A 72089-nucleotide genomic window follows, 5' to 3' on the forward strand; every position below is an offset into this window, starting at 1 on the left:
GTTTTGGTTGCTCCGTAATCTGCCAGATGAAGTGGCTTGTGCTTGTCTGTCTGAGATAGCCTTTTTGAGCTTGTGGCCTCTGATAGACTTAGCAGTCACTTGAGCTGATAGAAAACTGTTGTCGATGTTGCTGGAACAGTTACGGTGTAGACGGTCTCTGTAATTTTAAATTTTATACTGGGGAATACAGCTTTTAAAAAGCAGTTTTCCAAGTAGTGGTCAACCCCTTTAAAGAATAATACACTAAAACAATTCTGAAATAAGATCTGAGTATTTCAAACTCCTGTATGGCTGTAAGGATGGAAGACAACCCATAGAACAAACATACATATTCAGCTACTGATTGCACTAAGGTGAGGGCAATGTCATAGTAGAATTCTGAATCTTTCATAATCTCTCATTATCTGTGCTTCAAATAAAGACTGTCATCTTTATTTATGACTCTACTATTTTTAAAGGCTATTTTAGTTCTAAAACTAGAAATACATCAATAATCAAAAAGCAAGTAGTAAAGCTAAAGATCTATTTATCTATTTATCTCTATGAATTTTGAGAAATTGTATTTTCACAAACAACAATTGGGCATATCAAATAAAAAAAATGTTTTCATGCACACAATATGTGTACAGGTCAAGTGAACAGTCCATCCTAGCTTACAAATGACAGCAGTCAATACATGTATATAGTAGGCACTTATCATATACAGTTGAAACCAGAAGTTTACATACACTATATAAAAAGACACATGTGCATGTTTTTCTCAATATCTGACATGAAATCAGAATAAACCTTTCCCGTTTTAGGTCAATTAGGATTACCATCATTTTTAATATTTGCCAAATGCCAGAATAATGAGAAAGAGAGAATGTTTTAAGGCATTTTTATTACTTACTGCAAAGTCAAAAGTTTACATACACTAAGATTACTATGCCTTTAAACAATTCTGGACTGCCTATATGATGATGTCATGTGTTTGGAAGCTTCTTTTTTGGCAACATCTGAGTTAATTAGAGACACACCTGTGGATGTATTTTAATACTCACCATATCCAGGCTACGCAGTAGTAGCCTGTGACCTACTAGGGTAAGTGACGGAGCAGTGAGTTGGTGGTTCAGTCCGCCTCCGCAACTGTATACGATCTGCACAATACCTATGATATGCATACATACAACATACAGATTTTCAGAGCAAACTCACACCCACATACATATAAATAGTTACTAAATGCACATGCTCATTCACTTATTACATATAAAATATGTTTTTAGAAAAATAGACAAATGTGTCCCAGCTTATGGTGTCTGGACTCCCTCTATTATATTCTGGTGCTGCCCATTTATATCATTCAAACCAAATAGTACTTGAACCTCACTCTATTACATTGTTGTTATATTTACACAAGATGCACTTTTCCTTTTTTTTTTAAAAAAAAAGGGATAGTTGTTCCAGCGTCTGGTAAAATAATTCTTTCTTTATTTTTCGGCCATTAAAAACTTGCAAAAATTACAAAGGTTGCATAGACAGGGTAGGGGATACATTAGATTACTCTCTGAATCATGTGTATGATTGGAGTCGTCATATAAGTGGTGACCGTACTCCTAAATCCATTCTTAAAAAGAAGAAAAGGAATGAGAAAAATAAAGAAAACATGGAAACATCTAAAACTAGACCATTTTCGGTCAGTTTTTCAGAATCCAACATCTCAGAAATCTCAACTCAATCTGGTTGCAAAAAACGTAAAAGACGGGGCGGGAGGAAACACAAGCGGAACGCACACCATAACTACAAGAAACAAGAAATAATGCAACGTCAAGTGTATTGAATTTGTCTTCTCGTGATTTTTCTAATGAACAACTTATTTTGCTGTCAAGAGGCCTTAGTTTTTTACCTGAAAAAAATTTTGACCTGTTTGGGACAATCATGGATATTAACCGCTTTATAAGAAATCTTACGGTTAAAAAACATTTTGCTGGTGAAGAAGATGAGGTTTCTCAACAGGATGAAAATGTCTGTGAAAACTTTTGTCGAGGATTGGATTTTTCTGAACAGATTGCTATACTGAATTTGGAAGAACTAAGAGGAAATTCATCTGAAGATGCTTTAAAGTTGGACAACATTAAAATAAAAAATCCTTACTTTTATCCTGTCAACTCAAGGGTTGATTGTATGGAGCGGTTTCAGGAGGTTTTGGAGAGGGAATTGTGTAGTTTAAGCTTAAAAGTTAATAAAAATAACCCCACTAAAAACCTGAGTCAAGATTTAGTTAAAGCATTCAATGAATTAAAATCTTATAGGACGCAGATTTTGAAGCTTTTATCTGATGAAAAGACATATTCCCGCTTAAAATTTAATCCAACATAAAAATTTAGTGAGCAAATCAACATCTTAATAGCGGAGGGTGTAAAATTGGGCATATTAACAAAAAAAATCTGTGAATATTTAATATCATTGAATCCTGTAACACCTACAATGCATGCTCTGCCAAAGATAAATAAAGATATCCTTCCACCCCCAATGCAACCAATAATCAATGGAATTGGATCATGTAATGAACGTCTAGGTGAGTGGTTAGATTCGATCTTACAACCTTTGGTACAGCGCATGCCTGGATATATCAAAGACACCAAGGATATTTTAGATCAGTTGTCAAACAAAAAATGGTCATCAAATTACACCTGGATAGGCTGTGATGTTAATTCTCTATATACTTCTATACCATGTTACGTAGCTATGGAAGCATTGAGATTCCATTTAGAAAAGTACAGTCCGTATCCTGATGTAATGGAAGAATATATATTAGATGTGACCAATTTTTTATTAAATCATAATTATTTTGTTTTTGACAGAAGTTTTTATTTACAGATCCAAGGTGTCTCAATGGGTGCTTATTTCTCACCTTCTTTGGCAAATCTGACTGTCATATTGGGAACATTGTTTTTTGTATTCAGACAGTAATGCTTATATACCTAATTTGTCCTGGTATGGTAGATTTATTGATGATATGATATTCATCTGGCAAGGAGATGAATCTGCGATTCCAGGATTTGTTACATTTTTGAATGACAATTCATTTAATTTGCGGTTTACCGTTTCTTATAGTTCAAAAGTTTTGGTGTTCTTAGATTTGATTCTTACGGGCATTCCAGGTGAGATTGTATCCACTGCAATTCATCGCAAACCATCTGCAGGTAATTCCATCATGCATTTTTCTAGTAGTCAACCACAGCATATAGCTAAAGCCATACCAGTAGGTGAGTTCACAAGAATTGTCAGAAATTGCTCTGATCCCATATTTGCTGAAAATGAAGTAATATTAACCTGAAAAAGATTAAAAGAACGGGCTCATCCCCAATGGGTATTGGACAGAGGTAAAAAAATAATTTCTGACAAAAAAAGGACTGATCTATTGTGTCCTAAACCAAAAGTAAAAAATGATTTTTTGAAAAGTAAACCTGTCATCTCGCTGCAATATAGTGCACAATTTTCAGAAATAAAAAAATTGTTTGCTAAACATTAGTGTTGAGCGAGCACTAAAATGCTCGGGTGCTCGAAGCTCGGACCGAGCTCGCTGTGATACTCGGGTGCTCAACCCGAGCAACGAGCCCAATGTTAGTCTATGGGAGACCCGAGCATTTTTGTGGCAGCACCCCCGGCAGTCTGTAGAAAGCCTAAAAAGTGCCCAAAACGATAGTGACAGTGGGGACATGGGGACAGCATGGGCATCGCCCCAGGAAGCATTTCTGACCCCCAGGTCACTGCTGTCAACAACGTGGTCAGAGGTATTAAGCCACTTTAACGGGCTCACAATAAAACGTTCAAAAACGAAACTGAAACGATTTTCCTGTGAAATATATTAAGGAATTTCCTTTCCAGGGTAAAGACTTGTGTATAAGGTAAAATAAATAACCAAAAATAAAAATACTCCTCCACACCTTGGGCTATGTTCATAAGTAGCATTTTTTATGCGTTTTTGCACTTTTGTATTGCTTTCAACCGTGACAAATGCATTCACTGGGAAATGTCATTTTAACATTTTACAATCTTATCTGGCCATGTGCTGTGTGACACATGCATACAGTGCTGAAAAGACATAGGAACAGCATGGGGAAGACCCCTGGAAGCATCTCTGACACCCAGGTCACTGCCTAAAAGTGTGCCCATCAGAAGTAATCCTTGCTGCATCAGAAGATGCAGACTTGCAACTATCCCCGTGCAAGTCCTTGTTCCAGGGCAGTGTTCAATTGTACCTCCCCCATTCCTTGCAATGCAAGCGCAAGTATGCAGCCTGCCACCCACCCACCCCCAGGCTGCAATACCATACTGCTAGCTTGCTTGCACTTGAAATTGGGCCTTTTAGTTTGGAGGAGGCCGAAGCTGGCCACTACCTCATGGCTGCTTTGGCAGCGAGGTATCCATACTCAGTCCCCAGCCGCCCGGCGGCCGGGTGTCCACACACGGTCCCCAGCCGCCTGGGGGTGCCGGGTGTTCATAAACGGTCCCAAGCCACCCCTATTTCTCCTTGGAACATCCCCCCCACTTTTTTTAGCCCAGCCTGCTTTAGGGCAGCATTGGACGAGCCCACCAGAGAACCAGACTCCTCCGGTGGGCCCTGGCTTCTCCATCAGGGGAGTTGAGAGTGCCAATGTGAGGAGCATGATGATGATGATAGAAGTTAGTATCTGCTTTGTTTTCTTAGAATGCAAGCGTAAGTGTGCAACCTGCCACCCCCCCAGGCTGCAATACCTTACTGCTAGCTTGCTTGCACTTGAAATGGGGCCTTTTAGGCATGTGGAGGCTGACGCCGGCCACCATGTCATGGCTGCTTCGGCGGCCTGGTATCCATACTCAGTCCACAGCCGCCCGGCGGCCGAGTGTCCACGCTCGGTCCCCAGCCGCCAGGGGGCGGCCCGGTGTCCATACTCGGTCACCAGCCGCCCCGCGGCCGGGTGTCCACACACGGTCCCCAGCCGTCTGGGGGCGGCCGGGTGTCCATAAATGGTCCCCAGCCGCCCCTATTTCTCCTTGGAACATCCCCCCACACTTTTCTTAGCCCAGCCTGCTTTAGGGCAGCATTGGACGAGCCCACCAGAGAACCAGACTCCTCTGGTGGGCCCTGGCTTCTCCATCAGGGGAGTTGAAAGTGCGAAGGTGAGGAGCATGATGATGATGATAGAAGTTAGCATCTGCTTTGTTTTCTTAGAATGCAAGCGTAAGTGTGCAACCTGCCACCCACCCAACCCCAGGCTGCAATACCATACTGCTAGCTTGCTTGCACTTGAAATGGGGCCTTTTAGTTTGGAGGAGGCCAAAGCTGGCCAGTACCTCATGGCTGCTTCGGCAGCGAGGTATCCATACTCAGTCCCCAGCCGCCTGGCAGCCGGGTGTCCACGCTCGGTCCCCAGCCGCCAGGGGGCGGCCGGGTGTCCATACTCGGTCCCCAGCCGCCCCGCGGCCGGGTGTTCACACACGGTCCCCAGCCGCCTGGGGGCGGCCGGGTGTCCATAAACGGTCCCCAGCCGCCCCTATATCTCCTTGGAACATCCCCCCCCACTTTTCTTAGCCCGGCCTGCTTTAGGGCAGCATTGGACGAGCCCACCAGAGAACCAGACTCCTCCGGTGGGCCCTGGCTTCTCCATCAGGGGAGTTGAAAGTGCGAAGGTGAGGAGCATGATGATGATGATAGAAGTTAGCATCTGCTTTGTTTTCTTAGAATGCAAGCGTAAGTGTGCAACCTGCCACCCACCCAACCCCAGGCTGCAATACCATACTGCTAGCTTGCTTGCACTTGAAATGGGGCCTTTTAGTTTGGAGGAGGCCGAAGCTGGCCAGTACCTCATGGCTGCTTCGGCAGCGAGGTATCCATACTCAGTCCCCAGCCGCCTGGCAGCCGGGTGTCCACGCTCGGTCCCCAGCCGCCAGGGGGCGGCCGGGTGTCCATACTCGGTCCCCAGCCGCCCCGCGGCCGGGTGTTCACACACGGTCCCCAGCCGCCTGGGGGCGGCCGTGTGTCCATAAACGGTCCCCAGCCGCCCCTATTTCTCCTTGGAACATCCCCCCCCCACTTTTCTTAGCCCGGCCTGCTTTAGGGCAGCATTGGACGAGCCCACCAGAGAACCAGACTCCTCCGGTGGGCCCTGGCTTCTCCATCAGGGGAGTTGAGAGTGGCAAGGTGAGGAGCATGATGATGATGATAGAAGTTAGTATCTGCTTTGTTTTCTTGGAATGCAAGCGCATGTATGTAGTAGCGGCTAGGCCTGAGGTGGTCAGCGTTTTGGCGCATATCCTACCTCCTCCGAGGATTGCTGGATGTTTTTCTGCTACTATCCCAGTTCTAAGGAGAAAGAGAAGGCGGAACAGGGACCATTCACATCAATATCAGGCCAGTCAACCACACATGTCTAGTAGGATATATTTCTGTACCAAAAGGAGAGGTTCAGCTACACAGTTATAGGGCATGAAGTGAGTGCAATGCCTACCGAAAATTTCGAGGCACTCCAATGCCCCTTGGAAGTGACATGGGACATCACACACCAGTCGGTGTGCTGGAAGCTGCAAACGCTGCTGCAACACAGCAAGGGCGGCGGAAGCTGTAGCCGACTTGCGAAAATGAGCTGACAGGCGGCGTACTTTGACGAGCAGATCTGGCAACTCGGGGTACGATTTAAGAAACCGCTGAACTACGAGGTTAAGCACATGAGCCAGGCATGGTACGTGTGTGATCTCGCCTCGCCTCAGAGCCACCACCAGGTTATGGCCATTGTCACACACGACCATGCCTGGATTTAGGTTCAGCGGTCTCAGCCACAGATCTGCCTGCTCTTTCACAGCTGTCCACAACTCACAAGCAGTGTGAGGTTTATCACCTAAGCTTATGAGTTTCATCACAGCCTGTTGCCGCTTGGCAGAGGCAGTACTGCAGTGCTTCCAGCTTGTAACTGATGTGGTGATATCTGAGATGGAGCCTGAAAATGAGGAGGAGGAGGATGATGCGCAGGAGCTGTACACTGTGGGGGCAACTCTGACTGACATAGGGCCCGCAATCCCAGTGTAACGTCAGGGTGATGTACCGTCCCTGGCCACAAGCACTTGTCCACGTGTCCGTTGTCAGGTGGACTCTCCCAGTAACTGCGTTGCTGAGGGCACGGCAGATGTTTTGAGACACGTGCTTGTGTAGTGCGGGGATGGCACACCGGGTAAAATAGTGTCGGCTGGGGACCAAGTACCGAGGGACGGCCACCGCCATAAGGTTGTGGAAGGATTCCGTCTCCACCAGCCTAAAAGGCAGCATTTCCAACGCAGTCGTGAAATGTGCGAATTTAGGACTGCGGCCTGTGCGGCGTTGGTTGCGAATTTGCGCTTTTGTTCAAAGCTCTGGGATATGGACAATTGAACGCTGCGGTGGGACGTGAACGTTGATGCTTTTTCTTGAGAAACTGCCATAACAAGTGAAGACTGAGAGGAGGGGGCATCTTTGCATGCAGTATGGACAGGGGATTGCCTTGCACACACAACAGGATGTTCTATTACACGCACAATGGCGGAAGAAGCAGTGGTGACACCCGCTGACACTGGTCGTGGACCCTGGGGTTCGCCCCACAAAGTCGGGTGCTTTGCTGCCATGTACCTGATCATGCTGGTGGTGGTCAGGCTGGTAGTTTTGTCACCCCTGCTGATGCTGGCATGGCAGGTGGTACAAATGGCCTTTTTGGGGTTATCAGTAGAGTCTTTAAAAAAATCCCAGACTCTGGAAGAACTACCAGTTGTACTGGCAGCGTCCCTCATGTTGATGTTAAGGGAAACTGTTGCCTGCCTTCTGTATGCGGCCACCACACTGCTTCTTCCTGCCTGTTGGGGTACTCTGCCTCCCTCCCCCTGTGTGCTGCTGGCCTCGCTCTGTGTGTCCTCCTGCCACGTTGGGTCAGTTACTAGATCATCCACCACCTCCTCTCTTCCACTTGCGCACCACGATCCTCCTCCTCACTTCATGGCAATTGTGTCTCGTCAACATCCACCTCTTATGACAAATTGCCAGCGTCGACTTCCCCTGGCCGTGGCTGTTCAAATATTTGGGCATCGCTACATGGGCTCTCCTCTTCCACCACTTCAAGCGGAGCAGGTGAGGGGCACAAATATGGAAATGGACCAGTGAACAGCTCTTCAGAGTATCCAAGTGTGGGATCAGTTGCTGTCTGACGAAACTCGGCATGGTGGGAGGAAGGAGCATCAGGGTGAGGAGGAGTATGTGGTCGAGACTCAAGGCTACTAAAACTTGACCGTGTGAAAGACAGACCGGAGGTGGTGGTGCCCAGGTAACTAGAAGTATTATCTGCTATCCAATTAATAACCTGTTTACACTGATCAGTTCGCAATACTGGTGTTGTAGTGTGCATCCCTAGTAATTCGGTCAAGAAGTGGGAGCGAGAAGATGTGGCTGTTGGTCGTGGCACATTTTCACCTTGGCCACGGCCCCGTCCTCTACACGCACCATCACCAGAACGTGCCACGCGCCTTGCCTATTGTAAATGAAGTAAAATAGCTTACACTCGCACTGTCAATGGAAAAAGGGTAATAAAAAGGAGATTAGAACCGTGTAAGAGGAAAACCACAGTTCTATTTCTCTGGCATACACCAGAATCTTTCAAACAGATATATTTGTGTCTGAATCAGGGAGACACTATTACTGTTTTTCTTTACGGAAAAAATACCAATAGCTGGATAATACAGAGATTTGAACCGTGGAACTGCAAAACCACATTTCTAATTTACTGGCATATACCAGACTTTTTTAAACAGATATATTTGGGTCTGAACAGTCAGCGACACACTCAAACTGTTTTTATGTAAAAAAGGCCCAAAAGTGGATAATACAGAGATTTGAACCGTGGAAATGCAAAACCACAGTTATAGTTATGTGGTGTACACCAGACTCTTTTAAACAGATATATTGGTGTCTGACCAGTCAGGGAGACACTATTACAGTTTTTTTTTACGCAAAAATGCCAAAAACAGGATAATGCAGAGATTTGACTCGTGGAACTGCAAAAAAACAGTTATATTTTTCTGGCCTACACTAGACTCTTTTAAACGGATATATTGGTGTCTGACCAGTCAGGGAGACACTCAATTTTTTTCTTGGGGGGCGGGTGGATACCAAAAGGTTAAAAAAATACAGGATTTAGATGGAAAAAAAAAATGTTTTCCTGGCCCCTGAGACCGGGGTGATAAGTCTAGCAATTTGACCAACAGGAGCACACAGGACTGTAATGCAGCGTTTGCTGGTATAACCACTGCGTCTCCTATACAGCCTGCCTGCCTGCCTGATATCTGGAATGGATATTAGTCCTGAGAAGGACTGTTTGTTTGATTTGGCAGCCTTTAGAGACCCTACACTAACTATTTTGCAATATAAATCTCTCCCTAGCTCAGCAGCACTCTCCCTACACTGTCTGTCTGATCCGGAGCGACTGTGTCAAAGATGGCGGTGCCCGGTTTTAAATACTCGAGGTGACGCTGTGCGGCCAGCCAATCACTGTAATACCCACAAACAACATGGCTCTGGCATTACAGTGACTGGCTGGCAATCCCTGCATGTTCATTGGCTCTGTAAAAACAGGCCAAACGTACACGGCGGAGACCCAAGCTCCTGCCCGAGTAACCCGGAAATGCTCGGTGCTCGCCGAAAATCTCGAGTAGCGTGATGCTCGGGCAAGTAACGAGCAGTGTCGAGCATGCTCGCTCAACACTACTAAACATCTACCAATACTTTTTGAAGATGAAACATTAGCATGCATTTTGAAAAAAGGCTGTAATGTTGTGGCAAAAAAGGCACCTTCATTAGGTGACTCACTTTCTCCAACATTTTTTTATGATCCACACATAAAAAAAGCACTTGGTTGCAGCAAAAAGGGCAGTTTAAATGTGGTTCACTGAAATGTCGCATGGTTCATTGACACTATGTAGTTCTGTTTTTCAGGATTCTTATCATTCAAATGAATATAAAATCAAACAGTATATTAATTGTGATTCAGAAAACGTGGTATACAAAATGAATTGTACTATATGCGAAAAATTTTATATAGATTGTACTACACGTAAATTAAAAACTAGGTTTAATGAACATTATAATGACATACTTAATTCAAATAACACCAGTAGAAATGTCTCTGCTATTGCAAAGCATTTTATTATTGAGCACAATCGTGACATGTCTTCTTTGCAAGGTTTAGGTATTGAAAAACTTTTTCCACATGCAAGAGGTGGAGATATAAAGCGAAAATTATTGACAAAAGAAGTGTACTGGATATTTAATCTGGATTCAAGAAGCCCAAAGGGTTTTAACCTGAAGAGAGAAACCATGTATCACTATTGACTGTTTTCATGCACCTGTTGCTTAATGTGATAATTATGTCATGTGATTTGTTCCAACTGTTTTCATTGGCACATTTTTAGTATTTTAGAAAATCCTTTTCATTGTGTAGCTATGCAGTGATAAAGAACGCAAGTGAGCGTTCGAAACGCAAATTGCTCCCCTACCCTGTCTATGCAACCTTTGTAATTTTTGCAAGTTTAGAATGGACGAAAAATAAAGAAAGAATTATTTTACCAGATGCTGGAACAATTATCCCTTTCCAGCATATTCTGGTGTGGATCCACCTGGTTCCGTGCAAGCTGGATTATAAGTAGTGGGTGAGCTGGCTTTCCTTTTACTATATGTGGACTTTTCCTTTTTATTCCTAGTTATTTAACGGATTGCCTAACTTAGGGGACAATTTTTTTTTTTAACTTCTGGTAAATGCATGTATTTCCGGCTGCATTTTTGCTGTTGGGTTTCTTTACAAATTTTACACCTTTTACATGCTTTTTGTTTTCCTGTGAAACTTTAATGTAGTCTGTGGCCATAAATCAGCTGAGAGGAGCCCAGAAAAAGACAGGTAAAAAAATGAGTTACAAACGTTCCTGTTAAGCCCCCGTCTCACATAGCGAGATCGCTAGCGAGATCGCTGCTATGTCACGGTTTTGGTGACGCAACAGCGACCTCACCAGCGATGTCGCTATGTGTGACACTTTGCAGCGATCAGGCCCCTGCTGTGAGGTCGCTGATCGCTGCAAAGTGTCCTGGACCATTTTTTGGTCATTGCCCTCCCGCTGGTCAGCACACATTGCTGTGTGTGACCAGCGGGAGCAGCGATCAGGCTGGTAACCATGATAAACATTGGGTTACTAGGGGCACACGCGCACCTAGTAACCCGTTGTTTATCATGTTTACGAGCCTGCTAAAGTGAGCGGTAACCTCCCGATCACTGTAGCAGAGTGGTAACCATGATAAACAACGGGTTACTAGGTGCGCGTGTGCCCCTAGTAACCCGATGTTTACCATGGTTACCAGCCTGCTCCTGCTTCAGCAGGCTGGTAACCTGAGCAGGACATCGTGGAAAGATTCTTTCCACGATGTCGCTGCTCCCCTGATCGTTGGTGAGCCTGCCTGTTTGACAGCTCACCAGCGACCACATAGCGACGCAGCAACGATCCCTGACAGGTCGTATCGTTGTCGGGATTGTTGCAGCGTCGCTAAGTGTGACGGGGCCTTTAGACTGTCAGAATTGGCTCATTGACAAATTATCAGTTAAAGAGGTTGGCCTCTTTCTCTTGTTAGTGCAGCTTTCCTCACAGATGAACCAGCACTTCTGTCCATACAATGGCTGCTGGTAGAGGAGCATGTAACCAGACCTGTCCATCAGCCTCCTCCAATAGTAAAACATCTCTCATGAGAAAGCTGCTATTTTATTGGAAGAGACTGATGGACAGGTCTGGTCATATGCTCCTCCACCAGCAGCCATTGTGTTGAAATAAAAGAAAAAATCTCCGAAGGTGGGCAACCCATATCAGACCGCCCATAGATCTTTAAATGCCAAGGAAGTCTTGCTCCTTCTCTGCAGTGACATTCAAAAATGTCAATGCATAGTAGGTAGCCCAACTTCACTTATCGTGTAGCTGTGGGAGCGGGACCAGTCTTTCTTTGACAGTCGCAATCCCAATACAGAAGGCACAGATGATCTATTACCATCTTTGACTTCTTGGTGGCTGTATACTCAGCGCTAAACAAGCTCTCTGTATGCAGTAATGGGAAGTGCTGATGGCCCTTCCTCCTCCACACACTGCGGTCATGTCTTTGCTGTATATATTTTTGCCGAAAGGCATTGGATCAATGTATGATTTTTTGGAGGTGTGGTCCATGAACTTTTTTTTGTGCATTGCATATTCTTTCTCCTTTCTTGGACCAGCACTCCTCCCATTTGGCACAGGTGATTTTAATTAGCAGGAGACTGCAAAGGGGGTCCAGCCTTTTTTTGCTCTCACATGAGTTTGAGGAAGGTGAATTTTTTTTTTTATGCTCTTTTCAAGTGGTGTTGGTGCTGTGTGGCAGCCATTGTTGCTGTGGTTTTGTGCTGGTGGGACGGTGCGGTCAGGAGTCATGGTGACTAAGTCTTGCAGCATGGGCACTGTGAGGTACCAGGCTGCCCGCACTGCTGGATCATTGTCGCTGCTGCGGTGGTCAGTACACGCTGCCGCTCCTTTAAGGCAATAAAAGTTAGGACCCACTGAGAGGTTCGCCGTGACGTGGCCGTGGGCTTCATAATAGATCAATGCATGATTTTTTGGAGGTGTCGTCCATGCTCCTTTTTTTTTTTTTTTTCTTTGTGCATTGCATATTCTTTCTAACATAATGCTGAGCAACGGTTAGGGTGCTTTCATATTGCGTTCTGTGTCACCGTCGGGGCATAAGTCCGAAATCCCCCACAAAACGGGGACCGGTTGTATGCACCGACGGGGCCAGAAACTGTAATGGTGACGGCAGAGCAAACATGTGCTCTTATTAGCGATGAGCGAGCCTACTTGCCACTACTCGGTGCTCGCCCAAACATCACTGTGCTCGGCACTTGGGGAGTATTTCCGGGTTGCTCGGACGGGAGCTCTGGTCCCCGCCCTGCATGTTTGGCGCTCTTTAGAGAGCCAATGAGTATGCAGGGATTGTCTGCCACACGCTGTAATATCATAGCCATGTTGGTTGTGGCATTACAGTGATTGGCTGGTCGCACAGCATCATCGGGTCTATATAAGACCTGGTGCTGCTATGCTCATCAGTCTAACCTGAAAACAGGCAGAGTAGGGAGAGATGCTGATGAGCTAGGGACAGAATTGATGGTGTAATAGTTAGATATAGGTATTCTACAGCAAGATATATATCCATCTGAACTAACAGTCCTTCTGAGGACTAATCCAGCTGCATATATTCAGTAGTGAAGGTGATAGCAGGGGTTAGGCAGGCAGGGTTTGTGGTAGTGTATACAGTAAAAGAGGGTCCATTGCACATTATGTCTGCTGCTGCTGTTACAGATATCTGTAGACATAGCCCCAGATATCAGAGGCCAGGGCTATTTATTTTTTTATCTTAATCCTAATTATTTGCTTAAAACGCAATCCAGAGTACACCATTTTACTGCTCCATTTGTTTGTTAGCAGAATACAGCCATTTTTTTTATTTTATTTTATTCGTATGACAGTATTGTGGAAGCAGAGAAACTTTTTTCAATGATCAGATGTGATCCCATATGACTGCCATAGTAATATAAAAATTTTGTGGAGCGTACCAAATATTCCACAGAATTTAAAGTCAGCCACCTGTGTTTTGTTGAACCAATTGACACTTAGTCACTGACAAATACCATACGTTTAAGTGACTGCCTGAAACCATGGCCATCAGACGTGATCTCATATGACTGCCGTAATAATACAGAAATTTTGTGGAGCGTGCCAAATATTTCACTAAATTTAAAGTCAGACAACTGTGTGTTGTTGAACCAAATGACACATACTATTGTGTGACTGCCTGAAACCGTGGCCATCAGATGTGATCTCATATGAGTGCCGTAATAATACAGAAATTTTTGTTAGCGTGTCAAATATTACACTCCATTTAAAGTATTGCAGTTGTGGGTTCAAACCTATTCAGTTGGTTCCTGAAAAATAGCATATCTGATCATCTGTGAACAATGTTGTCATAGTATTATGCCACTTTTATGGACTGACAAAAAAACATACAAAAAACAAGCTAAAATGGAAAAAATGTTAAGAAACATTCATTCCAAAGTAATGACTAGTGTTGAGCGAGCATGCTCGACACTGCTCGGTACTCGCCCGAGCATCTCGCTACTCAGGATGTTTGGCGAGCACTGAGCATTTCCGGGTTACTCGGGCGGGAGATCGGGTCTCCGCCCTGCACGTTTGGCGCTCTTTACAGAGCCAATGAACATGCAGGGATTGCCAGCCAATCACTGTAATGCCGCAGCCATGCTGTTTGTGGGCATTACAGTGATTGGCTGGCCGCACAGCGTCACCTCGAGTATTTAAAACCGGGCGCCGCCATCTTGGACACAGTCGCTCCGGATCAGACAGACAGTGTAGGGAGAGTGCTGCTGAGTTAGGGAGAGATATAAAGTGCAAAATAGGTAGTGTAGGGTCTCTAAAGCCTGACAAATCAAACAAACAGTCCTTCTCAGGACTAATATCCATCCCAGATGGCAGGCAGGCAAGCTGTATAGGAGACGCAGTGGTTATACCAGCAAACGCTGCATTACAGTCCTGTGTGCTCCTGCTGGTCAAATTGCTAGACTTATCCCCCGGTCTCGGGGGCCAGGAAAAATCCTTTTTTTTTTTTTCATCTAAATCCTGTATTTTTTTTTTCCTCAGTCAGACTGTCCAAATACGCATCTTATTAACCTTTTGGTATTTCCCCCCCACCCCACCCCCAAAAAAAAATAAATGAAAAATTGAGTGTATTGTGACTGTTCAGACACCAATATATCTGTTTAAAAGATTCTCGTGTAGGCAAGAGAAATAGAACTGTGGTTTTCCTCTTCCTCGGTTCTAATCTCCTTTTTATTACCCTTTTTCCATTGATAGTGCGAGGGTAAGCTATTTTACTTCATTTACAATGGGCAAGGCGCGTGGCAAGGGATGTGGAACTGGACGTTCTGGTGATGGTGCGTGTAGAGGATGGGGCCATGGCCAAGGTGAAAATGTGCAACATCTAACAGCCACTTCTTGACCAATTTACTAGGGAAGCACACTACAACACCAGTATTGCGAACTGATCAGTGTGAACAGGTTATTAATTGGATAGCAGATAATACTTCCAGTTACCTGGGCACCACCACCTCCGGTCTGTCTTCCACATGGGCAAGTTTTAGTAGCCGTGAGTCTCGACCGCATACTCCTCCTCACCCTGATACTCCTTCTCCCACCATGCCGAGCGTCGTCAGACAGCAAGTGATCCCACACTTGGACACTCTGAAGAGCTGTTCACTGGTCCATTTCCATATTTGTGCCCCTCGCCTGCTCAACTTGAAGTGGTGGAAGAGGAGATCGCATGTAGCGATGCCCAAATATTTGAACTGCCACGGCCACAGGAAGTCGACGCTGGCAATTTGTCACAAGAGGTGGACAATGACGAGACACAATTGCCATGAAGTGAGGAGGAGGATCGTGGTGCGCAAGTGGAAGAGGAGGAGGAGGTGGAGGATGATCTAGTAACTGACCCAACGTGGCAGGAGGACATGCAGAGCGAGGCCAGCAGCACACAGCGGGAGGGAGGCAGAGTACCCTACAGGCAAGAAGAAGCAGTATGGTGGTCGCACACAGAAGGCGGGCAACAGTTCCCCGTAACACCAACACGAGGGACGTTGCCAGTACAACCGGTAGGTCTTCCAGAGTCTGGAATTTTTTTAAAGACTCTGCTGATAACCCCAAAAAGGCCACTTGTACCACCTACCATGCCAACATAAGCAGGGGTGACAAAATTACCAGCCTGACCACCACCAGCTTGATCAGGCACATGGCAACAAAGCACCCGACTTTGTGGGGCAAACCCCAGGGTCCACGACCAGTGTCAGCTGGTGTCACCACTGCTTCTTCTGCTGTTGTGCATGTAATAGAACCTCCTGTTGTGCGTGCAAGGCAATCCCCTGTCCATACTGCATGCAAAGATGCCCCCTCCTCTTTCTTCACTTGTTATGGCAGTTTCACAAGAAACAGCATCAATGTCCACGTCCCACCGCAGCGTTCAATTGTCCATATCCCAGAGCTTTGAATGAAAGCACAAATTCGCAGCCAACGTCGCACAGGCCACAGTCCAAAATTCGCACATTTCACGACTGCTTGCGTTGGAAATGCTGCCTTTTAGGCTGGTGGAGACGGAATCCTTCCGCAACCTTATGGCGTTGGCCGTCCTTCGGTACTCGGTCCCCAGCCGACACTATTTTGCCCGGTGTGCCATCCCCTCACTACACAAACACGTGTCCCAAAACATCTGCCTTGCCCTCAACAATGCAGTTACTGGGAGAGTCCACCTGACAACGGACACGTGGACAAGTGCTTGTGGCCAGGGACGGTACATCTCCCTGACGGCACACTGGGTAAACATAGTGGAAGCCGGGACCCAGTCAGAGCTTGGGACGGAACACATCCTCCCCACACCGAGGATTGCGGGCCCTATGTCAGTCAGAGTTGCCCCCACAGTGTACAGCTCCTGCCCATCATCCTCCTCCTCCTCCTCCTCATGTTCAGCCTCCATCTCAGATATCACCACATCAATTACAAGCTGGAAGCACTGCAGTACTGCCTCATCCAAGCGGCAACAGGCTGTGCTGAAACTCATAAGCTTAGGTGAGAAACCTCACACTGCTTATGAGTTGTGGACAGCTGTGAAAGAGCAGGCAGATCTGTGGCTGAGACCGCTGAACCTACATCCAGGCAGGGTCGTGTGTGAAAATGGCCGTAACCTGGTGGTGGCTCTGAGGCGAGGTGAGATCATACACGTACCATGCCTGGCTCATGTACTTAACCTCGTGGTTCAGCGGTTTCTTAAATTGTACCCCGAGTTGCCAGATCTGCTCGCAAAGTACGCGACCTGTCGGCTCATTTTCAGAAGTCGGCTACAGCTTCCGCCGCCCTTGCTGTGTTACAGCAGCGTTTGCAGCTTCCGGCACACCGACTGGTGTGTGATGTCCCCACATGTTGGATCTCTACCCTCCACATGTTGCAAAGGATTTGTGAGCAGAAGAGAGCAGTTGTGGAGTACCAGCTGCAACAAGGCCGTCGATATTCAGGTCAGACTCCACACATAAGACCTCAGGAGTAGACCTGGATTCCTGACATATGTACCATCTTGCCAAACTTTGAGGAGTCCACCAAAATGGTGAGTGGCGATGACGCCATCATTAGTATCAGCATCCCACTTGTCTGTCTTTTGCAATGTTCTCTGCAGAGAATTAAAGAGGAGGCATTGCAGCCAGAGTATGATGAGATGGATCAAGAAGCTGTAGCGGCGGATTACACACAGCCCAGCCTCATCTCATCCCAATGTGCATTGGGGGACAATGAAGGAGAGGAGGAGGAGGAGGAGGAGGAAGAACAGGAGCTGGTATCATGCACTGTATCATGCACTATCATGGTAGTACCTGTACAACTGTCATACCGTCTGTTCAGTGTGGGTGGCCTGAGGACACGGGGGGGTGGGGGGGGGAGGAGGAGAGCATGGTCAGTCGTCATCTTGGTGAGGACACGGAAGTCTTGCCCGTTACCAGTCTGGCACGCATGGCTGACTTTATGTTACGCTGCCTTAACCGTGACCCTCGCGTTGTCAAAATGTTGGGTGACAGTCATTAATGATTGGTGACACTTTTAGACCCCCGCTACAAGGAGAACCTTCACTCTCTTATTCCTGAGGTGGAGAGGTCTACAAAAATGGGGCAGTACCAGAAGGCCCTTGCTGCAGAACTGTTAAAAAAAATTCCCATCTGAACACGCTAGCGGCAGAGGTCACAGTTCATTGACCAACCAAGGCATACAGGCGAGAGAGACGCAACTCCAATCCAGCAGAGGGAGGGGAACACTGTCAACATTCTGGGACCGTTTTGAGACCCGCCCAGCTTACAGGCCCTGAGGCGCAGGGTACTCTCATAAGGAGTGGAAAGTTTCAAAAGATGGTGAGGGAGTACCTTGCCGACCGTACCAGTGTCCTCCGTGATTCCTCTGTGCCTTTTAATTATTGGGTATCCAAGCTGGACACTTCGAATGAACTCGCTCTGTACGCCTTGGAGGTCCTGGCCTGCCCTGCTGCTAGCGTGTTATCGAAGCGTGTTTTTAGTGCCGCTGGGGGAATTGTAACTGATAAGCGCACTCGCCTGTCAACTGACAAGCTGACCCTTATCAAAATGAACAAGGGCTGGATTGAGCCAGACTTCTCATCACCACCAAATGACAGCAGAGTAACATACAGTCAAATCCACTGTGTTATTTCGGGAGGTGTATTCCCATGCACCGCTTCACACCCACACATGGGTATACGCTTCCTCATTTCGGCTGTTTTTTGCTCTTCTCCTTATCCTCAGCCTCCACCACCACTATACCACCAGGGTGACCGTAGTCCGTGTTGGCAGCATTGCAAGTTCCTCCGTCCTAATTTTTGGCAGCTTTTGCTTGGAAGGCATAGGCAAAGACTATGGGAGACTCACTCCCCAATAAAGGGAATAATGTTTTTAATATGCTGTACTGCATGGCTCTTGTAAGGGGCATTAAAATCATCTTGTTAAGCTACTGCGATCTCCACCATACTTCCAAGGGGCATTAAAATCGTCTTGTTAAGCTACTGTGACCTCCACCATACTTCCAAGGGGCATTAAAACCATCTTGTTAAGCTACTGCGACCTCCACGACTCTTTCAAGGGGCATTAAAACCATCTTGTTAAGCTACTGCGACCTCCACCACTCTTCCAAGGGCCATTAAAACCGGCTTGTTAAGCTACTGCGACCTCCACGTCTCTTCCAAGGGGCATTAAAACTGTCTTGTTAAGCTAATGCGACCTCCACCGCTCTTCCAAGGGGCATTAAAACCGTCTTGTTAAGCTACTGTGACCTCCACGTCTCTTCCACGGGGCATTGATATTGTCTTTTTATTCCACTGTAACCTCCACCACTCTTCCAAGGGGCATTAAAACCGTCCTGTTAAGCTACTGCGACCTCCACGTCTCTTCCAAGGGGCATTAAAACTGTCTTTAATTGTAAAAAGCACTCCCCAATAATGACCCTCTTTTACACATTTATTACCATAAAAAAATAAAATAATCCAAAGGGGTCCACCGATAATCCATAATAAGGAGGTCCCACAAAGATCCCCAACTCTGCTACATCCGGAGGCAGTGATGAGTGGTGGTGACATCAGTAACGTGACCGCTCACCACGGCTGCTAGAATACACTGAGGGTACCATGTGAATCCAGCTACTGTGACAAGAAGTGACATTAGTAAGGTTATCACAGTTCACAACCGATGAACTGCAGTAACCTTACTGATATCACTGCTCACAGCGAGAGAACCGGCAGTTACTGCACACACTGTGCACTAATTATATATCACACTGACATATTTCTATCTATATATCTATTTTATTCTGACGATTCAGGCTGTGAATTTATTGGACTTGGCTGATGAAATGTCGGGTTTCCCTTAAGATGCGTGTGTAAAAATCGGACAGCACATGCATGGTCCATGTACCGAGTCTTGTCCGATATACGCAGCCACTCGCAGCATGCTGCGTTTTTTTTTTTCTCAGTCCAATCTGAGCTGAGAAAAAAATCAGATGAGCACTGAATCAGTGAATAACATTAGTCAGAGTGCAATCCGAATTTTTTTTTTTTTCCAGATTTCACTCGTCTGATTTAAACACATATGAGTATGAGCCCTTAAAGGAAAGTTTAAAGATCTAGCCGGGGACCATTGATGGAGACTGGGCTAGTTTGGCTCTTCACAGCAATGCAAGAGGTGATTGACAGGTTTCTCCCATAGCAAGTGACCTGTCAGTGTGCTTGTAGTGGTGCTGGGAAGAGCTGAACAAAGGCAGAGCCAAACTAGACTTGTCTCTGGCTAAGGTCCTCAGATCTTTAAGCTAAAATTAAACTAAATTTAATCTGAAATGCTGAAGCATTAAAGTCTATTTCTAAGTGTTCACCTATTTCTTTTTATGCTCATCATTGTGGGGTTCAGGGTTTTTAGAAATGTTTTCACCATATTGGTTATTTGCAACTTTTGTAACAGTCACAACATATATAGCAAATGTTCTCCAGTTCCCTCCACTGGAGTAATTTTATGTACAGTGAATATTTAGGGGAAAAGTTTGCCATTTTATGAAACATGCAATTTTTTTTTTTTCACTAAGAATTCGTAAAACATGTTAAAGACAAAAATAAAAATATTTTTTTTACTAAGGGGAGACATTGACGCGACCAAGGGTGCGAGTAGCTAAACCTATTTGTTTATATATTTTTCACTATATGGTTGAGGTCAGTATTGCCTTCTGTGATATTTATTCCCAAAATATTATCTGAACCATTTTATTTACTGTTGTGCTTGGTATTATAATCTCCATAGAGACACCTAGGTCTGCCTGCAGATGTTGCACTGTCATTATTAACATATATTTAAATACTTTCATTTCGTGCCTTGTCTGCAGTGTACACCTTGGTAGTGCCCCAACACCTGCCATCACTGTGTATTTACTTGTTTTAAGATCCACTGTTGTATTTCCAGTATTGTGCATTCAATTACTGTATTATTTACTTCAATTGCACATTGCACTTTTCTTTATTGGCACTGTACTAGTATACATTTACTTTATGATCTTGATATATGGACTTTATAATATTTGCTGCATATGACTGTCACATCAAATATACTGGTCACTTTAGACAGCTGTTTTACACTCGCTCATTGTTAGTACTGATGTATTTGTTACTATTCGCACTGATAGTATGGTATTCGGGTTACTCGCTATGATGCGAGTATTTGTGTACTCGCCTCGCTATATTTGGATGTACCGACATGCAGTTTTGGCGCCTCCTTTGCAGCCACTAAGCATGCTGGATTTCTACAACGCACGCACCAGCCCATTTTCCCTGCTGTTTTTGGGGTGACAGCCTGCCTTCTGTCCACATTAGTACACTTAAAAAAGTGTTTAGTGAGCTACACAAAGCAGTAATCCAAACATTTCTTGCTGCCTGCTACCAAGCACGCACCAGGCCACTTTTCCTCGCTGTTTTTGGGGTGACAGCCTGCCTTCTGTCCACATTAGTCCCCTTAAAAAAAGCGTTTAGTGCCCTACACAAAGCAGTAGTCAAAACACTTCCTACTGCCTGCTACCAAGCATGGACCAGGTCATTTTACTCATTATTTTGGCTGTGACAGCTAGCTTGGCTTGAGCCATCAACATCTGAAAATCTGTCAAAAAAAAACTGTTAAGGGACGTGGACGTGGTGTTGTCAACGATGCGCGAGAAGGCACTCATTCTGTGTCAGGTCAGAAGAAGCTTGATGCATCCACTATGTTCCTGGAAAAATTTCCCAGTCTTGAACGTAAATGTATGTGGAAGCCAGAGGAGGGAGAGTGGATTCTGTCTTGGATAGCAGACAAGACCTCTACGCATTTGCCAAGCAGCCACAAATCTTCCACGACCACACATTCTACTGTCGATACTCAGAAGGCTGGCCCATCCAATCCTGAAGCTAGTTCTCCTTCCTCCTCTGTTTAGTTCAGAAAGCACACACTGCAGTAGAGCTGTGGCAAGCTTTAAAACAACAGACTGATCAGTGGCTTTCCCCGCTGCACCTCCAACCCGGTCTGGTCGTCTACGATAATGGGCGTAACCTGGTGGTGGCTTTAAAGGTCGGCAAGCTGGTACACGTGCCATGCATAGCTCGCGTGCTGAACCTAGTTCAGAAATTTCTGAAAACTTGCCGTACCTGCTTGAGAAGGTGCACCATATTAGCGCCCATTTCCGCCATTCCTCTACCACTTTTGCTGCGCTTACAGCGCTGCAAAAGTGCTTGAATTTGCCAAGTCACCGACTCATTTGCGACCTACCCACGCGGTGGAACTCAACATATCATATGGTGGCGAGGATTAGTGAACAGCAGAGGGCAGTAGCTGAATACCAGCTTCAACATGCCCGTCAGACTGAGAGTCAGCCACCACACATAATTGTCGAGTGGGTGTGGATTGCTGACATTTGTGAGGTTCTTGAGAACTTTGAGTACTGCACCAACCTCGTGAGCGGTGATCAGGTTATTATCAGCGTAACCATCTCGCTGCTGTGTCTCTTGAAACAATCACTACATAATCTCAAAGAGGAAGCTGAAAATTTGCCTTTTTGCAGCTTGGCCCACATGGCACAGTACATGTGTAAGTGTCTGTGGAAAGACCCTCGTGTGATACACATTTTATCCAACAACCTATACTGGTTGGCCACCTTTCTCGATCCACAGTACAAGGAGAAATGTCCTTCTCTCCTTTTGGAGTCACCAAAGAGTTTTACAATGGAATCGTTCAAGAGGGCCATTGTAAAACTGTTTTCAGTTGCTGAAAACATCACCCTCAGACAATGCTGGTGGCAGAGGTACCGGCTCTTTTCAACACCAAGGCATAATGGGGAGGGACACGAACACCAGCTACAACAGAGGTGGGGGGAAAATGGCACAAATTGGGCAATTTTCAATAAACCAGCACAACAGCAAGGGCTATCTGTGCCTATAACAATACCAAGGAGGGATAACTTGCAGAACATGGTCAAGGAGTACTTAAGTAACCATACATGCGTCCTTTCTGACGCTTCAGTTCTCTTTAATTATTGGGTGTCTAAGCTGAACACTTGGCCCGACCTCTACTTATATGCCTTGGAGGTGCTGACCTGCCCGGCTGCTAGTGTGGTGTCAGAGTGTGTTTTCAGTTCCGCTGGGGCAATCATCACTGACAGGTGCACACGCCTCTCCACGGAAAATGCAGACAGACTTACTCTGATTAAATTCAACAAAGACTGGATATCTCCACAGCTTGTAATCCCTTCAGATGACAGCAAGCCAACCTAAATTCACCAAAAATGCAGATTCATGCTACTGCTGTTAGCATCACCCCCTTTCCATAAGAACCCGTTTTCTTCCTTCATCAACCATGACTCAGCCCATAGGGCTAATTTTTACAAACCCTATAGACATTGTGCAGTGGACAAACCAGGACAGTATTCCTACTCCAGCCTAACCACTATTTGTGATTGGAGGCCCTTGGGATGGTGGCTTCCTTCGTCAACAATGACTCAGCCCATAGAGCTAATTTTTACAAACCGTATGCACATTGTGCAGTGGACAAATCTGGAATGTACAGTGGTCCTACCAAACTAACATTTGTCATTGGAAGCCCTTGTCATAGATTGTGACTGAGATGGGGATACATATTCAATACAATAGAAATTTACACTGACTATTGATGACCGACTGATGGCCCCCTGAAAACTTAAAATTGAGGGCCACAACTACTACAGTACTCCATCGTAGATAATGTTTGTCAAGGGAGGCCCTTGTCATGGAATCTTCCTGCACCTATGACACAGCCCCCAGGAGTAATTTTTGGAAATACGATGCACATTCTGCACTGGACCAAGTAGTACAGTATCAAGAAGTCTTCTCTTCCTATATAATCTGGGGAGTATTGACAATCAAAATCTCTGAGCCATTTGGAGAAGCTTCTCCAACCCATCCTGGAGGGAGGCACCATATATCCTTTGTCCATTGACTTGCACAAGTGATATATTTGAGCTTGTCATTCAGTTGACTAGTGCAGCTTTATTTTTATGGTTCACAGAATTCAGCCATACCTGAGGATCGCAGGCTGCACTCACTGCTGCCTTCTAGTATTCCATGTCTCTTGGCCTTTTTCTCTGTAGTCTCTGCCCTTAAATGAGTTAATAATAGAGTGAGGGCCCTACAATATGAATAAGTGAGGGCACTCTCAAATGGGACCTCCAAAATTTCTAGAGGAGGGCACTTCAAAATGTATGTTACAGGGCCACACGAGGGCTCTCACAACACTCAGCTTTCCTGCCTACTGCAGGGCCTCTGAACATTTGAATTTAGGGCCGCAGTATCACATGGTGGTGGAGGAGGAGGACTGTCAAGCCCAACGCTACAATGGGCACATTGTAAACTGCTATGGAATATGTATTCTACTATCTGAGTGTCAATGATGGAGGGACCGCCCAAATATCTAAATAACAGCTGTCCCTCCAAAACTCATGTTACAGAGCCACCTGAGGCCTCTCAGGTCAAAGATCTACATACCTACTGGTACTTTCTACTTGTGCTGGGGAATAGCGAACTAAAAATGATGTATGACAGAGGGACCTTCAAAATGTATAAGTCAGGGCCCTTCCAATTGTGGCTTTTTTCACCTTTTACAACAGTATGTGTGAACAAACTCTAAAAGGGATATTTTTTTGGTTTCTCAGGTTTATTTAGCCTTGTATACAAGTGATGCAGGAAAAACTGTTTCTTAACCTTTTTGATCTATTAAATGCAATTTCGGTTAGGTTTAATAGTTGTTCTTGTGTCTGTAAAAGTGGCGTAATACCACTTTTGGATGGAACCACAGTGCGTGCTTTGTTCTTTGATTTCTCTAGTGCGTTCAACACATTACAGCCACTCTTACTGCGAGGAAAGTTGATTAAAATGGCGGTGGATGAGGGACTTGTGAATTGGATAATTGACTACCTGTCGGATAGGCCACAGTTTGTTAGATGGGGGACGGCTACATCAGATAGTGTACTGAGCAGTGTCGGAGCCCCGCAGGGAACAGTGCTGTCGCCATTCCTCTTTACATTGTACACAGCTGACTTTCAGTATAAATCAGACCGTTGTCACCTCCAGAAGTACTCGGATGACTCTGTGATAGTTGGCGGTATTGGGAAGGACCAGGACGAAGAGGAATATAGAAGGGTGGTTGCGGACTTTGTAGTATGGTGCCAGGCTAACCATCTAGAACTAAATGTTAAGAAAACCAGGGAGTTGGTGATGAGCTATGGAAGGTGCAAGAAGGTATGCCTACCTGTTACCATTGACGGTCAGGATGTGGAGATGGTGGACAGTTTCAAATATTTGGGGGTTTACCTGGATAGCAAGCTAGACTGGAAGTGCCACATGGAGAAGGTCTACAAGAAGGGGATGAGTAGATTGTACTTCCTAAGGAAGTTAAGGTCTTTTAATGTGTGTGGCAAAATGCTTGAGGTGTTCTACCAATCCATTGTGGCTAGTGCCACCTTTGCGGCAATAATTTGCTGGGGTAACAGTGTGCGTGTTGCTGACGCCAACAAGCTCAACAAACTTATAAAGAAGGCTAGCGCGACGGTGGGCCTACAGCTTGGGACTTTTGAAGAGGTGGTAGAGGATAGGATTAAGAAGAAGTGCAGAGCTATAATGGGCAACAACACACACCCGCTTTATGAACTGTTTGCGAAACAGAAGAGCACATTCAGCAATCGCCTAATACAACTAAGGTGTAAAAAGGAAAAATACAGGAGATCGTTTGTTCCAACAGCTATGGGGGTGTTTAACAAATGTCTGAAAAGCAATGTCTAAAGCATTCCAAATGTTTTGTTATCATATGTGTCATGTTCGAGATCTGTGTTCTGCTGCTGTGATACCGCAATTTCCTCCGGGATAAATAAAGTATATCTTATCTTATCTTATCTTATCTTAATACTGTGACAAACTTATTCCCAGAAACCATATGTGAGTCAGAAATGCATGCAGACATATTCTCCAGGCTCTTCCCATTCTGTTTCATCACTTCCCCATCCATTTCAGCCTTTTCCTCAGGCCCCCAGACACCTTTGTAGGGTCCAGCAGAAAATTACTCGCATTTCCCATTGACTTACATTGTACTCGCTATTCGGAACGAATACGCGATTATTACAAAGTACTCGTTACAACTATAGCGATTATGAATATTCCGATACTCGATCATCACTAATCAGTACATGGTATGGTCCATACAGTCTGCATCTCAGACCCAGTCTCGTTCAGTGTTTTTTTTAATTTTCTGTCTGCTGTTTTTGACATTTCTGAATTTTACTTTCTGTAATGTCAATAAAATGTATTAATTTAATCTATATTCTTGTTAGAGGTCCTTTTTCTCTACAGGGTTTCTTCTGCATGAATCTCATTTTAGGTTCTCTTTAATGAGAGACAGACTTTCTTACAAGGAATTTTTAATGAATTTCTTTCTTAGCTGCTAGTGAGGAAAAGATGGGATTATTGTTAAAATTTTTATGTAATTTTATGCTGACGCTCCTAGACTCCAGTTCATACTTTACATTGACCTATTATAATTTTTGTTTTCTTCTAGGATCTGACATTTTACATTTCAGTTTTAAATGTGAACTTTTTTGCAGCACAAGCCCCTGGCAAGCAGATGTGTAGCAGTCTGGCAGGCACACAAGCAGAAGAAATATTCTCCAAAAGTCAACAGATTAAATAACTAGGATTGGATATATGACAGAATACAAGATGTAGTGTCATTATAATCTTTCAAAGAATGGAAAGTTAATGATAACATTTCCACAAAGTTCTGACTGATCCTTTACCCCGTGCAAAATGGACATTGTGTTTAGATAGGGAAGAGTTAGACTATGTTCACAACTGTCTTGGAAGCTCTGTAGAAGATCCAGCTAAGAATACCCGACATGCTGCACCATTCAGCCCATAGAAATGGATGACACCTATTGGAATGCATTATATTATAATTAGTCTTGAGCGAGTATGTTCTGTTAACCCTTTCGCCGAGTATGCTCGGGTGAGCACTGAGTACTTACAGCTGCTCCGTGTTATGTTTAAATCACTCCCGTGTGCATGATTTGCGACTGTTTGACAACTTTATTACATGTGAGGAATGATTGTGTCTTTTGCATTCCTCACATGTAATAAAGCTGTCAAACAGTCGCAAATCATGCACACGGGAGTGATTTAAACATAACACAGAGCAGCTGTAACTACTCGGTGCTCGCCCGAGCATACTCGGCGAAAGGGTTAACACTAATTATAATCAATGGCATTCTTCAGGCACCACAACTGTCAATCATATAATGGAGCTGACACTGCAATGCATTCCATTCTATTTTTATGTCGATGCAGACCAATGAAATTAACAAACACAAGTGTGAACAAAACATAAGGTGCTATAAGAAATTTATCTTGCTTACCATAAAAATATTATAACAGTTATCCCTCTTTTTGATATGCTGTATTAAAATGTATATATCCGAGACAGATTCATATTGTGAAGATCTGAGGTTGTGGGTTGTAATAATCACCTAGGCAGATTAACCATGCAACAATATTTTATTCCTTACATCCATGGTTTTACAACAATTCCAGGTAAAGTGGCCAAAATACATTGCCCCCAGTCCTCAAGTTCCCAACACGCAATCGGTAGTTCCACTGCCCCCATATCAAGCGATACTCACTGTCTCCCAACATTTGGTTAGCCCACAGATTTCGTATCTCCAGCTAGTATAGTCTATAGCCACAGCCCATGCTCCCCCAGACAACAGATAACACGACCGAAGCTCATGTATTGAGCAGCAATAGTCCTTAAGCAAGTTCATCAAATCCAGATAACAGATCCCACAATTGTAGCACATGTGTACAACCCAGCCGGCAAACTCCATAGGCCATCCATCCATGGCTCCAGGACCTCAGCCTAGATCCTCTCTCTTTGACTTCACTCCACCAACTCCCTGACTAAAATATGTGGCTTCTTCCTCCCTTCCTGGGATCAGGCCCCTGAATGAGAAGTGTTCACCCCCCGCCCCCCAAAGCTAACTGTGTATTAGTGGAGGTATTTTTTTTTTTCTCTGAACCTATCACCTGGGATTGCATGTGAGACCCCCTGTGGTGATGGCTCCCCCGAGTCCACTATCCTCAACTGCACAATGGGATTAGTGGCTGAGAGAACAATGGTTTAAGGCCCCTGAGATACTGACTAGATTAATGGAATGATTGCTTTACATTTACCTTTAGTGATCTCCTGTCTCACCTTATGTATACATAAGATCCAGCCTGCACATCTTCCTCTGCTTACTGTCACTGCATGGAAACATTGATTCCTGAGGCTGAACTGATGCGCAATCAAATGTCTAATAACACACAGCAATAAGATTCATTTAAAAAACGAGAAAGGAGGGTGGGCACTGCTACAAATAAGCGTGGCGGGGTGCTACAGTAACCTGACAAGATTAAAGTGCAATAATAAGAGAACAAGACTCAAGGTATAAAAACTATGCACACCCACAAAATAGAGAAGATATATCAAAAAATCTTTATTAATCACAGTTTTACAAATGACCACAGACACAAAAAAGGTAAAAACATTTAAAAGTAGGCAAAGCATTGCACTACACAATTGCAGAGAAAAGGGGGGGGGGTGTATTAGTGTGGTAACCCAAAACAATAAATCCCCTTTAAGCTGCAGGTATATTGAACATCATTTGTCATATCCCAAAGTACAGAGAAAACATAGCTGTCAAAAATGCCATGACATTTATATTATGAGCAAGATAACACACAAAAGTATAAATAACGGTAAAAGTCTCCCTGAGTAGTCATATCATGAATTGATATGTGCTGAGGGAATGAATTGGGATAGTTACCTGCCGGCACTGAAGACCCTACGCGTTGCGCTGCTAGACCGGAGCTTCGTCGGGGGTAAGTTGTCAGTGGGCACATACAGTACAGACCAAAAGTTTGGACACACCTTCTCATTTAAAGATTTTTCTGTATTTTCATGACTATGAAAATTGTACATTCACACTGAAGGCATCAAAACTATGAATTAACACATGTGGAATTATATACTTAACAAAAAAGTGTGAAACAACTGAAAATATGTCTTAAATTTTAGGTTCTTCAAAGTAGCCACCTTTTGCTTTGATGACTGCTTTGCACACTCTTGGCATTCTCTTGATGAGCTTCAAGATGTAGTCACCGGAAATGGTTTTCACTTCACAGGTGTGCCCTGTCAGGTTTAATAAGTGGGATTTCTTGCCTTATGAATGGCGTTGGGACCATCAGTTGTGTTGTGCAGAAGTCAGGTGGATACACAGCTGATAGTCCTACTGAATAGACTGTTAGAATTTGTATTATGGCAAGAAAAAAGCATTAATTGTATTATGGCAAGTAAAGAAAAATGAGTGGCCATCATTACTTTAAGAAAAGAAGGTCAGTCAGTCTGAAAAATTGGGCAAGCTTTGAAAGTGTCCCCAAGTGCAGTTGCAAAAACCATCAAGCGCTACAAAGAAACTGGCTCACATGAGGACCGCCCCAGGAAAGGAAGACCAAGAGTCACCTCTACTTCTGAGGATAAGTTTATCTGAGTCACCAGCCTCAGAAATCGCAGGTTAACAGCAGCTCAGATTAGAGACCAGGTCAATGCCACACCGAGTTCTAGCAGCATACACATTTCTACAACAACTGTTAAGAGGAGACTTTGTGCAGCAGGCCTTCATGGTAAAATAGCTGCTAGGAAACCACTGCTAAGGACAGGCAACAAGCAGAAGAGACTTGTTTGGGCTAAAGAAAACAAGGAATGGACATTAGACCAGTGGAAATCTGTGCTTTGGTCTGATGAGTCCAAATTTGAGCTCTTTGGTTCCAACCGCAGTGTCTTTGTGCGACGCATAAAAGGTGAACGTATGGACTCTACATGCCTGGTTCCCACTGTGAAGCATGGAAGAGGAGGTGTGATGGTGTGGGGGTGCTTTGCTGGTGACACTGTTGGGGATTTATTCAAAATTGAAGGCATACTGAACCAGCATGGCTACCACAGCATCTTGCAGCGGCATGCTATTCCATCCGGTTTGCGTTTAGTTGGACCATCATTTATTTTTCAACAGGACAATGACCCCAAACACACATCCAGGCTGTGTAAGGGCTATTTGACCAAGGAGATTGATGGGTGCTACGCCAGATGACCTGGCCTCCACAGTCACCAGACCTGAACCCAATCAAGATGGTTTGGGGTGAGCTGAACCGCAGAGTGGAGGCAAAGGGCCAACAAGTGCTAAGCATCTCTGGGAACTCCTTCAAGATTGTTGGAAGACCATTTTCAGTGACTACCTCTTGAAGCTCATCAAGAGAATGCCAAGGGTGTGCAAAGCAGTCAGCAAAGCAAAAGGTGGCTACTTTGAAGAGCCTAGAATATAAGACATATTTTCAGTTGTTTCACACTTTTTTGTTAAGTATATAATTCCACATGTGTTAATTCATAGTTTTGATGTCTTCAGTGTGAATGTACAATTTTCATAGTCATGAAAATACAGAAAAATCTTTAAATGAGAAGGTGTGTCCAAGCTTTTAGTCTGTACTGTATGCTTTTAAATACTGTGTCCAATTTAGTGTGACCCTTTACAGGTGAGAGCCCATGGCATAGCATGATTTCGGCGTCAGTATAGGACGCTGATTGGCCGCTTCCTGTATCAGATGCGTTCCACCTAAGTCAGGCAGTGGAATGCAACCGGAAGTGGGCAATGCGTCATATCCGGCTAGTGAAAACGCTCCCATCGTGTGGTCATATCCGGCCAGGGAAACACCCCCATCGCGTGGTCGCAACAGAAGGAAAGCTTGCATTCCATCTAATGTTGGAACGCAAAGCCGGAAGTAGCATGTCCACTACAGGAATACCGGTAAGGGGAGAATCAAACAAAACGCTGGCTTCATAGATGCGCTGATGGAATAAGGAACAGTAGTATGCAGTCCAGTGCAAAGCTACGTCCATCCATACATAGACATGTGGCCACATGAGACACACAAAACAAACAACAAATAACAAACAGCAAACAGCAAACAACGGACAGACCAACAAAAAGGCAACACAAGAGACAACAACAGACCATAAAATATGATCGCAACAAACAAGACCACATAAAAATAATCAATATTGGCCACCACAATGATGGCAAAGCAGGATGGATGTGGACATGTATGGGACATGAGCACGCACCAATGTAGATACACACATGTATTTGCATCTTGAGTCTTGTTCTCTTTTTATTGCACAGAGCAATAAGATTGACGCAACCGATGCTCCATGTTGGAAAAACTCTGCAATGCTTAGAGCCGCGGACTCCACTCTACGTCCAGTGGTCCAATAGTCTTTAGAACAAGGCCAGCTCCTGACACATATGGTGTCTATATATACACCATAAAGGAGCTCCATATATTTGTGCCACCTAACCAAGCCTTATTGATAAAGAGAGGCTCCAGCTACTGAGGCATAACCAATGTATTGCATTCAATTTAATGGGTGCTGTAAATTACATTGCTGGTCATTGTATACTATACCTACCTGCTAATCAGAATTCATTTGGTACTCAAATTCAATTAAAAGAGTTGCTCCTTAAACATGGAAATTTAAAGAAATTCTGTCACTCACCCCAATATGTTGTGACAGTTTGGTCTTTTGCTTTATTTTTTAACATCAGTTCATAATATGCATGCAGAATAAGCAATTTATAGACACAAAAATATGTCATAAATTTGCCTGTGTATCAGACTGTGAAACACTGTAATAGCAAATGAAATGAACATCGTTATAATTATTGTTTGCTTTTTTGCATAAGAGCTGTTGTTTCATACTGTGTTAGTAGATTAATTCTGTGGATTTCACAGAACAAATACGACTAAATGCACTCATAATTTAATATAATAATGAACTAACATCAACTCTTTGTTCAGACAACATGGTTACAAGCTCAGAAATGTGTTAATCCTTTTGCATGGTTTTAATAAAAAGTTATCTTGCGTTAAAGGGATTGTCCTATTTCAACCAACTTCTGCCCATAGGTTCAGTTATATATATAAAAAAAAAAAAATCACTGAGCTTTCTACCCAAGCGTTTTGTATTAGTTGCTGACCTGATCTCTGTTATTTGGTTGTTGTGAAATCATCACTGCTGCCAATCATTAAGCTCAGCAGAAGTTGTTGAGCACTGTTGACATGATGCCACCACTGCAACAAAACAGACAAAGGGCAGTGCTGAAAAATAGTTGGACTTGTAGAGGGTAAATAATAGTGTTGAGCCACCCCCGTAGTGTTCGAGTTCGGTTCGGTTCGTCGAACACCCTTGTGTTCGCCGAACTGTTCGTCGAACACCTTCGAACACCGTTAAAACCAATGGCAGGCAAACAAAAACACATAGAAACACATAGAAAACACCTTCAAAGGTGTCCAAAAGCTGACAAACTGCTCAGAAGACACAACTAACACATGGAAAAGTGACAAGTACATATAGTCATGCGAAAAGAAAAGAGGTGGAGGAGTAAAAGGAGGGGGAGACACAAATATAGGCATGTCATGCCCTTCTAAAATCCAAAAAGTGAGAAGCCGACACGTTCAGTCCGCTCCTGCCCGTGCCAGCTCCGTGTCGCCGGGTTTGTGCCAGAGCCGCGGTGAACCCTGACGGCCAGCCCCCCTCTCCCAATACTGGTGCCTGTCCGCTGGTGGGTCGAGCGAGCCCCCCTGTGGTGGAGGCAGCTCTAAGCTTTTTAATTTAAATTGTCTCTCTAATTTGAATGAATACACTTTAAATCCATTTACAAGGATCTATTGGAGGGCAAGTCTCATGCCAGCAGCCGCGTAATTCCAGCTCCAGTAGCGTCCACTAAAGCTGCTGCAGTTAAAAAGCTTTTATAAGGATCGAGCTCGGCTGTCCACCGCAAGGCATCCTACTGCCAGTCCCAGCCCCTATGCCTTGGGGTGCCTCCTGATGCTCTTCACTGAGTATCCCGTGGTCCCGAAGCATTTCTTTTGAAAAAATTAAGTGTCCAAACTACAGGTGGTGTAGCTTGCTTAAGTGCCGGGATAATCCGCTGACTAGCAGACATTGCTACTAGGCACAAAGTATTTCCTGGGCTAGATGCAGTTAAAAATTTGTAATTAGATACTCTCGTTGGATGCTGAGAAAGCATTCCATAGAGTCTCCTGGCACGCCATATATGATTCTCTTAAAAAGCTTGGGGTAGGGGTCTAGGGGACCCTTTTATAGCCAAAATCACGGCCTTGTATCACAATACGTCACCTAGGCTGAAGATAAATGGAACTGTAGCACCCTGAGGGCTCGGTTGCTACAGAGGTATTGCACCTCACCCAGAGGTGTGATATCTCTCTCAGGTAAGGATGGAGTGTGGATCAGGACCCGACACCTGCATGCATTACACCACATTGCCGTGGGGCAGGGCGACCAATATGCCTCTGAGATGGGCACGACAGTCCCTGTCCCTGGCTGGAGTGGGGGGAGGGAACACTGAGGAAGGGGAACCCTGTAGTGCAGGAGCAGGGAGGAAGCAGTTCCTGGGTGCATTGAGAAGGGAGTATAAAAGGTGGGCACCATCTTAGTTCAGTGCAGAGAAGTCTGAGCAGAAGTGGCAGGGAGCAGGGGCTCTGAATGAGCTCTGCTCCGGAGGCGGGCCTAGTAACAGAGGCCCAGGCCTGGAAGAGGGAGAAGGAAGGAAGAGGAGCGGAGAATGCTCCAGGAACGAGGAATGAAGGGGTCCCAGGGGTGCGGACGGGCGAGTCGCCACCGCACGCCCGAATCTACCTGCGTGGAGGGGTCAGGCCAAAGGGGGAGACCGGTCCCCGAAACTAGTGGAGGCAGGAAACGACCCTCAGCTAGAAACCGGAGGCTGTGACATTTTATGTGGCGCAGCCCCTCGCTACACCTGCTAGGAAGGCACCACATAGGGTCAGGGAAACTGGCGCCAAGTTTACCAAGAGGAGGCCCGAGGCAGCCGGACAGAAGGGTTGGTAAGAAAGGCCAGACAAAGAACACACAAAGGGGGTCCTGTGAAGCACTCCAAAGTTATCTGGGAGTTGTCTGAGCCCCTCACCTGGTGACCATAGTACGACGTGGGCAGCCGTTACCTGCAGACGTGGTCTGGATAATAAGAACTGTGAGTAAAGGCCCTGGACTGCATCACTGACTCCGTGTCGTTACTGCTGCTGCCCTGCACCATCACCCCCATCCTCCGCATACACTGCCCTGAGGCTATACTCCTCCCGTGGGGAGTTATGCTACGCTCTGCTGCACCCACAACACCAGCCTCAGCGGTCTGCCCTGCAGCGGCGGTTCACTCTGACCGCAATCCACGGGTGGCGTAGTCGGACATTTAAACATCAAAACCACATAAATAGTTCCGCCACTGGTTTGACCACCCTGAGCCACGGAACCGGGTCGCCGTCACGAAGACTACAACCACCAGCATCCACCAAAAAGGGTCCGGCTCCGGGTGTCCCAAGGCCCAGGGGGTGCATCAGAACATTTTCATCACCTTTCACAATCACCAATGGGACAAGGCAGGGATGTCCTCTGTCCCCTCTCTTATACATCCTAGTGATGGAGCACCTGCTCTCATCAATTCGCCATAACCCCAATATTAGGTGGATTGAGGTGGGAGGCACCGAGTACAAGTGCTCTCTATTTGCTGATGATGTCCTAGTATATATCACTCAATCACATATATCCATCCATGCTGTTATGGCTGAAATAGATCACTTTGTTACATGGTCAAATTTTAAAATCAATGCAGCGAAGTCTGAGGCCCTCGATGTCTCCCTCCCCAAATCCATATAGGATTCCATCCAGTCCAACTTTCCCTTTGCCTGGCCCTCAGAGGGTATCAAATACTTAGGAATTCCTATTCATAGAGACCTCTCCCATCTATGTTATCTTAATTTTGGGCCCTTTATTGAACAACTCCATACAGACCACGGTTGGCAAGTTAGAACTGTAAGATTCACTACGTGAACCACTGGTGTTTTGTGGAAAAGCACATGTACACTGTGTTCCAAATTATTATGCAAAAAGTGTTTAGGAGTGATAAGGGAAGAATTTGTTTGTTTGTCAGTTAAACTCATTGATGGTAATGTGTGTCAGGGCTCTTTATATCACTGTAAGCAATTGCAGACACCTGTGCTAATTAGTTTGGCAGGTGTGTCCAATGAAAGGCAAGACTACTTAAGAAGGCTGTCTCACATTATTAAGCAGCCTACATTTTCTGCCAAAATGGGAAAGAAAAAGGATGTGTCGGCTGCTGAGAAGCAACAAATTGTGGAGTGTTTAGGTCAAGGCATGACTACAATCAACATTGTGCGATGATCAGGATGAAGTGTCTTGGCAATCAAGAAGTATGTAGCTGATTCACAGTACACACGTGTGCGTGCTGATAAGGGCAAATTGAGGACTCTTTCCTACAGGCAATTACGTCAGGTTGAAAGAGCAGCGGCAAAAAAGCCTTGTCATAGCAGCAGACATGTTTTTGAAGCTGCTGGTGCCTCCAACGTCCCCCGAACAACAAGATGCAGGGTCCTTCAGAGGTTTGCAGCTGTGCATACGCCATCCTGTCGACCTCCTCTATCCACTTCACACAAGCAGAAACGGCTCCAGTGGGCTAAACATTACATGAAGACTGATTTCAAAACTGTTTTGTTCACGGATGAGTGCCGTGCAGCGCTCGATGGTCCAGATGGATGGAGTAGAGGATGGCTGGTTGATGGACACCCCACGCAAACACGGCTACAGCGCCAACAGGGAGGAGGTGGAGTAATGTTTTGGGCTGGAATCATGGGGAGAGAGATTGTCGGCCCCTTTAGGATCCCTGAAGGCGCTAAAGATGAACTCCATAATGTATGTGGATTTTCTCAAACAGCACTCCCTGCCATGGTTCAAGAAGAAGAACCGTGTATTTCACAGCAAGATCATTTTTTTGCATGATAATGCACCATCTCATGCTGCACATAAAACATCTGCATCTCTGGCTGATATGGGCATAAAAGGGGACAAACTTATGGTGTGACCCCCATGCTCCCCTGACCTCTACCCCATTCAGAACGTCTGGAGCATCATCAAAAGGAGTGTCTATGATGGCGGGAGGCAGTTCACATCTAAGCAACAGCTCTGGGAGGGTATTCTGTCCTCATGCAAAACAATTGAAGCAGAAACCATCCAAAACCTGACAAATTCAATGGACGAGAGAGTTCAGAAGCTCCTTTCGAACAAGCGGTCCTATGTGAAAATGTAACATCACCTAGAATAAAGTTTTGAGTTGAAAACTGTTTGATTTCAGTTTCTAATAACCTGCTAATGCTTATAATTTCAAAAATGACCATTTTTTTGGTCTTTATTAAAATGAAAAGGTTGATCGAAAAGTTTGGGGGATCTAAGAGTGTGGCAACCCAGTAGTCATGATTACTTCGAATTCTGACAATGTGAGGGTCATGTTGCAGGTAGTGCAGCAAGAAGGCACTTATGTGTCTTGCGCATCTCGGAGCCCCAAAATTATTTTCCGGGCTAGATGCAGCTAAAAATTATTAGTAATTTTAAATCTGGTGGAGCTTATTATAGATGGCCTAATAGAATCAGTGCTGCACACTGCTACAAAGCCCAAATTATTTTCCAGCCAAGATACAGATAAACATGATTAGTAATTTGAAAGCTTAAAACGGTTGGTAGGGTGATTTTAACCAATCCTCAAGCTTTTACTCTCCCCAGGATGACACAGGGGTAGAAAAGTCGTTTCGGATCCATGATTTGTTCATCTTTATGAACGTGAGTCTGTCTACATTATCAGTGGAGAGCCGCGTGCGCTTATCTGTCAGCACACCACCAGCAGCGCTGAACACACGTTCAGACAGAATGCTGGCTGTGGGGCATGACAAGATCTCCAAGGCGTAAGTGGCTAGCTCCGGCCATTTATCCAGATTGGAAGCCCAAAAAGAGCAAGGATCCAGTCACACAGTCATGGCTTCAATGTTTACTTGGAGATACTCCTGTACCATCGTCTCTAGGCGTTGACTATGTGTCAGACTTCTTGTCTCCTGTGGCCTTGCAAAGGATGGGCTAAAAAAGTGGTGAAATGATTCCGCAAAATTGATGTTACCAGCAGATACTGTGGTTCTGTTACGGTTTGAGTGCTGAACACTTGACGTTCCCACGGTTGGCAAGTTGGAACTGTGAGATTCACTACGTGCACCACTGGTGTTTTGTGGAAAAGCACATGTAAGATTCTGCAACAGTCTCTGCTGATGCTCCTGCATGCGTGCGTCCCTTTCTATGGCAGGAATAATTTCGGCAAATTTACTTTTGTACCGGGGATCTAACAGTGTGGCAACCCAGTAGTCAGGATTATTTCTAATTCTCACAATTCGAGGGTCATGTTGCAGGTAGTGCAGCAAGAAGGCACTCATGTGTGTTGCGCATCCAGGAGCACCAAGTCCCTGTTGTGTTGGTGGCGAGGTAACAATCATGCTTCCTTCCTCTGTCCTTTCCCCCCAACCTCGCACAACAGAAATGTGATCAAGGTCTCCCTCATCTGATGAGTCTTCCATCAGTTTGTCCTCCACTTCTTCCTGGGCTCCTGCACCTTCCTCACTAGTTTGGCTGCTACCATGCGCCCTGGTAAAACCATCTCCCCCACCCTCACATGCCTGCCGCCTTGGTGCTGCCGACCGTCTGGACCTTGCAGATGTTAGCCCTTCCGCATACAACTCCTCCTCCTCTACTTCCTCCACCTCCTCTTGTGCCACCACCTGACTCCGAATTCTGTTTAACATGTGCTCCAGCATGTAAATCACCGGAATAGTCATGCTGATAATGGCATCGTCAGCACTAAACATCTTCGTCGCCATTTCAAAACTGTGCAGAGGGGTGCATAGGTCCCTGATCTGAGACCACTCCTCCAGCGTGATTTGCCCCACCTCTGGATCTCGTTGGCCCAGGCTATACATCAGAACGTATTGCACCAGGGCTTGTCGGTGCTGCCACAGTCGCTGCAACATGTGCAGAGTTGAATTCCACCGGGTAGGCACATCGCATTTTAGCCGGTGAAGTGGCAGGCCCAACGACTTCTGTAGAGATGTAAGTCGCTGAGCTGCGGGATGCGAACGGCGGAAGTGAGCACACAGCGACCGTGCCCTTTGCAGAAGGCCATCTAGTCTGGGATAGTGGGCTAAAAATTGCTGGACAACCAGGTTCAACACGTGAGCCATACAAGGCACGTGTGTGACATTGCCCCGGCGAAGGGCCGCACCCAGGTTTGCAGCATTGTCGCACACGGCCTTCCCTGGTTTCAGGTCCAGTGGAGACAATCATTCATGAAATTGGTTCTCCAGAGCTGACCACAACTCCTCAGCTGTGTGACTCACATTTCCCAGACATTTCAAAGTAAAAACCGCCTGATGATGTTGAGCCCTACTGCCAGCATAGTAAGGAGGTGTGCAGGATCCCTTCTGCGCAGTTAGAAAGCTTGTGGCATGACCAGACAGGCTTTGGGTGCAGGTGGAAGACCGAGAGGAGGTTGAGGAGGCAGAAGCAGTGGAGGAACTTTGACATAAAGAGGATTGACGCACAACTCGTGGGGACGGCAAGACTTGGACAGCAGCCCCTTGTCCTGCTGTCACCATAGTTACCCAGTGCCCAGTCAGCGACATGTAACGCCCCTGTCCATGCCTACTCGTCCAAGTGTCTGTGGTGAAATGCACCCTGTCACACACAGAGTTTCTCAAAGAAGCGGTGATGTTGTGTGCGACATGCTGGTGGAGCGCAGGCACACCTTTCTTTGAGAAGTAGTGCCGACTGGGCATCTGGTACTGGGGCACTGCGACGGACATAAGGTCTCGAAAATCCTCTGTGTCCACCAGGCAGAAAGGCAGCATTTCTGTAGCCAAGAGCTTGCAGATGGTGAAATTCAACCTCTTAGCTTTCTCATGGCTAGGAGGAAATGGTCTTTTACTTGTCCACATCTGAGGGACCGAGGGCTGGCTATTGTGCTTAGACGGGGTTGATAAGGGTGTCCCCGGCAAACTGCCGGTCTGTGAGGAAGATGCAGGCGGACATGTTAGGTTGCCTTGATCCAAAGGTGGTGCTATCGATGTCGGACAGCGCTCAACACCAGCTGGTGTTACCACCTCCAAAGAAAATGATGACCTGCCAATCACGCTGGCTGTTGCGGGTAAAGAGGTGGCAGGTCTGCGCCCCAAAACAGGTGTGACTGCTGTCCCCCCAGTCACAGAGGATGAAGAGGCCGCGGATGCACAAGATATGGCAGACGGTGGTTGGCCCGGCCGGCTAGGCCGCATTGTAGCACACTGAGCTTCCCACTGCAACTTATGCCTCATGTCCATGTGCCGGTTCATGCATGAAGTACTCAAACTATGTATTTTTTGGCCTCTACTTAGCTTTTGCTGACAAACGTTACAGATAACACGAGTTGGGTCATCTTTATCGATCTGAAAAAATGCCCAGGCTATGCAAGGCTTAGCACCCATGCGACCTGAAGAGCCACCACGACTTGTGGTGAAAGGCAGAGTTGTGTTTGAGGATGCAGTTGTTGACGTGCTTCCAGTACTACGTCTCTGTCCAGGAAGGCACAACCTGACCTCGTCGTCACTAGCATCTTCCTCCACCTCCTCTGCTGACCTCATCTCTTGGCTGACTGTGGGTTGACAGTAATTGGGATCTCCAACCTCATCATCATCACCCTGTGCGTTATCACACCCGTGGTCCTCAGAGCCAACCTGTTCCTGCCCTGACAAAAAACTAAAGTTGTCGCTCCATTCAGGTATTTGAGTCTCCTCATCGTCTTCCTCATTGTCTCCACCAACAGGAGTTACAGTTTGGGAATGAGGGTCTACATTATGGTCAGAACCTTCTGCGTCTGGTCCTGGATCCAACTCATAAAGATTCTGGGCATCAGTGCAGATCATTTCCTCGTCTGGATTCACAGAAGTGCTGGAGTCGACCTCTGATTCCCAGGCTATAGTATGAGTAAACAGCTCTGCAGACTCAACCATCTGTTCTACCTCATACTCAGATGGGCAGCTGGAGATTTGGGAGCTGTGAGGAAGCAAGTGCGATTGGGGTGACACCTTTGAGGACTGGAGTATTTGTGATGTTGAAGTTGATGTGGAGGAGAGCCCACTTAAAGGAGCACTTGATATCCGTTGAAGCACCTGCTGTTTTTGTGCCTCATCTGGAATTTGTAGCGATTGGCGTGGCCGTAAGAAAGGGATCTTATCACATTGTCCGCTAAAAGAAGTAGACATTTTAGTTTGGCTGGAAGATGGTCTTTCTTCTGCAGATGTTACTGTTGCTTTAACACCTACCCCACGGACACAACCTTTTTTCCCCTTCCCAACACGCCTATTCCCCTTTCCACCAGCAGCAGGCCTTTTTCCACTCATTTTGGTGGTTAACTAATTCACAACTCTGGAGTTGTTTGTGACTCGCCCCCTGGGCCGTGGGGTACGCGGATCCAGGCGATAGGGAGACGTTGGGGGTAGTACTAGTGGCGGCCCGGTCCCGCGGCTCAGGGTGGTCAGGCCATTGGTAGTCTGCTACGTACTTCAGATAATGTCCGACTACGCCACCCGTGGATTGCGGTTATTAGGAACCGCCGCTGCAAGGCAGTCCGCTGGGGCTGATGATGGGTGCAGCTGAGGTGATGTGACTCCCCACGGGAAGAGTGCGGCCCCAGGGCAGTGTAGTGGATGTTGGGAGGGATCGTAGTGCGGGTCCCGGTGTTGAAAGTGCTGGAGGCGCGAAAGAGCACACAGACAACGTACTGCAGTCCAATGTCTTTTACTCACAGTTCAGGTAGTCCAGGTCACTTGTGCACAGATAGTGACCGCCCGAGCCGTGCTGCGTCCACCAGGTGTGGGGCTCGGTCAACTCCCAGGCAGTTCAGGAGCATGGCACAGGACCCCCTTTAATCCTCTCTCTGGCCTGCCTCACCAGTGGCCCACTTTTGTCCAGCTGCCGCGGACTTGTGCGGTTAAACGTGGGCCCCGTCCTCCGCTGTCCTATATGGTGCCTTCCTAGCAGGTTTGATGAGGTGTCGCACCAATAGATGATCACGACGACCGGTCTTTGGCTGAGGGTTGTTTCTCCTCCACCAACTTGGGATCCGGTACCCTTAATCTGCCTGACCCTTCACCCTGGATTCTCGTGGGTTCTTAGGGTCCCTTCCACCTTCTTGTTCCTGAGCCCTTCTGTTTCTCTGTCTCTCCTTCTCTTTCTCTGTTCCTTTCTTGTTCCGTTCTCTTGGAGCTGAGATGAGCCAGAATCTCAGCTCCCCTTCACCTCCTCCTCGGCCTCTTCACTAGGCCCTCCTGGAGTAGAGCTCCTACAGAGCCTCTACTCCCTGTCTTCTCCTCTGGCTGAACTGACCCAGAACTAAGATGGTGCCCACCTTTTATACCTCCCTCTAGCCATGAGCCCAGGTGACCAGCAACCAATGGGCTCCTTCCTACACTCAGGAACCGCCCCCTATCTGCCCCTACAGCACTGGGTGTTCCACCCCTCCCTCCCCACTCCAGCAGGGACATGGTCGGTCGTGCCTGCACTTCTGTCTAGTGGGAGCACCGTTGAGCTGTCCCTGGGAAATGGGGTGTGTGTGCTGCATGCAGCTAACTGAGCTCTGGTCCATTCTCCATCCTTACCCGGGAGTGGAATACCACACCTCTGGACTGAGGTGCAATACCCCTGTAGCGGCCGAACCCTCGGGGCGCTACATTTGCACAAAAAAACAATGGATGGGAACCGAGCAGAGTTGAGTGGCCAAACTGTGGTATTAGGCCAAAACTATTGGCTGGGTTAGATGGAGAAAAAAATTATATTCGATTTGCAACCTGATGGAGGTCAGTATAGATGGACTAATAGAGAAAGTCCCACACACTGCTAGAAGGCCAAATATTTTTTCAGAGCTAGATGCAGACAAAAAATTATTTTGAATTTGCAACCTGATGGAGGTCAGTATAGGTGGACTAATAGAACAAGTCCCACACACTGCTAGAAGGCCAAATATTTTTTCAGAGCTAGATGCAGAAAAAAATTATATTCAGTTTGCAACCTGATGGAGGTCAGTATAGATGGACTAATAGAACAAGTCCCACTCACAGCTAGAAGCCCAAATATTTTTTCAGAGGTAGATGCAGAAAAAAATTATATTCAGTTTGCAACCTGATGGAGGTCTGTATAGATGGATTAATAGAACAAGTCCCACACACAGCTAGAAGCCCAATATTTTTTCAGAGCTAGATGCAGAAAAAAATTATATTCAATTTGCAACCTGATGGAGGTCAGTATAGATGGACTAATAGAATGATGCTATGCCCAAAAGATTTTACTTCACTAGGTGCAGTAAAAAAATTGGTATTCTATACACAGGTGGTATATCTTGCAACACAGATAGGCTACTCCACTGACTAACACACTCTGCACTAGGCCAAAAAGGATTAGCTTTGCTAGATTCAGCCAAATGCTGTGAAAAAAACTTGCACAGCACTGGCACAGACCTGCCTGGCAAAAACTGATAGGAACTGATGTAACCTAGTCCTGAAAAGGACTGCAATTACAATTAGTCTTTACTCCCACAATCTATCTATTTAAGAGCACAGACCTGCCTGATAAAAGTCGTAGGAAATGCTGTAACCTAGTCCTTAAAAGGACTGCAATCACAACTATTCCCTACTCCCAAGCTATCTGTAGATTTGTGCGAAAATTGGCTTGAAATTAACAAGGTATAGCACACACAGCAACAGCGGTGCCGTCTAACACGCAGCTGCAGCAGTGAGAAAATGGTGGCGACGGGGAAAATGGCTTGGTTTTATAGGGCAAGGACATGTGACATACACTGCCAATGACACATGCCCTTGCTTGTGTGAAAAAAAGCACTTCGCTCCGTGTGTGCGCTGCTGATAGGCTGACAGATTGCACCTCCCCACTGCAAATGCGTGAAAGAGAAAAAAAATGGAGATCTTCATTATTCCTGCAGAGATCCATCCCCTGCCCCTCCCCCCACCCCGCTGTACACTCAAACTGCGTATTAACATTAATTTTCATCATTACTGAGAAAAAATCCAGTTATGATTTTGGTGCACGAACAGTTATCGGACACAACCTCGAACAGCCGAATTTTTCTCAAATCGTTCGTGTTCGCCGAACGGCTCGAACACCGCCCAAAACAGCTCGAATTTGAGATTGGCGAACAGTTCGAGTAGAACAACGCTCATCTCTAGTAAATAATGCTCAGTTTAATTTTCACGCATAACTGAGCCTTGGCAGCCTGGGATTTAAGAGAAGCATCATTTTTCTGTTGATGTAGTCGTATCAGGACTTGTTTTTTTTGCAGACTGAGTTGTATTTTCATTGCACCTTTTTGCCATTTACTATATTGAATATTTTATTTTTTTGGAGAGGAAGAAGGGGAACAAACAGCTGTTTAGCATTTTGTGTCATTTGTTTTGTGAGGTTTTTTTATGGTATCCTTGGGACAGAATAAATGACATGTTAAAGTAATATCAATATGGTAGATACTCGGTCCAGTAAAGAATTCCCATGCACCATTGATGAGTATGGGCTACTCGGCAGGGCATCCCACCAGATCCAATAACAGCAGCAAATACAATGATATCCGAGGCACCATAGAGATCCTTATAAAAATCCAATCTTTATTCCAAAATATTTAAAACATCACAGCAGTGAGGAGACAAAAATACAGCAAAAATATCAATATGATTACAGTAATAACAAATTGACCGATTTTTATTTTACTATTTTTGCTGAAAAAATGCAAGCATGGCATTATACTACTGCAATGCCTGCACATGGGGTAAGCAATATAGCTAATCAGGAGAACTATACTACATTTCTATTGGCGGGGGATGTCTGCAAAGCAGAAAAAAGTGACAACCACTATAGTTCATTATATAAAATATACAAATTTTATTAATATATATAAATACAAAAATATACAGTAAAAAGGAAACATGGTGGTGAGGACAGTGTAACATATATAAAATCATCACAGATGGCACCAGGGTGCAACTAGCCAGATAAAGATATTATATATAGGAGAAAATATAAAGGAATACATAGATATGTATATCAACCACTCTTAGTCATATCCTATAATGCTCTAACAATATTAAATCCATATGATTGTCATCCAGGTGCTAATATCTAAGGCACTAATATCCAACACCACAATATTAGAAGGTGTACAAGGCACATAGAAAATTCGGGAAAGAAATAATACGGGACAAAAATAATTACCTGGATGAACCACTGGTAGTTAAACACCGCTGTGCCCGTCACCCCGACGCGCATTTCGGCACAGACCTTTCTCAGGTGGTACATACACAAATCACCAACCCACCTTTATATATGGAGTACACAGGTGGATGTCATAATGGCTATATAGACATATCCCCGCCCACACCAGAAGCGCATATATGCACGCTCTATCACACTATCCTTGTCACATGTTGGCCTATCAAATGTCACGTCATATTCACTATGGAGACGCGCGCCTCACGTGGTCAGGTGACCACATGACCGGAAATAGCAGTCACGTGGTAGTCTGACAGATACCACATCATATTTGCCATAGAAACGCGCACCTCACGTGATCCAATGGCCATATGACCGGAAGTGATAGGCGCATTATTGCCATGGACACAACTAGCGTCCAGATGCCCGGAGCATGAATGACGTGGATCACACTGCCGTAACTGGGGCACACAGCGGTGAAAGCCGATGAGCGCATCAGGACAACGGGGCAACTGCGTATTGGAACCGCATCATAGCGACAATAGCCATATATGTCAAAATCAAGATGAACAACAACAAAATATACATTACACTTGTATTGGATGCCATAATACCAAAAAACAGATGTCATACACACATTACCCCACATGAGTGACAACCATTATCGAGATAAAGAAGATATACAGTATGTATTACACTTTTGTCAGTTCACATAGGAAATACGTGCTATATTAAACATGCCTGTATTAAACTAAAAAAGTAAGTAGTCACCATGTCAGGTAAGTATAGTAAATCCTTATCACAAAATGGAGAGATGAAATAACTTATTCCAAAACCAATGAATAAATAAATACATGTCCAGAAATATATAAATGTCCAAAAGTATATGGAAGGTACAGTGGCACCAAGAACACATACAGGGTAGACGGATATATGTACACTGCTCAAAAAAATAAAGGGAAAACTCAAATAACACATCCTAGATCTGAATGAATGAAATATTCTCATTGAATACTTTGTTCTGTACAAAGTTGAATATGCTGACAACAAAATCCCACAAAAATCATCAATGGAAATCAAATTTATTAACCAATGGAGGCCTGGATTTGGAGTCACCCCCAAAATTAAAGTGGAAAAACACACTACAGGCTGATCCAACCTTGATGTAATGTCCTTAAGACAAGTAAAAATGTGGCTCAGTATTGTGTGTGGCCTCCACGTGCCTGTATGACCTCCCTACAATGCCTGGACATGCTCCTGATGAGGTTGCGGATGGTCTCCTGTGGGATCTCCTCCCAGACCTGGACTAAAACATCCGCCAACTCCTGGACAGTCTGTGGTGCAACATGAAGTTGGTGGATGGAGCGAGACATGATGTCCCAGACGTGCTCAATCGGATTCAGGTCTGGGGAACGGGCGGTCCAGTCCATAGCTTCAATGCCTTCATCTTGCAGGAACTGCTGACACACTCCATTAGGAGGAACCCAGAGCCAACCGCACCAGCATATGGTCTCACAAGGGGTCTGAGGATCTCATCTCGGTAACTAATGGCAGTCAGGCTACCTCTGGCGAGCCCATGGAGGGCTGTGCGGCCCTCCAAAGAAATGCCACCCCAGACCATTACTGACCCACTGCCAAACCGGTCATGCTGAAGGATGTTGCAGGCAGCAGATCGCTCTCCACGGCGTCTCCAGACTCTGTCAAGTCTGTCACATGTGCTCAGTGTGAACCTGCTTTCATCTGTGAAGAGCACAGGCCGCCAGTGGTGACTTTGCCAATCCTGGTGTTCTGTGGCAAATGCCAAGCGTCCTGCACGGTGTTGAGCTGTGAGCACAACCCCTATCTGTGGACGTCGGGCCCTCATACCACCCTCATGGAGTCGGTTTTTAACTGTTTGTGCAGACTCATGCACATTTGTGGCCTGCTGGAGGTCATTTTGCAGGGCTCTGGCAGTGCTCCTCCTGTTCCTCCTTGCACAAAGACGGAGGTAGTGGTCCTGCTGCAGGGTTGTTGCCCTCCTACGGCCCCCTCCACGTCTCTTGGTGTATTGGCCTGTCTTCTGGTAGCGCCTCTGGACACTATACGCTGACAGACATAGCAAACCTTCTTGCCACAGCTCGCATTGATGTGCCACCCTGGATGAGCTGCACTACCTGAGCAACTTCTGTGGGTTGTAGAGTCGGTCTCATGTTACCACGAGTGTGAAAGCACAACCAACATTCAAAAGTGACCAAAACATCAGCCAGAAAGCATTGGTACTGAGATGTGGTCTGTGGTCCCTGCAGAACCACTCCTTTATTGAGGGTCTCTTGATAATTGCCAATAATTTCCATCTATTGTCTATTCCATTTGCACAACAGCATGTGAAATTTATTGTCAATCAGTGTTGCTTCCTAAGTGGATAGCTTGATTTCACAGAAGTTTGATTTATTTGGAGTTATATTCTGTTGTTTAAGTGTTCTGTTGTTTGAGCAGTGTATGTTGTTATATATTGTATTATATGATGGTTATCATGGTTCATCACATAAGACTCCAGGACACAGAGATGTTCACAACCAAGGACAACATGATGTTCGACGGTCCAATGTGGGAAGTAGAATCAACCGGTGGATCAATCACCAAAGGTGGTCAGTAAATAACAATGAAAACCTAATATACAAAAAACAATGAAAAAATATATTAAAAATATGTATTAAAAACAATAAATGATGAAACACCTACAATATGATAAAGATATCAATAAAAATATATTAATATTGATCAAGATGTTATGTGGCCCGCAAACAAACTGGAGATTACAAAAATGGGAAGAAACTAATGTTTTCATTTAGGCCAATGGGGTGCAAAGTTTTCAAGGCCCATATCCATCTCGATTCTAGCTGGGCTAATCTTTGGAAAACAGGGCCACCACGGATTCACACCTCAATACTGTCTATACCTTTCACCTTCAGTGTCCTAGAATCACAACCATGATACAATTTAAAGTGGCGTGGGATGGTTTTCAACGTGGATGCGTCCGTGTGGTCCGCTGCCACCTCTATCCCCAACACATGCTCTCTGACGCGTGTTTTTAACTGGCATGTCGTCATACCTATATAGATTAGTCCACAAGGACATGTGGCATGATATATGACGTATCGTGTTTGACACGTAATATATCTCTTGATCTCAAAATTTGTACTGCCACCAGAATCTGAAAAATTGGTGCACTGAACAATATTTGGGCAAGCAACACATCGACCACACAGACTACACCCACTTTTCCTACCACCCACTCCATCAAGAAAGGTACGTTTAGGTGTTCCCTCATAGTGGCTCCGCACAAGGTGATCACGGAGATTTCTAGCACGTCGGAATTTTATTGCCGGTTTATCCGGTTTATATCTTGTCAGGACTGAATCTGTTTTGAGAACTGGCCACTCTTTTTCTAAGGCTTTCCTTATTGCCGGAACTTGGGCATGATATTTAGTAATGAATCTTACCATCTCAATATTTTCAATGTCCCTAGTTTTATACAAAAGATTTTATATGGCAAGTGGAGTATTTGACTCTAGTATATGCCCTTTTCATTGTCCTGTGGCTATAGCCACGTTCATAGAATCTTTCTTTTAGGTCACGAGATTGAATTTCAAAGTCATTGTCCATTGAGCAGATTCTCCTAAGGTGCAAGAATTGTCCCACAGGGACCGATCCTACCATATATCATGGATGCGAATATGATGCATGGAGTAATGTATTGGTAGATGTTTGCTTCCTAAAGATGTTTGTTTGTATAGCATTGTCCATGTCCCTACTCAGTCACATCCAAAAATTCCGCCTTATTGGGTTCACACTGCTACGTAATGTGGATTTTCATATTGTTTGCATTAAGGACATCCATAATAATTGTGAAATCACAATGGGATTCATGCCAGATCAGAAAAATGTCGTCGATGTACTACGTCCACAAAAGGACGTGGCACATCGATGGCTGCTGGTCAGACAGGGAGAGATCCCTTTCCCACAGCTCCAGGAAGAGGTTGGCATAGGATGGGGTAAACACCGCCCCCTTCGCTGTTCCCTGGAGCTGTAGGAAAAAAGGACCCCTTAAAAATAAAAATTTTTTGTCAGTGTGAACTCCAATAACTCAACTACTAGAGATCTGATTTCTTCTGGCAAACTGGAGTCCTCCAAGAAAAATGTAGTGGCTCTTAAGCCATCCGCATGTTTGATGTTGGTGTACAGGGACTCGATGTCCGCTGTCAACAACATCGTATCGGATTGCAGATATAAGCCATCCATCCTTCTCAACAGATCACTCATATCCTTCAAGAAGGAAGGTAGACACTCAACTAAGGGTCAATCCAATGACTGACAGGCTCCAGAAAGTTGCCCCTCCCAGATAATATGGGGCGCCCAAGTGGTTTGTTGATATTTTTATGTAATTTTTGAAGTAAATACATAGTTGGTATGGTCAGTTCCATTACCAGTAAAGTTGATGCCAATTCACGGGTAAACACCCCTTCACTAGTAGCCCTATCCAGTATCCTTTGAAGTTGTAGGCCGACAAGGGGTTGAACGTAATTTTTTTATAATACATCTTGTCATTTAATTGGCGGAAGGCCTCGTTCTCGTACATGCCTTGCGGCCAAATCATGACATTGCCCCCCTTGTCAGCCGGTTTGATTATTACATCAGGGAGATTTTTAGTGTCTTAAGCCTATTTCGTTCTTCTTTATTAAGATTATCATCAGAGATGTATCGCGGGATCTTCTGGAACTCCCTAGCCACAATCTGTACAAACATGTTCACATTGGCACAAGTAGACAGAGGGGGAAACTTCCTGGAGCCTTGTCGGATAGAGGGGGGTATCTTACTACTTTCCGATATATTATGCTCCACGGCCAATTCCTCCAATGTCTTTAGTGCCATTTGTTCTTTCTCTAGTGGGAACAATTTATGTACAGTGTCATTATGCAAATGTCGCTTAAATAACAGCGCTCTAGCAAAAATATGTAGATCTTTAATGGCAGTGAACTCATCAATTCCGACTGAAGGCAAAAAAGATAAGCCCCTGCCAAGAAGAGATAAATTGGCCACTGAGAGATCATATTTACTTAAATTAATTACCTTATTATCTTTTTTACATTGTTGGTCAGGCGACCTTGAATTGTGACGTTTATACGGATGGTAATTGTAATTCCTTTGCCTTCTCATATAGATGCCAGATCTGGTGACAATTGATGAGGAAGGAGCATTTAATACATCACTCAAAGATGAGGCAGAGGTAATAGAAGGCATGTGAGATGGGTTAGGGTGCCTAGATGTAGGTTGTCGCCATCGATACACGTTTTTTATTTGATAATCACGTGTATGTCTATTTAATTTGGAGGCATGATTTTCTTGTATTTTTTTAACCAGACCATCCATCATCTGATCTATTTTAGTCTCAAATGCTACCAACTAGTGTTGAGCGAACATGCTCGACACTGCTCGGTACTCGCCCGAGCATCATGCTACTCGGGATGTTCGGCGAGCACCGAGCATTTCCGGGTTACTCGGGCGGGAGCTCGGGTCTCCGCCCTGCATGTTTGGCGCTCTTTACAGAGCCAATGAACATGCAGGGATTGCCAGCCAGTCACTGTAATGCTGCAGCCATGTTGGTTGTGGGCATTACAGTGATTGGCTGGCCGCACAGCGTCACCTCGAGTATTTAAAACCGGGCGCCGCCATCTTGGACACAGTCGCTCCGGATTAGACAGTGTAGGGACAGCGCTGCTGATTTAGGGAGAGATATAAACTGCAAAATAGTTAGTGTAGGGTCTGTAAAGGCTGTCAGAACAAACAAACAGTCCTTTTCAGGACTAATATCCATCCCAGATACCAGGCAGGCAGGCTGTATAGGAGACACAGTGGTTATACCAGCAAACACTGCATTACAGTCCTGTGTGCTCCTGTTGCTCAAATTGCTGGACTTAGCACCAGGTGTCGGGGGCCAGGAAAAATCCTTTTTTTTCCATCTAAATCCTCCTTTTTTTTTCCTCCTTCACACTGTACAAATACCCGTCTTATTAACCTTTTGGTGTGTCCCCCCTCCCCTCCCCCCCAAAAAAAGCGTGTCTCTGATTTTTAAGACACAAATATAACTGTTGAAAATAGTCTGGTGTAGGCTAGAGAAACAGAAGTGTTGTTTTGCACTTCCACGGTTCAAACCTCTGTATTATCCATTTTGGTCCATTTGTATCTAAAAAAAAAAACAGTTTGAGTGTGTCGCTCACTGTTCAGCCGCAAATATCTCTATTTAAAAAAGTGTGGTATACCCCAGTAAACAATAACTGTGGTTTTGCCATCCCACGGTAAAAAATCCCTATTATTCAGGTTTTGGTAGTTTTTTCCGTAAAGAAAAACAGTAATGTCTCCTGACTGTTGTGACACAAAAATATATCTGTTGAAAATAGTCTTGTGTAGGCCCGACATCCCAGTGTGGTTTCGCAGTTCCATGGGTCAAATCGCTGTACTATCCAGTTTTGGGCCTTTGGTATCTTAAAAAAAAAAGCAGTTTGAGTGTGTCGCTCACTGTTCAGCCACAAATATCTCTATTTAAAAAAGTGCGGTATACCCCAGTAAACAATAACTGTGGTTTTCCTCTTCCACGGTTCTAATCTACTCTTTATTACCCTTTTTCCATTGATAGTGCAAGTGTAAGCTATTTTACTTTATTTACAAGGCGCGTGGCAAGGGACGTGGAAGTGGACGTTCTGGTGATGGTTCGTGCAAAGGACGGGGCCGTGGCCAAGGTGAAAATGTGCCACAACTAGTGTTGAGCATTCCGATACTGAAATATCGGGTATCGGCCGATATTCGCGGTATTGGAATTCCGATACTTAATTGCGATACTTTTACAATATCGAATATCGGAATCGGAAGTTCCCATAATGCCTGCGCTCTGCAGTGTCTCTGAAGGATGACAAGATGGGTGGCAGCGCTCAGCTGCGATCCAGCCTGTCATCAGAATTCCATCCCAGCGTGAGAGAATTCTCCTGATTGTTTAAAAGCCGGCGGGCGGTAAAAAGCCGCCGGCTTTTAAACAATCACACAGCCCCATACTGCTTCCCCGCAGCCTCCCACCCCGATCCTCCGCTCCCCTCGCCACCTCCCATCCCGATCGTAAGTTAGGACCGGGCGGGGAGCACAGCACCAAGGAGCGGGGAGTGAAGGACCCGGGCGGGGAAGCCGGCAGTGAAAAGACTTCACCGCCGGCTTTCCCGTTCTGTGCTGCGCTTTCCCGCCGGTTATTTCAAATGAACAGCTGAGGTATCAGGTGATGCCGATCAGCTGTTCATTTGAAGTAGCCGCGGTGCCCTCGGAGGGTTCATGTGAGTTCATGCTTGACTGCATTGCATGAACTCACATGAACTTTCCCACGGCCGCACAGGTCAGCCTCACCTCCCAGACGATCAGACCCATCATGATTGGTGTGTGTGGGTGTCTGTGCGATGTGTGCCGGTGTGCGCGGTGTCTGTGCGATGTGTGCGCGGTGTGTGTGCGATGTCTGCGGGTGTGCGCGGTGTCTGTGCGATGTCTGCGGGTGTGCGCGTGCAGGCAAACATAGGCCGATGTGACACTACTACTCCCATCGGCCTATGTCTGTCCCCCGTCCACTCGTGCCAGCAGGATCAGCTCGATGGGAGCAGTAGTTCCCATCAGCCTGATCCTGCTATTTAAATTTCCCTACTGTGTCCCCAATAAATTTTAAATACATGTCATTGGTGGCCAGTGGTTATCTACAATAAATTAGTTTATACATTACCTGTCCCCGCCGATCGCCACCTAAAATAAAGTAAAAAATAAAAAACTACACCTATACTCACCTAGACACCTAATTCCCCGAAGCCATCGATCTCCTGTAATAAAATATAAAATAATAAACCACAACCTTATCCTTACCCCTCCGTAGTAGTCCACGAGTGTCCCACGAAGATCTCCAGTTTAGAGCAGCCACATAGAATGTGACCGCTCTGAACCGCCGCCGCTAGAATGATGGGGCCGTAAAGCAGCCCCGTCATTGCATAAGCGGGTTCGCCGGAGTTCAGGCAGCGCTGCTCCGGTTAGCTGCTTTACGGCCCTGCTGTACCGTGAGAAATTCCCCCGGTACAGCAGTGCCGTAAAGTAGGTCTCCGGAGCAGCGCTGACTGAATGCACTCCGGTGACCTCAGTCAGGGGCTCCCGCTGCCGGGAGCGGACGTGTTCCCGCAGCGTAAGCTTACAGCAGCCATGCACAGCTGTCACCATCTCCAGATGTGACAGCTGTGCATGGGAGATCAGCGCAGGAACATGGACAGGTAACTATTTTTTTTTTAGTAAACTAAGAATGAAATAAAATTGTGTGTTTTATTTCAAATAAATAATTTTTTTCTGGGTGTAGTGTGTTTTTTATTTTTAACACTTTGTAGGTTAGTAATGGGGGTGTCTTATAGACGCCCATCATTACTAACCTGGGCTTCATGAAAGCTGGTGCTGACATGAACCCCACCACTATTACCCCCTGCCACCGCACCAGGGCAGTGGGAAGAGCGAGGCTAAGTGCCAGAATTGGCGCATCCTATGGATGCGCCATTTCTGGGACGGCTGACGGCTGGTGTTTCTAGCCTGGGAGGGGGCCAATATTCATGGCACCCTTCCTGGGCTATTAATATCAGCCCCCAGCTGTCTGCCTAGCCTTTGTTAGCTATTAAAATAGGGGGGACCCCACGTAATTTTTTTTGAGGGGGGGGGTCTCCCATTTTAATAGCTAGTAAAGGCTAAGTATTCAGCTGGGGGCTGATATTAGTAGCCTGGGAAGCTCCGTGGGTATTACCCCCTTCCCAGGCTTCAAACATCTGCCCCAGCCGTCTGCTTAACCTCCGCTAGAGACTAAAATTATGGGGGATCCCACGCCAATTTTATTTTTAATAAATCCTATAATTAATTTTTCCCAAAAATTTTGACGTGGGCTTTGCCATATTTTTGTATGCCAGCCAGGTACCGCATCCAGGAACGGGCTGCCCCCAACTCCCAGCTGCCTATTTGTACCTGGCCGGACACAACAATATAGGGAAGCCCTTTTTTTTTAATTATTTCATGAAATATTTAAAAAAAAAGTGACGTGGGGCTTCGCCCTGTTTTTGTGTCCAGCCAGGTACAACTAGGCAGCTGGGGGCCGGAATCCGCAGCGCAGTGAGGTCCAAGCTTTCTGGGCCACCCCCGCTGCAAATTGCAGTCCGCAGCCACCCCGGAAAATGGCGCGTTCATAGAAGCGCCATCTTCTGGCGCTGTACCCAACTCATCCAGGGCCCTGGTGCGGTGGCTCACTGGGTAATAAAGGGGTTAGGGCCAGCTTGGCATTATCAGCTGGCCCTAAGCCCGAAATTCATGGGGTCACGCCAATATTAGACATGACCGCCATGAATTTCTAGTAAAGTATTTAAAAAAAAAACACAACACCCAGAATAAAGTCCTTTAATTGAAATAAACACACAATTCTTTATTGTTCTAAATTAAACCATACTTACCATCACACCCATTCCAGCTGAAGCCAACGATCTCCTGCAATAAAAGAAAAATAATAAAGCAACATCATCCTTACCTTTCCATGGTTCTCACGACAGCTTCAGCTCTGCTACATCGAGATGACAGGCTGGACCGCAGCAGAAAGCTGCCATCCAGCCTGCCATCCCGCAGACACCGAGAAGCGCAGGCATGCTTGCACTCCTCAGTGTCTGGCTGTGACGGCATAAAGATGAGCTGAGGTCATGTCCAATGAACTCGGCTCACCTCATGAGCGTCACTGACAGCGTGGGAAAATTCTCCTGCACTCAGCGCTTCAGCGTGAGAATTCTCCCACGCTGTCAGTGACGTGCATGAGGTGAGCCGAGTTCATTGTTGACTCATCTGGATGCCGTCACAGAGAGACACTGAGGAGCGCAAGCATGCCTGCGTTTCTCACTGTCTGCGGGATGACAGGCTGGATGGCAGCGTTCTGCTGCGGTCCAGCCTGTCATCTCGATGTAGCAGAGCTGAAGCTGTCGTGGGAACCATGGAAAGGTAAGGATGATGTTGCTTTATTATTTTTCTTTTATGTCAGGAGATCGTTGGCATCAGCTGGAATGGGTGTGATGGTAAGTATGGTTTAATTTAGAACAATAAAGAATTGTGTGTTTATTTCAATTAAAGGACTTTATTCTGGGTGTTTGTGTTTTTTTTTAACTTTGACTATGGGGTTAGTAATGGGGGTGTCTTATAGACGCCTCTCCATTACTAACCTGGGCTTGATGTCAGCTGGCATTATAAGCTGACATCAACCCCAGCCCTATTACCCCACTGCCACCGCTACAGGACAGTGGGAAGAGCGAGGCTAAGTGCCAGAATTGGCGCATCCTATGGATGCGCCATTTCTGGAGCGGCTGACGGCTGGTGTTTCTAGCCTGGGAGGGGGCCAATTTTCATGGCACCCTTCCTGGGCTATTAATGTCAGCCCCCAGCTGTCTGCCTAGCCTTTTCTAGCTATTAAATTAGGAGGGACCCCACGTCATTTTTTTGGGGGGTCCCCCATTTTAAAAGCTAGTAAAGGCTAGGTATTCAGCTGGGGGCTGATATTAGTAACCTGGGAAGCTCCGTGGGTATTACCCCCTTCCCAGGCTTCAAACATCTGCCCCAGCCATCTGCTTAACCTCCGCTAGAGCCTAAAATTACGGGGAACCCCACGCCAATTTTTTTTTAAATAAATCCTTTATTTTAACACTAAATGACAAGTACAGTAATCAACACTGTCACTGTACTTCATATATATGTGACTGACATGTTTCTATCTATCTAATCTATGTGTGATTCTCTATTCCTTCTATTCTAAATTGTCGGGTACAGATGCTGAATTGCCGGCCGGCTTTTTTAAAGAGACGGTGCATGAAAACACTATTATTTTTTTTTATAAATCCTTTACACTAAATGACAAGTACAGTAATCAACACTGTTACTGTACTTCATATATATGTGACTGACATGTTTCTATCTATCTAATCTATGTGTGATGCTCTATTCTTTCTGTTGTAAATTGTCGGGTACAGGTGTATGCCGCTGCTGAATTGCCGGCTTTTCGTGTAATACATTCTACATTATTCTTAGTTGTTTAACTTCATGTAGAATTAACCTACAAGGAAAGAAAGGGTTTATTTTCATTCCGATATTTGTGTCCCATTGACTTGCATTGGTTTCCGGTATCGGAATCGGCGATATCCGATACTTTTTGGGTATCGGTCCGATCCAATCCGATATGATATTTCCTGATATCGGAAGGTATCGCTCAACACTAGCCACAACCAACAGCCACATCTTCTCGCTCCCACTTCTTGACCGAATTACTACGGAAGCACAGAACAACACCAGTATTGAGAACTGATCAGTGTGAACAGGTTATTAATTGGATAGCAGATAATACTTCCAGTTACCTGGGCACCACCACCTCCGGTCTGTCTTCCACACAGTCAACTCTAAGTAGCCGTGAGTCTCGACCACATACTCCTCCTCACCCTGATGCTCCTTCCTCCCACCATGCCGAGTGTCGTCAGACAGCAAGTGATCCCACACTTGGACACTCTGAAGAGCTGTTCACTGGTCCATTTCCATATTTGGGCCCCTCGCCTGATACGCTTGAAGTGGTGGAAGAGGAGATCCCATGTTGCGATGCCCAAATATTTGAACAGCCACGGCCACAGGAAGTCGACGTTGGCAATCTGTCACAAGAGGTGGACGATGACGAGACACAATTGCCAGGAAGTGAGGAGGAGGATCGTGGTGCGCAAGTGGAAGAGGAGGAGGTGGTGGATGACCTAGTAACTGACCCAACGTGGAAGGAGGACATGCAGAGTGAGGCCAGCAGCACACAGGGGGAGGGAGGCAGAGTTCTCCAACAGGCAGGAAGAAGCAGTGTGGTGGCCGCAGACAGAAGGCAGCCAACCGTTCCCCGTAATACCAACACGAGGGACGTTGCCAGTACAAGCGGTAGGTCTTCCAGAGTCTGGAATTTTTTTAAAGACTCTGCTGATAACCCCAAAAAGGCCATATGTTCCACCTGCCATGCCAGCATCAGCAGGGGTGACAAAACTACCAGCCTGACCACCACCAGCATGATCAGGCACATGGCAGCAAAGCACCCGACTTTGTGGGGCGAAACCCAGGGTCCACGACCAGTGTCAGCAGGTGTCACCACTGCTTCTTCCACTGTTGTGCGTGCAATAGAACCCCCTGTTGTGTGTGCAAGGCAATCCCCTGTCCATACTGCATGTAAAGATGCCCCCTCCTCTCAGTCTTCACGTGTTATGGCAGTTTCTCAAGAAACAGCATCAACGTCCACGTCCACGTCCCACCGCAGCGTTCAATTGTCCATATCCCAGACCTTTGAACGAAAGCGGAAATTCGCAGCTAACGCCCCACAGGCCACAGTCCTAAATTCGCACATTTCACGACTGCTTGCATTGGAAATGCTGCCTTTTAGGCTGGTGGAGACGGAATCCTTCCGCAATCTTATGGCGGTGGCCGTCCCTCGGTACTCGGTCCCCAGCCGAAACTATTTTGCCCGGTGTGCCATCCCCGCACTACACAAGCACGTGTCCCAAAGCATCTGCCGTGCCCTCAACAACGCCGTTACTGGGAGAGTCCACCTGACAACGGACACTTGGACAAGTGCTTGTGGCCAGGGACGGTACATCTCTCTGACGGCACACTGGGTAAACATAGTGGAAGCCGGGACCCAGTCGGACCTTGGGACGGAACACATCCTCCCCACACCGAGGATTGCGGGCCCTATGTCAGTCAGAGTTGCCCCCACAGTGTACAGCTCCTGCGCATCCTCCTCCACCTCCTCACGTTCAGCCTCCATCTCAGATATCACCACATCAGTTACAAGCTGGAAGCATTGCAGCACTGCCTCCGACAAGCGGCAACAGGCTGTGCTGAAACTCATAAGCTTAGGTGATAAACCTCACACTGCTTGTGAGTTGTGGACAGCTGTGAAAGAGCAGGCAGATCTGTGGCTGAGACCGCTGAACCTACATCCCGGCATGGTCGTGTGTGACAATGGCCGTAACCTGGTGGCGGCTCTGAGGCGAGGTTAGATCACACACGTACCATGCCTGGCTCATGTGCTTAACCTCGTGGTTCAGCGGTTTCTTAAATCGTACCCCGAGTTGCCAGATCTGCTCGTCAAAGTACGCCGCCTGTCAGCTCATTTTCGCAAGTCGGCTACAGCTTCCGCCGCCCTTGCTGTGTTGCAGCAGCGTTTGCAGCTTCCGGCACACCGACTGGTGTGTGACGTCCCCACACGTTGGAACTCTACGCTCCACATGTTGCAAAGGATTTGTGAGCAGAAGAGAGCAGTTGTGGAGTACCAGCTGCAACAAGGCCGTCGATATTCAGGTCAGACTCCACACATAAGACCTCAGGAGTGGACCTGGATGTCTGACATATGTACCATCCTGACAAACTTTGAGGAGGCCACCAAGATGGTGAATGGCGATGACGCCATCATTAGTGTCAGCATCCCACTTGTCTGTCTTTTGCAACGCTCTCTGCAGAGAATTAAAGAGGAGGCATTGCAGCCTTATTATGATGAGATGGATTAAGAAGCCATAGCGGGCGATTACACACAGCCCAGCCTCATCTCATCCCAACGTGCATTGGGGGACAATGAGGGAGAGGAGGAGGAGGAGGAGGATGAGGAAGAACAGGAGCTGCTATCATGCGCTGTAGACGGTAGTAGCTGTACAAGTGTCATACTGTCGGTTCAGCGTGGGTGGCCTGAGGACAGGGGGGAGGAGGAAGAGGAGGAGGAGGAGAGCATGGTCAGTCGTCATCTTGGTGAGGACATGGAAATCTTGCCCGTTACCAGTCTGGCACGCATGGCTGACTTTATGTTACGCTGCCTTAACCGTGACCCTCGCGTTGTCAAAATATTGGGTGACAGTCATTACTGGTTGGTGACACTTGTAGACCCCCGCTACAAGGAGAACTTTCACTCTCTTTTTCCTGAGGTGGAGAGGTCTACAAAAATGGGGCAATACCAGAAGGCCCTTGCTGCAGAACTCATAAAAAAATTCCCATCTGAACACGCTAGCGGCAGAGGTCACAGTTCGTTGCCCAACCAAGGTGTACAGGCGAGAGAGCTGCAACTCCAATCCAGCAGAGGCAGGGGAACACTGTCAACGTTCTGGGACAGTTTTCTGACACCCGTCCAGCTTACAGGCCCTGAGGCACGGGGTACTCTCACAAGGAGTGGAAAGTTTCAAAAGATGGTGAGGGAGTACCTTGCCGATCGTACAAGCGTCCTCCGTGATTCCTCTGTGCCTTTTAATTATTGGGTATCCAAGCTGGACACTTGGAATGAACTCGCTCTGTATGCCTTGGAGGTCCTGGCCTGCCCTGCCGCTAGCATGTTATCGGAGCGTGTTTTTAGTGCCGCTGGGGGAATTATAACTGATAAGCGCACTCGCCTGTCAACTGACAATGCTGACAAGCTGACCCTTATCAAAATGAACAAGGGCTGGATTGGGCCAGACTTCTCATCACCACCAAATGACAGCAGAGTAACATAAAGTCAAATCCACTGTGTTATTTCGGGAGGTGTATTCACATGCACCGCTTCACACTCACACATGGGTATGCGCTTCCTCGTTTCGGCTGTTTAATCTTCTTCTCCTTGTCCTCAGCCTCCACCACCACTATACCACCAGGGTGCCAGCATTGCAAGTTCCTCCGTCCTTATTTTTGGCAGCTTTTGCTTGCAAGGCATAAGCAAATACTATCGGACACCCACTCCCCAATAATGGGACTTATGTTTGTAATATGCTGTACTGCATGGCTCTTGTAAGGGGCATTGTAAGTTGCTCCATCCTAATTTTTGGCAGCTTTTGCTGGGAAAGCATAAGCAAATACTATGGGACACCCACTCCCCAATAATGGGACTTATGTTTGTAATATGCTGTACTGCATGGCTCTTGTAAGGGGCATTGCAAGTTGCTCCGTCCTAATTTTTGGCAGCTTTTGCTGGGAAAGCATAAGCAAATACTATGGGACACCCACTCCCCAATAATGGGACTTATGTTTGTAATATGCTGTACTGCATAGCTCTTGTAAGGGGCATTGCAAGTTGCTCCGTCCTAATTTTTGGCAGCTTTTGCTTGGAAAGCATAAGCAAATACTATGGGACACCCACTACCCAATAATGTGACTTATGTTTGTAATATGCTGTACTGCATGGCTCTTGTAAGGGGCATTGCAAGTTGCTCCGTCCTAATTTTTGGCAGCTTTTGCTTGCAAGGCATAAGCAAATACTATGGGACACCCACTCCCCAATAATGGGACTTATGTTTGTAATATGCTGTACTGCATGGCTCTTGTAAGGGGCATTGCAAGTTGCTCCGTCCTAATTTTTGGCAGCTTTTGCTTGCAAGGCATAAGCAAATACTATGGGACACCCACTCCCCAATAATGGGACTTATGTTTGTAATATGCTGTACTGCATGGCTCTTGTAAGGGGCATTGCAAGTTGCTCCGTCCTAATTTTTGGCAGCTTTTGCTGGGAAAGCATAAGCAAATACCATGGGACACCCACTCCCCAATAATGGGACTTATGTTTGTAATATGCTGTACTGCATGGCTCTTGTAAGGGGCAATGCAAGTTGCTCCGTCCTAATTTTTGGCAGCTTTTGCTGGGAAAGCATAAGCAAATACTATGGGAAACCCACTCCCCAATAATGGGACTTATGTTTGTAATATGCTGTACTGCATGGCTCTTGTAAGGGGCAATGCAAGTTGCTCCGTCCTAATTTTTGGCAGCTTTTGCTGGGAAAGCATAAGCAAATACTATGGGAAACCCACTCCCCAATAATGGGACTTATGTTTGTAATATGCTGTACTGCATGTGACGCGCCCCCTGGGCCGTGTGTACACGTGTGTGGGATACCCGGTGCCGGGTTTCTGGGGTCTGTAGTCTCCATGGCGGTGACCCGGTCCCGTGGCTCAGGCTAGTCAAACCAGTGGCAGTCTTTCTCAGGTTTTGAGGTTAATTGTCCGACTGCGCCACCCATGGATTGCGGTCAGGGAGTACCACCGCTGCGAGGCAGACCGCTGAGGCTGGTGTTGTGTGCGCAGCATAGAATGGGATAACTCCCCTCGGGAGGAGTATAGCCTCAGGGCAGTGAGTGTGGATGATAGGGGTGATGGTGCACGAGCGCAGCAGGAACGACTCAGAGTCTTTGCAGTGCAGTTCAGGGTCTTTACTGATGATTATAAGGTAGACCCTCCCGGGAGTACTGGCTAGCATAAGAGGCCTGGTCAGTCTGTGAGCAAGCAGGAGTTCCCCTGGACAGGTGGAGTTGTAGGCCTCCCCATCTGTCTGCACTCTTCCTGGCTACCTTGCTGTAAGCGGGTAGAAGTAGCCCACGTCCCTGAGTGTACCGTGTAGTGCTCACCCGTATGGCTGGTGACTTGGGGCCTTCTGTTAGCCTCCGCTCCACGACGGCGGTGCTGGTCCCTTGCTTGTGACTGAGCCTCCGGGCTTCTATGGCCAGAGGACCTGAAATACCCTGCCGGCTGGTTTCTGCTGCTGGATATATAAGTCCTCACAGCTTCGGACTCCTGTGTCCAGTTCCTATGGTCTTCTGCCAGGGCGAGCTCTGCTCAGCTTCCAGCCCCTGGTCTTTAGCTCCTAGCTCCTACAGAGCTCCTTGCTGTTACTTTTCCTTGCTCTCACTCTGACTCGGACTGTTCTCTAACTCACTCAACCCCGCCCCAGATCCAGTTTATAAGGGCAGAATTCTCCCCTCCCAGGACTGGGGCAGGAGGATGTTGCATGTTTAAGGGATCCTGACCAGGAAACCTCCCACTTGCTCTCCGACGTAATATCTCTATTACTGTGGTGACCAGACCCCTGGGGTGCCACACATGGCTCTTGTAAGGGGCATTGCAGTTCCTCATAATTTTTGGAAAGCCTTCCATTCACTGCTTACGCCAACAGTGCACGGGAGACCCAGTTGCTATAAATCGAAAAAAAGGTTTAGTTAACGCCCTCTGACCTCCATGTCATTTCCATGGGGCATTGGAGTGGCTCGAAATTTTTGGTAGGCATTGCACTCACTGTATGCCTTATAACTGTGTAGCCGAACCGCTCCTTTTGTTACAGAAACATATCCTACAAGACATATCTGGTTGACTGGCCTGATATTGATGTGAATGGTCCCTGTTCCTCCTGCTCTTTCTCCTTTGCCACCACCTCATCCATCATTTATCACCTGAAGCTTTGTTTTAACGGGAGTCATAGAACTGGGATAGTAGCAGGAAAAAATCCAGCAATCCTCGGAGGAGGTAGGATATGCGCCAAAACGCGGACCACCTCAGGCCTAGCCGCTACTACATACATGCGCTTGCATTCCAAGAAAACAAAGCAGATGCTAACTTCTATCATCATCATCATGCTCCTCACCTAGGCACTCTCAACTCCCCTGATGGAGAAGCCAGGGACCACCGGAGGAGTCTGGTTCTCTGGTGGGCTCGTCCAATGCTGCCCTAAAGCAGGCCAGGCTAAGAAAAGTGTGGGGGAAGGTGACAGGAGAAATCAGGGCGGCTGGGGACCGAGTATGGACACCTGGCCGCCACCTGGCGGCTGGGGACCGAGCGTGGACACTCGGCCGCCGGGCGGCTGGGGACAGAGTATGGATACCTCGCTGCCGAAGCGGCCATGAGGTAGTGGCCAGCTTCGGCCTCCTCCAAACTAAAAGGCCCCATTTCAAGTGAAAGCTAGCAGTATGGTATTGCAGCCTGCGGGAGGGTGGGTGGTTGGCTGCATATTTTCGCTTGCATTGCAAGGAATGGGGGAGGTACAATTGAACACTGCCCTGGGACAAGGACTTGCACGGGGATAGTCGCAAGTCTGCACCTTCTGATGCGGCAAGGATCACTTCTGATGGGCACACTTTTAGACAGTGACCTGGGGGTCAGAAATGCTTCCAGGGGTCTTCCCCATGCTGATCCCTTGTATTTCAGCACTGTATGCATGTGTCACACAGCACATGGCCAGATAAGGTTGTAAAATGTTAAAATGACATTTCCCGGTGAACGCATTTGTCACGGTTGAAAGCAATACAAAAGTGCAAAAACACATGAAAAATGCTACTTGTGAACATAGCCCAAGGTGTGGAGGAGTATTTTTGTTTTTGATTATTTATTTTACCTTATACACAAGTTTTTACCCTGGAAAGGAAATTCCTTAACATATTTCACAGGAAAATCGTTTCAGTTTCGTTTTTGAACGTTTTATTTTCAACCCGCAAAAGTGGCTTAATACCTCTGACCACGTTGTTGACAGCAGTGACCTGGGGGTCAGAAATGCTTCCAGGGGCGATCCCCATGCTGCCCCCATGTCTTTTGAGCACTGTCACTATCGTTTTGGGCACATTTTAGGCTTTCTACAGACTGCCGGGGGTGCTGCCGCAAAAATGCTCGGGTCTCTCATAGACTAACATTGGGCTCGTTGCTCGGGTCGAGCACCCGAGTATCACGGTAAGCTCGGCCCGAGCTTCGAGCACCCGAGCATTTTAGTGATCGCTCAACACTATCAGTCGTCATCTTGGTGAGGACACGGAAGTCTTGCCCGTTACCAGTCTGTCACCCATGGCTGACTTTATGTTACGCTGCCTTAACCGTGACCCTCGCATTGTCAAAATGTTGGGTGACAGTCATTACGGTTGATGACACTTTTAGACCCCCTCTACAAGGAGAACTTTCACTCTCTTATTCCTGAGTTGGAGAGGTCTACAAAAATGGGGCAGTACCAGAAGGCCCTTGCTGCAGAACTATTAAAAAAATTCCCATCTGAACAAGGTAGCGGCAGAGGACACAGTTCGCTGCCCAACTAAGGCATACAGGCGAGAGAGACGCAACTCCAATCCAGCAGAACCAGGAGAACGCTGTCAATGTTCTAGGACAGTTTTCTGAGACCTGCCCAGCTTACAGGCCCTGAGGCGCAGGGTACTCTCACAAGGAGTGGAAAGTTTCAAAAGATGGTGAGGGAGTACCAGCGTCCTCCGTGATTCCTCTGTGCCTTTTAATTATTCGGTATCCAAGCTGGACACTTGGAATGAACTCACTCTGTATGCCTTGGAGGTCCTGGCCTGCCCTGCCGCTAGCGTGTTATCGGAGCGTGTTTTTAGTGCCGCTGGGGGAATTATAACTGATAAGCGCACTCGCCTGTCAACTGACAATGCTGACAAGCTGACCCTTATCAAAATGAACAAGGGCTGGATTGGGCCAGACTTCTCATCACCACCAAATGACAGCAGAGTAACATAAAGTCAAATCCACTGTGTTACTTCGGGAGGTGTATTCCCATGCATCGCTTCACACCCACACATGGGTATACGCTTCCTCATTTCGGCTGTTTTTTGCTCTTCTCCTTATCCTCAGCCTCCACGACCACTATACCACCAGGGTGACCGTGGTCCATGTTGCCAGCATTGCAAGTTCCTCTGTCCTAATTTTTGGCAGCTTTTGCTTGGAAGGCATAGGCAAAGACTATGGGAGACCCACTCCCCAATAATGGGAATAATGTTTTTAATATGCTGTACTGCATGGCTCTTGTAAGGGGCATTAAAATCGTCTTGTTAAGCTACTGTGACCTCCACGTCTCTTCCAAGGGTTGTTAATATTGTCTTTTTATTCCACTGCGACCTCCACCACTCTTCCAAGGGGAATTAAAAGCGTCTTGTTAAGCTACTGTGACCTCCACGTCTCTTCCACAGGGCGTTGATATTGTCTTTTTATTCCACTGTAACCTCCACCACTCTTCCAAGGGGCATTGATATTGTCTTTTTATTCCACTGCGACCTCCACCACTCTTCCAAGGGGCATTAAAACTGTCTTGTTAAGCTACTGTGACCTCCACGTCTCTTCCACGGGGCATTGATATTGTCTTTTTAGTCCACTGTAACCTCCACCACTCTTCCAAGGGGCATTAAAACTGTCTTGTTCAACCACACTGAACTCCACGTCTCTTCCAAGGGGCATTAAAACCATCTTGTTAAGCTACTGTGACCTCCACATCTCTTCCAAGGGGCATTAAAACTGTCTTGTTAAACCACTCTGAACTCCACGTCTATTCTAAGGGGCATTAAAACCGTCTTGTTAAACCACTCTGAAGTCCACAGCTCTTCCAAGGGGCATTGACATGTTGTTTTTAATTACCTCTAACCTCCACGACTCTTGCAACGGGCATTGCATTTCCTCCTAATTTTTGTCAGCTTTTGCTTTTCAATGCATAGGCGAACACTAAGGGAGACCCACTCCCCAATAATGGGTAGAAGGTTTTTAATACGCTGTAATCCACGTCTGTTTCAAGGGGCATTGCAGTGCCTAATAATTTTTGGAAAGCCTTCCATTCCCTGCTTAGGCCAACAGTGTACAGGAGACCCAGTTGCTATAAATGGAAAAACGGTTTAGTTAAGGCCCTCTGACCTCCATGTCACTTCCAAGGGCATTGGAGTGCCTCGAAATTTTTGGTAGGCATTGCATTCACTGTATGCCTTATAACTGTGTAGCTGAAGCGCTCCTTTTGGTACAGAAACATATCCTACAAGACATATGTGGTTGGCTGGCCTGATATTGATGTGAATGGTCCCTGTTCCTCCTGCTCTTTCTCCTTTGCCACCACCTCATCCATCATTCATCACCTGAAGCTTTGTTTTAACGGGAGTCATAGAACTGGGATAGTAGCAGGAAAACATCCAGCAATCCTCGAAGGAGGTAGAATATGCGCCAAAACGCTGACCACCTCAGGCGTAGCTGCTACTACATACATGCGCTTGCATTACAAGGAACAGAAAGCTAAGGAGGTGGATGGCCTCATGATCATGAATAATTTACTCATTGTGCAGGAGGCCTACCACTGCTGCTGTCTACCTTCTGAACTTTGTGTTGAAGCCTGATTGACCCAGGACCCGCAATCCTCTATGTCTGGAGGACGTGTTGCATCCCAGTGTCCAACTGTGTCCCGGCTTCCACAATATTAACCCAGTGTGAAGGCGTCAGTGAGATGGACCATTCCTGGCCACATTCACTTGTCCACGTGTTTGTGGTTAGGCTGTCCTTCCCACTAAATGCACTGGGGAGGGCACAGGTAATGTTTTGGTATGTGCGATGTGTATAAGGCACACCGGGACAAATATGGGCGGCTGGGGACCGTTTATGGACACCTGGCCACCCCCACGAGGCTGGTGACTGTGTGTGGGAACCCAGCCGCGGGGCGGCTGGGGACTGAGCATGGACACCCGGCCGCCCCCTGGCGGCTGGGGACCAAGCGTGGACACTCGGCCGCCGGGCGGCTGGGGACTGAGTATGAATACCAGGCTACCGATGCAGCCATGACGTGGTGGCCAGATTCCACCTCCACATGCCTAAAAGGCCCAATTTCAAGTGCAAGCAAGCTAGCAGTATGGTATTGCAGCCTGGGGGTGGGTGGGTGGCAGGCTGCATACTTGCGCTTGTATTGCAAGTTATGGGGGAGGTACAATTGAACACTACCCTGGGACAAGGACTTGCACGGGGATAGTTGCAAGTCTGCATCTTCTGATGCGGCAAGGATCACTTCTGATGGGCACACTTTTAGGCAGTGACCTGGGTGTCAGAGATGCTTCCAGGGGTCTTCCCCATGCTGTTCCCATGTCTTTTTAGCACTGTATGCATGTGTCACACAGCACATGGCCAGATAAGGTTGTAAAATGTTAAAATGACATTTCCCGGTGAATGCATTTGTCATGGTTGAAAGCAATACAAATGTGCAAAAACGCATAAAAAATGCTACTTGTGAACATAGCCCAAGGTCTGGAGGAGTATTTTTGTTTTTGGTTATTTATTTTACCTTATACACAAGTCTTTACCCTGGAAAGGATGTTCCTTAACCCCTTTCCGACCTGGTCAGAAATAGTACGCACCAGGTCGGGAAAGCCGGTTCAGCGGGGGCTCCGGCGGTGAGCCCGCACTGAAGCGAGCACATGTCAGCTGATTATTGGAATCGCAATCCACCCACGGCTGTTAACATGTTAAATCTCTGACAGTGGCATTTAACTCGCGCTTCCGGGAGTCCTAAGCCCCACCCATCAGTGACCCCGTCACGTGATCGCGGGTCACCAATGGGTGGGCATGACAACTCAGGGTCTGCAGCAGACACCTGTGGTTGTCATGTCTCAATTGCTATGAGCGCCACCTAGTGGTCAGCGCTCATAGCAAGTGAGCATTTCTCCTGCATACAAGCGATCTGCTCATCGCTTGTATGCAGTAGAAGCAATCAGACAACTGCTGCTTCTAGTCTCCTCTGGAGACTATAGAAGCAAGCAGAAAGTGTAAAAAAAAAGTTTTTAAAAAAATAAAAAATATATAAAAGTTTGTCACCCCCCTTTCGCCCCATTCAAAATAAAATATATATATATAAAAAAAAAAACACATACACATATTTGGTATCGCCGCGTTCAGAATCGCCCGATCTATCAATATAAAAGAAGAATTAATACAATCAGTAAACGGCGTAACGAGAAAAAAAATTTAAACGCCAGAATTAAGTTTTTTTGGTCGCTACAACTTTGCAATAAAATGCAATAACGGGCGATCAAAACATCGGATCTACCCCAAAATGGTATCAATAAAAACGTCAGCCCGGCACGCAAAAAATAAGCCCTCACCTGGCCCCAGATCCCGAAAAATGGAGAAGCTAAGGGTCTCGGAAAATGGCATCATTTTTTTTTGTTTTTTTAGCAAGCTTTGGATTTTTTTTTCACCACTTAAATAAAAAAGAACCTATACATGTTTGGTGTCTATGAACTCGTAACGACCTGGAAAATAATGACGGCAGGTCAGTTTTAGCAATCTGTGAACGTGGTAAAAAAAGGACCCAAAAAACAACTGTGGAATTGCATTTTTTTGCAGTTTCACTGCACTTGGAATTTTTTTCCCATTTTCCAGCACAAGATATGGTAAAATCAGTGATGGTGTTTAAAAGTACAACTCTTCCCACAAAAAATAAGCCCTCACATGGCCATATTGAACGAAAATTAAAAAAGTTCTGGCTCTGGGAAGAAGGGGAGCAAAAAAGGAAAACACAAAAACAGAAAGACCCATGGTCGTTAAGGGGTTAACATATTTCACAGGAAAGCACTTTCACTTTCGTTTTTGAAAGTTTTTTTGTGAGCCTGTAAAAGTGGCTTAATACCTCTGACCACTTTGTTGATAGCAGTGACCTGGGGGTCAGAAATGCTTCCAGGGGCGATCCCCATGCTGTCCCCATGTCATTTGAGCACTGTCACTATCGTTTTGGGCACTTTTTAGGCTTTCTACAGACTGCCGGGGGAGCCGCCGCAAAAATGTTCGGGTCTCCCATAGACTAACATTGGGCTCGTTGCTCGGGTCGAGCACCCGAGTATCACAGTGAGCACGGCCCGAGCTTCGAGCACCCGAGCATTTTAGTGCTCGCTCAACACTGCTACCAACTTATCAGACTTATAGTCTGATTTGAGACAGGTTTGAGAGGTATCAATCATTTTATCAAGTTTTTCGATCGTACTGGTGTTCAAATCGATCAATAATTTCATGAAATTGTATGAACAATTATCACACGTCTCCTCCTACTGGCTTATAAAGCCATCATCTTCTACAGGGAATGCTGGATCCGCAGACCCCTTGGAATAAGTTTCCGTGACATATGTCTCTAAAAGTGCCCTGTTCCACCATAATTTTGTTCGCTTAGAGAGTAGCCCTTGTATAGTGGAGATTTGTTCATCCCATTTAGAATCGCCAGCCTACTGCAGACCACCCCCAGCATCTGCCCCAAAAACCTGTTCCTCTTGATATAGCCCGGCTTTTTCTTTAGCCTTATAGTCCATGCTTCCAGTGATTAAACCTGTGCTGAACACAGTAAATATAATATATGAATGACTGAAAAGGCAAAGCAGTAAATAATTCATAAATATATACAATCTGGAAAAATCCATAAAACTGCCAGAGGAAAGGACCTATTTAAAGGACGGATCATCAAATCAAAGAAAAAAGTGAAAATCACTATATTCCATTTTATAAAATATACAAATTTTACTAACATATATAAATGCAAAAAGATACAGAAAAAATGGGACATGGAATGCTGAGGACAATATTATATATATAAAATCATCACAGATGGCACCAAGGTGGAACTAGCCAGATAAAGATATTATATATAGGAGAAAATATAAAGGAATACATAGATATGTATATCAACCACTCTTAAAAGTCAGTAATAACTCCCGCACTCAATAACTTTTAACTTGTGTAAATTTCAAAATTTATTAGTGATAACTCAGCCAGACCCAAATGAAAGCCGATACATAAACAAAGTTTCAGCCTATATTGACCTTTTTTAAGGTATCTGTGTATATACAAAAAAGAAAAAAAAAATCAGTATATGGAAGAAATAAATAGTATTATTACTAGTGTTGAGCGAGCATGCTCGACACTGCTCGTTACTCACCCAAGCATCTCACTACTCGGGATGTTCGGCGAGCACCGAGCATTTCCGGGTTACTCAGGCGGGAGCTCGGGTCTCTGCCCTGCACGTTTGGCGCTCTTTACAGAGCCAATGAACATGCAGGGATTTCCAGCCAGTCACTGTAATGCCGCAGCCATGTTGGTTGTGGGCATTACAGTGATTGGCTGGCCGCACAGCGTCACCTTGAGTATTTAAAACCGGGCGCCGCCATCTTTGACACAGTCACTCCGGATGAGACAGTGTAGGGAGAGTGCTGCTGAGCTAGGGAGAGATTTATACTGCGAAATAGGTAGTGTAGGGTCCCTAAAGCCTGCAAAATCAAACAAACAGTCCTTCTGAGGACTAATATCCATCCCAGATATCAGGCAGGCAGGCAGGCTGTATAGGAGACGCAGTGGTTATACCAACAAACACTGCGTTACAGTCCTGTGTGCTGCTGCTGCTCAAATTGCTAGACTTAGCCCCAGGTCTCAGGGGCCAGGAAAAATCCTTTTTTTTTCATCTAAATCCTCTTTTTTTTTTTTTTTTCCTCAGTCAGACTGTACAAATACCCGTCTTATTAACCTTTTGGTACACCCCCCCCCCCCAAAAAAAAAAAAAAATTCAGTGTGTCTGTGAGTGTTCAGACACAAATATATCTGTTTAAAAGAGTCTGGTTTCGGCCAGATAACTAGAACTGTGGTTTTGCAGTTCCACGGTTCAAATCTCTGTATTATCTACTTTTCTGCATTTTTTCCATAAAAAAAAACAGTTTGAGTGTCTCGCTGACTGTTCAGACACAAATATATCTGTTTAAAAGATTCTGGTGTAGGCCAGAGAACTAGAACTGTGGTTTTCCTCAGTTTGTGGATGGCTTTTCATGTCATGATTACGGTTTTGAACTGAAGTCTCTGGCCAATGGGGAGCCAGTGAAGGGATCATAGATTGCACTCTTATAGATTGCTGGAGCCAGTCCACAGTAAAAAAGCAGCATCCGGGAACCTTCCCACAGACTTTTCTTAGCCAGGGCTGCTTTTCGGCAGGGTTGGACGGGCCCACCAGAGAACCGGAGACTCCTCCGGCGGGCCCTGGCGTCTCCTTCAGTAGAGTTCATAGTGCCGAGGTGAGGTTGTAATGATGATTGAGGCCACCATCTCCTTACTTTGCTGCTGTTACTTTTCTATGGTAATTAGCTTGGCTCTAACCAGCCTGGAGTATTTCCAGTGAACTATGGCACAAAGCCATGGTATTAGCAGTGCCCCCAGTACCAGTAGCAAAGCCATCCACAATTTCCTTTTCTTTTGCCCAAATACATTAGTTTCTCAAAATGGAGCTGAAGATGTTGCACAGCTTCTAGATAACCCCAGTTGCAGTAGAAAACTTCACAGAGCAGATTACATGGGATAACAATCTTTTACTTCTCAGAACATAAGGTAAAGGAGAAACCGCACAGTCACACAGTACTGCACCAGGAAGTAAGTACAAAACAGAAAGTACAAGAGAGACTTTTTTCTTTCACAGTACAGTATGTAACATCCCTGGCGGCGTGCTTGCATGGTGCACCACCTCCCACCATGCAAGACCGCAATTTTACCTGTCAGTCCATGCTGCACTCTTTGCTCCAGTACCTGCTCTGTCCATGTCTCTTGTCTGATTGCTTAGGGCGCCGACGTGGTTTCTGCTTGTTTCTTATAGCTACTGTGTGCACAGTCCTAATGCATCCCCAGCCTATTGCTGTGAGTCACTGGATACTTAAACCCCCTCCACCCAGTGGGAGGTGCCTGAGCAACACTTTCTTACAGTCTGTGTTCTGTGCAACTGTTAGTTGCCAAGTCCTGTACTGACTCTGCTTCTGCCACCCTGGGGGCCGAGTACCCAGGGCCGCTACCTGTATCTCTGACTTCTAGTCTGTTTCCGCCACCCTAGGGGCTGAGTTCCCAGGCTCGTTCCTGTATCTTATTCCTGGTTCAGTTCCTGTCTGAACAGTGTCCTAGCCCGTTACTTGTTTCTCTCTATGTCAGTACCTTCCCTTTGCCTGCAGTGTCTGAACTTGCACCTAACTCCAACTCGTTGTCTCTGTACTTCTGTTTGTGAGTTTTGTGTCCACTCGCTACTTCATTGTAAGTACCTTGTGTGTATCTGGTTCTGCTTGTCCCCTTTCCCTGCCTCTGTATCTACCTCCTGTGATTTAACCATCTTCCTGTATTTTCCAGTCTGTTCCATGTGAACAGAGCCCTGTCCTGTCTGTCTGCCTTCACCTTCTGCTCTGCTTGTTCACCGCTCCGGCGGTTCCGCTCTGCTTCGCTTGTTTGCCACACCTGCGGTTTTGCTCCATTCTGCTTTTTCTACCGCATCTGCGGGTTTTGCTCTGCTGAGCTTGTCTACCGCATCTGCGCGTTTTGCTTTGCTCAGCTTGTCTACCACACCTGCGGGTTTTGCTCTGCTCAGCTTGTCTAATGCACCTGCGGGTTTTGCTCTGCTCAGCTTGTCTACCGCACCTGCGGATTTTGCTCTGCTCAGCTTGTCTACCGCACCTGCGGGTTTTGCTCTGCTCAGCTTGTCTACCGCACCTGCGGGTTTTGCTCTGATCAGCTTGTCTACCGCACTTGCGGGTTTTGCTCTGCTCAGCTTGTCTACCGCACCTGCGGGTTTTGCTCTGCTCAGCTTGTCTACCGCACCTGCAGGTTTTGCTCTGCTCAGCTTGTCTACCGCATCTGCAGGTTTTGCTCAGCTCAGCTTGTCTACCGCATCTGCGGGTTTTGCTCTGCTCAGCTTGTCTACCGCATCTGTGGGTTTTGCTCTGCTCAGCTTGTCTATCGCATCTGCGGGTTTTGCTCTGCTCAGCTTGTCTACCGCATCTGCAGGTTTTGCTCTGCTCTGCTCGTCTACCGCACCTGCGGCTCCGTTCCTGTGTCCCAGTCTGTACAGGTCCCTATCCTGCCTGCGTTTCTACCTGCCAGTACCCGCCTAGCCGTGCCTGCCTGTGCCCACCTGTCTGCACGCCAGCCGTGCCTGCCAGTGCCCACCTGTCTGCATACCAGGTGTGCCTGTCAATATCCACCTGTCTGCATACCAGCCGTGTTTGCCAGTACCCACCTGTCTACAAGCCAGTCTAACCTGCCTGTTCCTGCATTTCCCAGTGTGGGTCAACAGCTGTGACCGGGGTCTGACCTGGAGTAGCACCTGGTCCCTCTGCTCGGTTCCTCCTTGGTTCACGGAGTCGACTGAGCTGCCATGCTACCTTGGTCTGATTGGGTTGATACTTAGCTACGCCCCTCCAGGCACTCCTCGGTTCATGGTACAGTGGGATGACTAATCACGCTCACGCCAGTCAGTCCGGGCATGAGCGTAACAGTTTTCTCAGGCAATGGTTCCCGTTGAGCCCCATGGCCCTTCGCTCTCACAGACATTTTGAATCCTTGTCTGGCGAATACGTGCACCAAGAAAAACATTTTTTTTTCCACAAGCTGTGGCCCAGGCGATTTACGCACCAATTCAAATGGATC

Source organism: Phyllobates terribilis, unplaced genomic scaffold (assembly GCF_046119375.1).
Source record: "Phyllobates terribilis strain yellow unplaced genomic scaffold, ASM4611937v1 Scaffold_2__4_contigs__length_985480577, whole genome shotgun sequence".
Lineage (NCBI taxonomy): Eukaryota > Metazoa > Chordata > Amphibia > Anura > Dendrobatidae > Phyllobates > Phyllobates terribilis.